Genomic DNA, 72089 nt, shown 5'->3' on the forward strand with positions numbered 1-72089 from the left:
AATGGACTTCACGGAAAAGTGTGGTGGAAAAGAATGAACCATCAGAAAAGTGGATGCAGCTCTCATGGCTTGGTAATGGTCTCAAAAAGCTTTGCATTTTTTTTTTTTTTTTTTTTTTTTTTAGAGCCAAGTAATCAGCACTTACAAAATGAATTCAGAAGAAGCAGTTGGAAAACCTTCACACTTGGAGATTTCAGCTGTAGATGCCAAAGCAATGCCTAAGCATTTGCTCTGTGGGGGCCTTAAAGATGAGATTAGACTTTTCGTGGAGTCTCACAGCAGTGTCATGAGTAAGGGCATCTTTTCTGGAGGGCAAGTTTTCCATTTCATGGGATGACTTCTGTCAATCAGCTCCTGGATCTGATGGACTTTGGGGCAGATTTGGTGATTCCTCAGCCAAGGGCTTTTGGGAAGAGAACATTGAGAGAACAAAGTGTGAGGATGAATTCTACCTCCTACTGTGTAAAAATGCCATACTCATTTGGATCTGGATTTCTTGAGTAGATGTACATGTGTTACTGAAAAGGGTCCCAGTCCAGATCCCAGGAGAGGGTTCTTGGAGCTCGTTCAAAAAAGAATTCTGAGTGAGTCCATAAAGTAAAGTGAAAGCAAGTTTGTTAAGAAAGAAAAGAAACAAAAGAATGGCTACTCCATAGGCAGAGCAGCGGCATGGGTTTCTCAACTGAGTATACTTATAGTTATTTCTTGATCATATGTTAAACAAGGGGTGGATTATTCATAAATTTTTCTGGGAAAGGGATGGGCAACTTCCAGAACTGAGGGTTCTTCCTCTTTTTAGACCACATACAGTAACTTCCTGATGTCGCCATGGCATTTGTAAACTGTCATGGCACTGGTGGGAGTGTCTTTTAGTATGCTAATACATTGTAACTGGCATAAAATGAGCCGTGACGATGACCAGAAGTCACTTTTGTCACCATCTTGGTTTTGGTGGATTTTGGCTGGCTTCTTTACTGCATGCTGTTTTATCAGTAAGGTCTTTGTGACCTGTATCTTGTGCTGACCTCCTATCTCATTCTGCGACTAAGAATGTGTAATCTCTTGAGAATGCAGCCTGTAGGTCTCAGCCATATTTTACCCAGCCCCTATTCAAGATGAAGTTCCTCTGGCTTGAATGCCTCTGACACATGTCTAGCTGGCTTTTGGGACTATCATTGGAAGTTTGTTCTTTCTACACACTTAATATTTCTCTAAGTGATTTCTCTTTCCTCTTATCCCTCCTGCCCCATATTGTGTTTCTTCTTACTCAAGCCCATCTGCTCTTGACCTTCCTGAACAGACCTGCTGTTTCTTAGGGCTGGATAATGGGCTCTGGTGGAATTCAGACACAGCGGGAGGTCGAGTCTGGGTTAGTCAAAGTCAAGCTTGGATAGGGTAGTGGTCCAGAAATGGCTAAGTAGCAGGAAGGCAGTAGTGAAGGTGAGTGGGGTTGCAAGGCCAAGTGGGCCAGTCAGGGGCTGGTGTGGGGTCACAGCATATTTTCATTAGCCTACAAAGCAAGGAGTAGAAGTCAGGTGGGTAGGCAGGAGTCAGGTGCAAAAAATACACTTATAGCGAATACAAATACGATAGTACAGGTCAGGCACCAGCTGGGAAAGGCAGACAGTGTTGTAATCTCTCCTTATTAAATCTTTATTTATTTATTTATTTAATGAGATGGAGTCTTGCTCTGTTGCCCAGGCTGGAGTACAGTGGGTGCAGTCCTGGCTCACTGAAACTTCTACCTCTTGGTTCAAGTGATTCTCCTGCCTCAGGCTCCTGACTCGCTGGGACTACAGGTATGTACCACCGTGTCTCTGGCCCTACATATTTTTAATATGAATATGTGTCAGATGCTGTATTAGTCAGCTTTTGCTATGTAAGAACCAACCACAACATTTCAGTGCCATACAATGAAAATTTATTTCTTGCTTATAAGTTTCAGTCTGTAGGTCCAGGTCAGGATTGCTCCATGTTTCTCATCCTAGAGCTAAGGCTGGAGAACCAATGGCTCCTGGGAGTTTTTTCTTCTAATATAGGAGTTTGGAAGTACAAGAGGGCCAGGCCAATCTGTGCAAACACATTTTTTTTTTTTTGGGACAGAGTCTTGCTCTGTCGCCAGGCTGGAGTGCAGTGGCATGATCTCAGCTCACTGCAACCTCCACCTCCTGGGTTCAAGTGATTCTTCTGCCTCGGCCTCCTGAGTAGCTGGGACTACAGGTGCACGCCACCACACCCAGCTCATTTTTGTATTTTTTTTAGTAGAGATGGGGTTTCATCATGTTGGCCAGGATGATCTTGATCTCTTGACCTTGTGATCCATCTGCCTTGGCCTCCCAAAGTGCTGGGATTACAGGCGTGAGCCACTGCACCCATCCTGTGCAAGCACATGTTAAGCTTCTGCTTGTGTTATGTCTGTTAACCTCCCATTAGCCAAAGCAAGTCACATGGCCAGGACCACAGTCAGTAGATGTGGAAGTATATTCCCCGTGCCCCATCAAGACAAGTGTGTGGATGTATAATTTTACTAAAGGAGAGTAAATAATTGGAACTAACAGTTCAATTTACCAAAGGTTTTATTCTAGGTGCAAGAGAAACATATGAAAAAGATAATACTTCTTGTCTATAAGATGGTCACTGTCTATAGTGATGGTAGAAATGTTATTGGAAACAAATAATTATTTAGTATGATAGACTTTAAAGGTGATAAAAGCAATCAAAAAGGAAAAAGATAAGGCAACACAGAGGAAGGGCCGTACGGATTTTCACAGGTTACCACTTTCATTGAGGGGATAATCAATCCTCATTGGGAAGGTGAGTTTTGAGCAGCCTTAAAGCAGTTGAAGGGTTCAACCATGAGGATAACAGGGGTGAGCATGCTTCAGACAGACAGAACAGCTAGTGCAAAGGCCCTGGGGTAAGAGCACCAAGGGGTGTTTAAAGAACATTGAGGGAGCCTATGTAGTTAGGGTCACATGAGTAAGCAGAAGTGGAGAAAATGAAGTCAGAGATGATGAGGTCAAGTTGTATAAAGCCCAGAGGGCCATTGTGAGGACTTTGGCTCTTATTTTGACTCACATGGGAGCCACTGGAGGACTTTGAGGGAGGAGTGATGGGATCTGACCTATGCTTTTGTGTGGTTTACTCTGGCTGCTCTGTTGTGAATAGACTGTAGGATGGAAGCAAGCATCCCGGTTAGGAGAACAATGCCTTTCAGTAAGACGGTGCAGTTCAATAGGAATATGGTAGGAGCCACAAAATTGATCCACATAGGTAAGTTTAAATTTTCAGTAGCCATATTAGGAAAAGTAAAAAGAAACAGGTGAAATTAATTATAATAATATATTTTGGTTAGCTCAATATATCCACAACTTGTCATTTCTATATATAATCACTATAAAACAATTATTAATGAGATAGTTTACATTTTTTATACTAAATGTTGGAAATCCAGTGTGTATTTTATACTTAGAAGGCATCCCAATTCGCACCAGCAATATTTCAAGTGCTCAGTAGCCATACGTGGCTAGTACGTGGCTAGTGGCTACTGTATTAGAGAATGCAGATCTAAAGAAATCATCACTCATGTTGAAATCACTGAGTCTAGCCTTCTTTTCACCTACTTCCAAATGTTTTGCTAATATCAGTGGATTATGACACCATTGGAAAGAGTAGTCTAAACTCCCTGTAGATATAAAAAAAGGATTTGAACTGGGCTGTAAAAATTCAGAAAACCAGTACATTATTAAAAAGTTCTCCCTTTGACAGTAAAATACTATAAACACCTTTTCTTACATCAAACAAATCCAGTCTTTAGTGTGTACCAGTGAGAATTATTTTCTACTAAAAGAAACATGATTGTTAGTAAAAAAAATTTTTATTCTGCAGTAATTAGACAGATACATCCTTTTTCAGGAAATCTACATCCTGACATAATCCTCAGCAGGTGGCTGATTGTTGCAAACGTGCAATGACTAGATGTCCTATTCTTGTAAAATTTGACATTTGAACAGGGGAACATTTATTATCTCTAGGCACAAACATTTGCGATCCAATAATACTTTTTTTAAAAAATTAAGAAAATGTATGTACTGATGGTTTTGTGTGTGTGTATATTTCATGTAGTATGCAGCAGGATTAGAATTTAAAAATAGAAGTAGGCTAACTTTTGGTAGTCACATGTAATTTGTGTCATTGTGCCTTCAGGCTGTGGACTTCTTGGAGACAGTATGAGAAGTGGAAAATGCACAGGATTTGGGGTCAGAGACCAGCTAGATTTTGGCTCTGCCATCATTTGTTGCAAAATCATGTAAAATGTGTTAAATCTCTTTCAACCTCAGTTTTTTTTTGGTCTGTCGAATGGAGGTAAAAACATTTTCTTCATAGAGTTCTTATGAACATTGAATTAAATACTGAACATCAACAGCCTAATACAATTCCTGGCATATAGTGCCGTAATGCAAGATACCATTCTCAGAAATGAGATTCACATTCCTGAGGGAAAATGGTAAACACCCTTTACTACGGGGTAGATTTGCTTTAAATCAGGGCATTGTGTTTGCAGTGCAGCAGTTGCCCAAAAGGCTTTGTTCTAAAATATTTTAAACTGTAATGAAAGGGTATCTGAAGGTAGCTTTATGGCAAGGTGTGTGGAAAACACAGAAGAACTGCATCTTTCACCTTCCTTCTAAGGGAGATAGATAAAAGCTAGAATGGAAAATACAGGCTGGAGGCAGAAATCTATTAAGTAAATTGAGACAAAGCTATGATTTTTACTTTTATTGTTGCTAGAGAGAAGTCAGCTGTCAGTCTCATGATGCTTTCTTTACAGAGAATCTACGTTTGTTTTAAATATCATTTGCTTGTTTTTCTGCAGTTTCACAGTGACATACCCGGGTTTGGTTTTCTTTTTATTTGTTTAACTTGGGATTCCTTAGACTTCTGAAATCTGTGGTTTGCTGTCTTAGGTCAGTTCTGAAAATTCATCAGCCTTTATCTCTTTGAATATTTCCTCTATTCCAGTCTCCCCATAAAGCACTGAAGCAGTCACATTTGCCTGCATTGGCAAACACTTTTTAGAGCAAAAGTGGCTTTCATGTTAGTATAGCTCTCTGAGTTTCTAACTTTCATTTGCCTTTAGCTCAGTAATTCCTTTCTATCTGCTTCTCTTGTTTGCAGCTAAGAAGATATTTTAAAATATTTTACCTAGCATTTTTAGTTGTTTCCTGTGGAAAAATTTGAATAACCTAACTCATCATTCACAGAAAATAAAAATTCAAAAACATTGAAATCTTACTCCATCTGGATTTAATTTTGGGGTACAGAGTAAAGAGGTAGGAATCTAACTTTTTCCCAAAATGCTTGATCAATTTTCTCATCATTATATTTTGAAGAGTATATAATTTCCCCATCTATTCAGTAAGGTAGCTACATGACACCTTTTAAATATAACAAAATCCCAATTATTTGGAAGTTTCTGATCTGTTAAATCTGTTTGACTGATTTAATTTAATTAAGCAGATAACATCATTCTTTAATTGCTTAGTTTTATACTATATTTACATATCTCCTAGGGCGAAGTTACTCTCATTCTTCTTCTTTATGGGGACATATAGTTCCTATCTTAGTACATCTTACTCATTGACATTCATTATACTCATGTATGTATGTAAGATGCATGACTATTTTGCTAGATTCTGGGGATATGAAGAAGTTTAACACAAAATGCCAAGACTTTGACTCCTAGGTAGAAAAGACATATTGTCAGGAGAAATAAAGAACTGCATGAGTTAAGTGACAAAGCAGAATAATAAAAGGAAAGATGTGGCATGAGTCAATTACTGCTTTTCAAAGCACTAATAAGTGCTGCAAGTTCAAAACAAAAGTCCCTGTGAACTAGAGTGTCCTGGGTCGGCTCTTTGGATAATTTGATCTAGATTATGAAAAATTGGTTGACGAGTTCTGGAATTTGAAGGGCTAGTACAAGACTGTTTATGGATTAGTAAGTAGACTAAGCTAGCAGGAGCAGAGGCTTGAATAGTGGGAAGTAATATTTGAAAGGTAGATTGGTCCTGGTTGACCTCAAATCTTGATTGCCCAGTGGATTGGTTTCTTACTTTGTCGTAACAAATTACCAAAAAAGTATTGCTTTAAAACGACACAAATTTGTTTTCTTGTAGGTCTGGATTTCAGAAGTCCAAAATGGCTCTTACTGGACTGGGATAAAGTTGGTGGCAGGGTGGCACCAATTTCTGGAGGCTTTAGAGAATCTGTTGTCTTGCCTTTTCCAGCCCCTAGAGGCTGCCTGTGTTCCCTGGCTAATAATGGCTCCTTCCATCTTCAAAGCCAGCAATGTCTTCTGGAATCTTTCTCACACTACTCACTTTGACACTGACTCTTCTGCCCCCTTCTTCCACATTTAATGGCCTCATCTGGATAATACAGAATAGTTTCCTAATTTCTAGATCAGTTAATTAGCAGCCTTAATTCCATCTGAAACATTAATTGTCCCTTGGTCTGTGTCATGGTTAGTTTTATATATCAAATTGCCAAGGCTACCGTACCCAGTTATTCACTCAAACACGAATCTCGGTGTTGCTGTGAAGGTGGTTTGTAAGTGTGGTTAACATCTATAATGAGATGACTTTAAAAGGAGATTATTCTCAATAATGTGGCAGACCTCATCTAGTCAGTTGAAAGTCCCGAAGCAAACTCGGAGGTTTCCTTGAAGAAGAAGAACTTCTGCTTCAAGACTTCATCATCAACTCCTACCTAAGAGTTTCTAGGCAGCTGGCCTGCCTTACAGATTTTGGACTTGCCAACCTCCATAATCATGTGAACTGATTTATTTGTATATATATTGCATATGTGTATATATGTAATACACATTATTACATGATATATATTATACATACATACCTATGTTCATATTCATATAATGTATACATGTAATATGTATTATGACATTATCTATATTACATATGTGTATATATACCTATGTTCACATTCATATAGATACACATATATAATATGTATATCTCAATGGATATATATACTTTTCAAGCCTCTGCTTCTGCTAGCTTAGTCTACTTACTAATCTATGAATATAAACCATATATACAAGTAACATCTTTGGGGACCACTATTCTGCCTAACCTACCCAGCTAACTAATTTGATTTTTTTTTTTTTAATTCAAAGAGTTTGATTCAAGACGTCATTGAAGAGATTTAAATGGGATGTGATATTGTTGGGAAAGGGAGTCTCTTGCATGCATGTGTGAAAGGAAAATAAATCGTGGGGCACCCAAATCACTAAGATAAAGGGAAAAGTCAGGCTGGGAACTGCTTATGGGAAATCTGCATTCCATTTTATTCGAAGTCACACCTCTGCTCACCGACATAAATGCATAGCTGATTGTCTCATTTGGAGAGGCTAGTCAGAAACTCAAAAGAATGCAACCAGTTGTTGCTTATCCACATTTGACCTGGCAGCCTCTTCCCTGCTTCGAGTTGTTCTGCTTTTGCCTTGAGTTGTCCCACCTTTCTGGACTGAACCAATGTACATCTTACACATATTGATTGGTGTCTTGTGTCTCCCTAAAACATATAAAACCAAGCTGTGCCTCCACCACTTTGGGCACATGTCATCAGGACCTCCTGAGGCTGTGTCACGGTTCACACATGCAATCTTTTGACATCCACTGTGTTGGTCCATTCTCAAGCTGCTAATAAAGACATACCTGAGACTGGTGGTAATTTATAAATGAAAGAGGTTTAATGAACTTATAGTTTCACATGGCTGGGGAAGCCTCATAATTATGGCAGAAGGCAAAGAAGAAGCAAAGGCACATCTTACATGGTGGCAGGCAAGAGAGAGCATGTGCAGAGGAATTCCCCTTTATAAAACCATCAGATCTCATGAGACTTACTACCATGAGAACAGTGTGGGGAAAACCCACCCCTATGATTCAGTTACCTCCTATCAGGTCCCTCCCATGACAGGTGGGGATTATTACAATTCAGGGTAAGATTTGGGTGGGGACAGAGCCAAACCGTATCATTCACTCAGCCACTAAGAATGGGTCTTGTCCCTCTTAAGATATAAAGAGTTTTCGCAGCCTGTGCTGGGCTGTCACCTTGTCAGGGAATATCTTTCCTTGTTTCAGACTCAGCATACACCACTTGGTTCTGCTGGTGTGTACATCCTGTGGCACTTGGTTAACCCCACTGTTGGTACCTGTGCCTCGTGGGGAGGGGTTGGAGTCCTTCTGCTGAAGCACAAGATGGGTGTGTGCAGGCCACGGGCCCTGTGCCAGCTGCCAAGAGGGACCCGCTGGTTTGGGGGCACCAAGGCCCTCAATAGAAGCTGATCTTGCTCTGTCTCTTTCCTGCGTGAGGAACGCCTTGTTCCATCTAGTTAGTGCCAGACCGCGGTGTGTTTTCCTTGGTGGCTGTGATCTGAAGAGGCAGTGGGTGGAAGTGCTTGGGCTTCTACTCTTGGTGACAGACAACAGATGCCACTTGCTCAACAGATACGTTGAAAGCTGACTTTTATGGCTGTATTGAAAGGGACACAGACCGGAAAAAGGTGAGAACACAACTAGATAGGAGGTTAGGAGTGAGAGTGGGTGGCCTTGGACGTGAAAGGAGATTTAAAGTTTTTCAAATACCTTTTTTTTTTTGAGATGAAGTCTTTCTCTGTCACCCAGGTTGGAGCACAGTGGCCCAATCTCGGCTCACTGCAACCTCTGCCTCCCATGTTCAAGTGATTCTCCTGCCTTAGCCTCCCAAGTAGCTGGGACTACAGGTGCCTGCCACCATGCCGGGCTAATTTTTGTATTTTTAGTAGAGATGGGGTTTCACCATATTGACCAGGCTGGTCTCGAACTCCTGACCTCAGATGATCTGCCCACCTCCGACTCCTAAAGTGCTGGGATTACAGGCATGAGCCACCACACCTGGCCTAGTTTTTCAAAGACTTTGGAAATAAGAATGAATAGAATTTGTAATTAATTTACATGGAAGTAGAGGGTAGAACAGAAAGAGGATTTAGAGCCTGTGTAACTTTGAAAAATACTTAGCTAAGGTTCAGGAGACATCAACCATGCCAGTAATTTAAATAGGTAAAATTTATTGTAAAGAACTGTCTCCTAGTAAAAAGGCAGTTAACCATACATAGGGATAAAACAGGACTCTAGAGCATACACAAATAGCAATTGTGGAAAGCAGCTACTATGTAGATAAAAAAGGGAATGTGAACAAGAGAATAACTTTGGAAACTTAGAAGAGATCCCTGTTCTCCACAAAGTGTAGATTCAGTCCTTTGTGGAGAGGACATGAGAGCTACAGAGTGTGCATCCTGCTGGTGGCAGAGATGCGTGCTGCTGGGCGCAGGCTGAAGCCGGTACCCAGGAATGGCCTATTTTTGTCTGTCTGAGAAATCTGCTGGAACCAGCAGCCTTACTCCTGGCAGGTCATCTTACTGGAGGGCCTGCGCTGCAGCTGGTCTGCGAGGACCTCTGCCCCGTGTTGAGAGCTGCAGGACCCTGTGCAAGATGCATGGAGAAGAGCATCACAAGGGAGGAAGGGAGGAAGGGAGGAAGGAAGGAAGGAAGGAAGGATGGAAGGAAGGACAGAAGGAAGGAAGGGAGAGTCCTTTCCTCTGGCTTTGGCGTCGCAGGGTCCCTCCAGCACCCCTAGTGACAAAGACAAACATCAAACTAACTGGCAAAGGAGAAAGATCTACAGGATCCAGTTCAAGTATGGCAAAGCTGGGCAGAGAACAGTGGATTTGGAGCCCAGGAGCCGTAACGTAACAACTGGCGCAACCTCTATTATACAAAATCTTGCTGGGAAAACAGTAGCCAGTGGAGCTCCGAGGCAATAGTTCTTTGTTCACGTGCCCTTCTGTTCACAGCATTGACAGTATTGCACCAAGAGAAAATCCTTCATTTAACATACCTGCAGAGACAGCAAGTAGAGAATAAAAGCATGCTAACTTTACAAAGGGAGAATTGGAACCTGAAGGAGGCTACATGACTAGAAGCAAAGCGCTTTAGGAGTCGTTGGGAAAGTTGGAAACAGCTCTCTGTATAAAACGTCTTTCATTAGTTTCCGGGTAACATGCTGTTCGTGTATTTGTAGGAGGGAACAAATGTGATTTAATAGGTGACCGAAGAAGAAAGAAACTGAAATACTGGCTCCTATGTTCTGAGGCTACTTGGAAAAAATGTTCTTACTCTTGACTACCTTTCAACTCATGGAAGAGCTGACTGTCTCTCCAAGTCAAATATCCCAAGTTTTGTTAATACTAATGGCACATGGAGAAGACATGGGCCCTAACTCTGCTATTTATTGATTGTGTGGCTTCGGTCAAAACTGTTTACTTTCTCAAAGCACAGATTTGACATTTGTAAGATGAAAAGTTTGAACTGGAGATTTCTAAGATTTCCGTGTCTTTGTAAAACTTGTTAAGACATTTCACTTGTAATAGTCCCTTCTCCCTCATGCATGAGCTGTATTATGCATACATCTGTCTCACTGTGCGATATCTGGAACAGAATTCATTGATATGGGGTCAGCGTTAGGCATGCCAGAAACTCCCCAGGTAAGGTCTGTTTCCATAAACTTCTTAGAAAACACACCACAGTTTTTGAGCATGCTGGGTTCAGTTCTGTTTAGCTTATTTGCCTATAATATACACAGGAAGGTAGAATGAATGGTAGAATACAGAACCAGAGGTGGCATCAACCAGTCCCATCGTTAGGAGTATGCATTTTTGATGGCAAAGCCTGGATAATTTTCATCTTCACATTTGGAGAGCTGCCCAGCTCAGTGCTTTTGAGAATGTGCTCAAAAGATCATTGGAGTGAGTAGGTTAAGTATGTTCCCATTTTTGGTAGTTACATTTTATTTATTTATTTATTTATTTATTTATTTATTTATTTATTTAGAGACAGAGTCTCTCTCCAGTCCGGGCTCTAGTGCAGTAGTGCGATCTCAGCTCACTGCAACCTCTGTCTCCCAAATTCAAGCGATTCTCCTACCTCAGCCTCCCGAGTAGCTGGGACTACAGGCATGTGCCACCACACCCAGCTATTTTTTTGTATTTTTAGTAGAGATGGGGTTTCACCATGTTAGCCAGGATGGTTTCAATCTCCTGACCTCATGATTTGCCCGCCTCAGCCTCCCAAAGTGCTGGGATTACAGGTGTGAGCCACCATGCCTGGCCTATTTTATTTTTAAAATGTTAGTCTAGAAAAGTTAGGTGGCGTCTTGGCAGGAGACTTATAACTTTTGTAACTTGATGGATGTCACCATGAACTCTGGATCATATCTGTTAATTTCCAGCTTCAACCTTTTATTTATGTAATGCAGAGTGCCATTCTAAAACTTCATGAGAGGAGGAGTGTCAGGCAGGCAAGCCTCGGAATGTCCACCACGTGCACTTCCCTCCGTGAAGGGAATCGCCCTGCTCACGTTCCTTGATGAAGGATGAGGGCATGGTCATGACATGTCCCATCCCCACTTAACCCTGTTAATGTTAAGTGTGCTCCCTGTTAGTGTACCATGAATGGGACTTTGACCTAAGGACTGCCATTCTACAGGCTGATCTAACCTCTCTGAAATGCTCCCCAGCCCCTACATCCCCACTTGGCAAATGCATGCATTGTGAGTATGGAGAAAAGCAGAGAGGTTTCTTCATTACCCCCTCTCTGTCCCTTTTATCACAGTTGGACAAAGAATTTCTCCTGACTTCTAAAAATGTACTATAGTTATTATTAGTAATACTTTTTGCTAAAGTAGCTCTCTTTCCCTCCCATTCCCAGCAAGCATTCCAGTGTGTGCATCAGCTGCCATCTTTTCCGTGTCAGTAGACAGCTTCATTGGCTTTGCTGAGAACGTAAAGGCCAGCATTATATTCCTGAAACTTGTCACGTCTCTGCCCATGTTGGCTTCCTTCCTTTCATCTCTGAGCTGCTCTGTGTCTTTCTGTTTAGGCCCCTCCCATCCATTTATGCTTTCAGTCCTGTGCATCCCTGTGTGCTGTTTTGCTCTGTGTGTTTTTGACTTTCTTGTAAGTTGAACCTCACTCTCCCTGTTGCATTCTTCCCCTCAATCTGTAAGCATATCAATAGGAAGCCCTAAATCCCCCCACCTAGCTATCAGCTGGGTTATTTTTGTTTGATTGTTTGAGTCGGAATCTCGCGCTGTTGCCCAGGCTGGAGTGCAATGGCGCAATCTCGGCTCACTGGAACCTCTGCTTCCTGGGTTCAAGCGATTCTCCTGCCTCAGCCTCCCGAGTAGCTGGGACCACAGGCACCCGCCACCATGCCTGGCTAATTTTTGTATTTTTAATGGAGATGGGGTTTCGTCATGTTGCCCAGGCTGGTCTCGAACTCCTGACCGCAGGTGATCTACCCACCTTGGCCTCCCAAAGTGTTGGGATTACAGGCGTGAGCCACCATGCCCGGAGCTAGGTTATAAAGATGGTGTGTATGCACCTCTAGTCTACTCTGCAAACTTACTGCAATTTGATATCTGTCCTCCTCATTAACCACTGAAATTATATTCACCAAGGCTGCAAAATAGCAATTTTGCCTTTAAATCAAGTGGATATATATATATTTAAATCAGATTGCCCTGTCTTCTTGGGAACTTTTGACAAACCAGTCCTAAATTCTCCACATGCCTGGCTTCGAGTATCATCCTTCCTCTCTTCCCTTTCCCTTTCCTTCAACATCTCTATTTCTTGTTGGCCTTCATGAAATTCACATCCTTTTTCATAGCTTAAACGTATTTATTGAAATCATCTCTATATGGATCTTTTTCACTAGATTGTGAGTGATTTCAAAATAGACATTTTTTTAATATCTTTATATTCTCAGTAAGTGTTTTAAAGTTGTTCTTTCATTTTCTTTTCTTTTTTCAGAATGCGATATTGAATTACCTTTTGTTACATAGATAGACTGTTACATAGATAGATATTCTTTAATTCTATTCTCAGTTAAGATTATCTTTAGATATTAGTAAAGTCAGTGTCTTAAGCAAGGAAGAGGCTTATTTTTTCTCATCACAAAAAGCCAGAACGAAGTTCAAAGTCCTCAATAAGGAACCAGAGTCCTCCTTCTTCTCCAGCACTCTTGGCATTTGGCTTTTATCCTCACGGGTGAAAAATGGCTGCTGTGTGTACCTTCAGGCATCATGTCTTCCCTCTAGGAAGGAAGGAAGGGGAAGGGGAAGGCTTATGACAAGGAGGCAGAACCCTTAAAGAGAGTTTTTACCTATTCATTCTGGAAGCCCTCCTCAGGGATTTCAACCTGCTTCTCATCGGCTGAGCTGGTTTACTTAGCCACCTGTAGCTGCAAGGAAGGTGAGAGTCAAAATATTTTAGCAAGGCAGATTTCTATGCTGAACAACTCTGGGGCTCAGCCAGGAAGGAATAAGTGGGAAACGGATGTTGGGAAGGCAATTAGCAACTTCCTTTTTTCATTATTTTTTATTAGTGACCCCGAACTTCTATTACTCTACTTTCCTTCATGATGAGCAAGTCACAGTGATCACTTCCGTTTGTCCTATTTGCTTCCATTTTTAGAACATGCCCTGGCTTCATCAGGAACACATTTAGAACAGAAATTAAAAGTAAGCTACTTTTGGAGAAGATATCTACACATGGCCAATCTCATCCCTACTAGGTTGATTCTTACACATTTCATCTTCTGGAGTTAATTTTTCTTTCTTTCTTTCTTTCTTTTTTTTTTTTTTTGAGATGGAGTTTCGCTCGTTACCCAGGCTGGAGTGCAATGGCGCGATCTCGGCTCACCGCAACCTCCGCCTCCTGGGTTCAGGCAATTCTCCTGCCTCAGCCTCCTGAGTAGCTGGGATTACAGGCACGCGCCACCATGCCCAGCTAATTTTTTGTATTAGTAGAGACAGGGTTTCACCATGTTGACCAGGATGGTCTCGATCTCTTGACCTCGTGATCCACCCGCCTCGGCCTCCCAAAGTGCTGGGATTACAGGCTTGAGCCACCGCGCCCGGCCGTTCTTTCTTTCTTTTTTTTTAAAAAAAACATTTAAAATATCAGATTTTCATTATTCAAGTTATGTGATAATAAAAATCTTTAAGTGGAAACAAATTAAATTTATAAAAAATTATTACTTATAGTTTTTTTTTTTTTTTTTTTTTTTTTTTTGAGACAAGAGTTTCGCTCTTGTTACCCAGGCTGGAGCGCAATGGTGCGATCTCGGCTCACCGCAACCTCCGCCTCCTGGGTTCAGGCAATTCTCCTGCCTCAGCCTCCTGAGTAGCTGGGATTACAGGCATGCGCCACCATGCCCAGCTAATTTTTTTTTTTTTTGTATTAGTAGAGACGGGGTTTCACCATGTGGACCAGGATGGTCTCGATCTCTTGACCTCGTGATCCACCCGCCTCAGCCTCCCAAATACTTTTAGTTTTTATTTTCGATCCAGGGGTACATGTGCAGGTTTGTCATGTGGGTACACTGTGCGATGCTGAAGTTCGGGGTACTAATGGTTCTATCACCCAGGCAGTGACCATAGTACCCAACAGGTGGCTTTTCTACCCTGGTCCTCCTCCCTTCTCCCCACTTTAGTAGTCTCCAGTGTCTATTGTTGCTATCTTTATGTCTATGAGTACCCCCATGTTTAGTTTCCACTTATAAGTAAGAACATGCTGTATTTGGTTCTCTGTTCTTGCATTAATTGGCTTAGGATAATGGCCTACAGCTGCAAAAAGTCATGTTGGTGCAAAGAACATGACTTTGTTCTTTTTTATGGCTACATAGTATTCCACGGTGTATATATACCACATTTTCTTTTGCCCTTTCCTTCCCTCTCCCTCTGCTTCTCCCTTTCCTTTCCTGTCCTTTCCTTTTTTTTTTTTTGACAAAGTCTTGCTCTGTCACCCAGGCTGGAGTGCAGTGATGTGATCTTGGCTTACTGTAACCTATGCCTCCTGAGTTCAAGCAATTCTCCTGCCTCAGCCTCCTGAGTAGCTGAGACTACAGTCGTGCACCACCACACGGCTAACTTTTTAACTTTTTAAGGTAGGCATTTAGTGCTATAAACTTTCCTTTTAACATTGCTTTTGCTGTATCCAAGAGATATTGGTATTTTCTATCTCTGTTTTCATTTTTTTCATATATGTTTTTGATTCCTGCGTTATTTACCCAAAAGTCATCCAGAAGCCGGTTGTTTAATTTCCATGTAATCTTATGGCTTTGAGAGATCTTTGTATTGATTTCTATTTTTTACTCCATTGTGATCCAAGAAAATGGCTGATATAATTTCAGTATTTTTGAATTTATTGAGACTTGCTTTATGGCTGAGCATGGGATTGATCTTTGAGTAGGTTCTATGTGCAAATGAGAAAAATGGATATTCTGTGGTTGATGGGTGTGGTATTCTGTGATATCTATTAGATCCAGCTGGTCTAGTGCCAAATCTAAGTACAGAATTAATTTTGTTAGTTTTCTGCCTTGATGGCCTGACACTGTCAGCAGAGTGTTGAGGCCCCCACTATTATTGTGTGATTGTCTAGGTTTTTCCGTAGGTCTAGAAGTACTCATTTTATGAACCTTGGTGTTCCAATGTTGGGTGCATATATATTTAGGGTAGTTAAGTCTTCCTGTTGAATTGAACCCTTTATCATTATGTAATACCCTCCTTTGTCCTTTTTTATGGAGTTAATTTTTCTGACTCTGTCCCCAGATTATTGAAAGCATGTCTCATTTGAGACTCGCTTTCACTTTTCCCAGAGTAGCTATTTCTCTCTCCCGTTCTCCAGACTATTTCAGTCTCTTGACCAACCACCACTCCTCATATCTCAGTAGACAGCCTCATCTTGGTTGAGAAAATAAAGGCTGCTATTACTCTATTCCTAAAACTTGTCTGTGTTTGAGAGTGTATCTTACAAGTTACATACAAAGTTTAATGTATATAGCCATGTGCTACATAATCATGTTTTGGTTAACAGTGAATTATATATATGGTGGTGAGGCTGTAAGATTATAATCGAGCTGAAAAATTCTTATGGCTCGGTGGTATTGTAGCTATTGTAACTTGTTAGCACAATGCATTACTCACGTGTTTATGGTGATATTGATGTAACTTACTGTACTCTCAGTTGTATAAAAGTCTAGAACATACAATTATGTATGGTGTATAATACTAATAATGATAACAAATGACTGTTACTGATTTATGTATTTACTGTGCACTTGCATCAGTATCTTAGAGCATACTCTTCTACTTATTTTACAAATTAGTTACTGTAAAACAGCCTCAGGCAGGTCCTTGAAGAAGTATTCCAAAAGAAGGCATTGCTAGCTTAATGCCAGCTCCATGCATGTTATAGCTCCTGAAGACCTTCCAGTGGGACAGGATATGGAGGAGGCAGATGCATTTCTCTGGTTGTATCATCCTCATTAAGCAATGCATGACTGTATTTTAATATTATACAATTCAATAACTTGCGATATATGTATATCACATATACTATAATATACGACTTATACTGTGATATAATTGTGATTAGGTTATCTGTCGACGACTTTGTTAAAATAGAATCTTTTGATTTTCTTTCTTTGTTTTTTTCTTTTTAGAGATGGGGTTTCACCATGTTAGTCAGGATGGTCTCAATCTCCTGACCTCTTGATCCACCCGCCTCGGCCTCCCAAAGTGCTGGGATTACAGGCGTGAGCCACCACGCTCGGCCTGTAATTTTCTATATATTAAGCATAACTGTGTTAATCCAGGTCTAGATGAAGTCTGTTTTTAGAGAAAGAGGGAGGTGGATAAATGCTGGAGGATGAAGTCCAGCTATTCAAGCAGAAGTAAATAGACACCAAAATGTAAAATGAAGAAACAGAGATTAACTGCTACATTCTGAAAGCAATTATAGCATGGTACTCAGTAATGGCTGAGTGAAAAATTTTATTTTGTACACTGAATAAGCATCAAATCCACCAGGTGGGGCTCTAACATTCTTTTGGTTCAGTGGCTGAAAATCTGAGCGTTTACTGTTATCTTTAGAGAAAGGAAATATATCTCCCATATTAACCTCCAAGAGAATTCTCCTGAGATAGGATTATGCCTCTTATAAGCAGTATCGTTGTTTAATATCTTTTAATACCATTAGGTGATTTACATAGAAAATAGCCAATTTACTGAAAATTGAGGCATTCAAATAGTTGAATTAAATCAGTTCAAGTAGTTCTGAGTTAAATCCTTTGTGAGCCTTCTTTTAAGGAAACAAAGACGTATTTATACACAAACAGATGCATTTTTTACTACAGTGCTGTCGCATCTTTAGATTTACTGACATAGTTTAGAATGTGAACTATTAAAATTGTATTAAATCGTGAAATTTATCACAGCTGCAATATTCTCAGCCTAATATTGTTGTCTTAATAGGTTATGTTTTTAGTGTTGAAAATAAAAAGTTTTCAGGATTGGGATGTGGGTTCTTTAAGAAAAACATTTTGCTTCTATTTTTCTGAGATTTAGATTTGGAAACCTGAGCTGCTTCTTGGACTCCTTTCCCCATGACTCATAACTTTTGTTCAATGTGGAAAGAATGCCAGCTTGGGAAGATAGGTTTGAATTTTGATTTTAAGGGTAGGTGGATCTAAATCCCAGAGTTGAGATTAGATAGACATGTTATAGAGTGGAAGAGTCCCGAGTTAGGATCAGAAGCCATAGTTCGAGGTCCCAGGTCAGCCAGTCACCAAACATCACTAGTAGCAGTGAAGATAATTGCTGACTTTCACAAAACGTTTCTGGTCATCAACTCATCTTGTCCTCCTGTTAGCCTCTGGGTCTGGCTGAGACTCCGTTTGGCTGAGGACAATTCTTTTTTTTTTTAATTTTATAATTTTTAAGTTGATAAATAAAAATTATATGTGTTTATTGTGTACAACATGAAGTTTTGAAATATGTATGCATAGTGGACTGGCCAAATTGAGTCAGTTAACGTATGCATTAACTCACATCCTTATTTTTTGTGGCAAGGACACAAAATTTACTCTTAGCAATGTTCACGAATACACTGCACTGCTATTGACTAAAGTCACCATGTTGCACAATCTCTTCAATTTTTCCTGATTAACTGAAATTTTGTACCTTTTCACCAACATCTCCCCAGCTCCCATCCACACCTCCACTGTCCCCCCTACTCCCCCCAAACCATTTCAGACCCTGGTTACCACCATTCTACTCTCTACTTTTGTGAATTCAACTTGTTTATATTCCACATGTAAGTGAGATCATGTGGTATTTATTTGTCTTTCTGTGCCTGGCTTATTTCATTTAACATAATGTCCTCTAGGTTCATCCATGTTGTTGAAAATTATAGGATTTCCTTCCTTTCTTAAGGTTGAGTAGTATTCCATTGTGTACACATACCACGTTTTCTTTTCTTTTTTTCTTTGAGATGGAGCTTTGCTCTGTCACCCAGACTAGAGTGCAGTGGTGCCATCTCAGTTCACTGTAACCTCTGCCTCCCAGATTCCAGCGATTCTCATGTCTCAGCCTCCTGAGTAGCTGGGATTTTAGGCATGCAGCACCATGCCCAGCTAATTTTTTTTTTTTTTTTTTTTTTTGGTATTTTTAGTAGAGATGGGGTTTCACCATATTGGCCAGGCTGGTCTCAAACTCCTAACCTCAAGTGATCCACCCGCCTCGGCCTCCCAAAGTTTTGGGATTACAGGTTTGAGCCACTGCAAACCACATTTTCTTTATCAATTCATGGTTGAATGATGGCCGCTTAGGCTGATTCCATATCTTGACTATTGTGAATAATAGCACAATGATCATGAGAGTGTAAATATCTCTTGGACATACTGATTTCATTTTCTTTGTACTATACCCAGATGTGGAATTTCTGGATCATATGGTAGTTCTATTTTTAATATTGTGAGGAATCTTCATACATTTGCCCATAACGGCTTTGCTAATTTACATTCCCACCAACAATGTGCAAGTCTTCCCTTTTCTCCACACCCAGCTGGGAATGATTCTCCGGAGGGGGCAGCTGAGTGCTTAGCAGCCAACACTCATGGCAGCCGGGGACAGGTGCCCAGTCTGTCTTTGTTCCTAGGGTCAATCATCGCACAGTTCCATAGGTACTAACATGTGCATGATACCTCCTGGAGCTGTGTAACACCACAATCCTGTTTATATCAATCTTTCTAAATAGAGAAAAGTGTTTTAAAATTTACAAATTAGCTAATGTTTCTTTCTAGTAATGGATTCTAGCAAAACCTTAAGTCCAAGTTGACCTCAGCAGAGCTATTTGCCCTTTATTCACATTTGTAGCTAAAACATTAAAAGTTTTAGACATGCTTGTTTAAAAATTAGATGTGTTTATGACATCTGTTAACATGGCCAGTGATGGAAGAAATTTCTGAGGAGACTACAAGGGGTTAGAATCTGTAATCTCATCCACCTTTGAAGTGAGGCTGGCTCAACTCTTGGTGAAAAAAACAGCCAGGAAGGCAAAGAAAGCAAGTTCCAGAAGACATGATAGTAGCAATGACTAGTCATTGAGTTGGGAAAGCTCTGGGTAAGATGCTTTACAGAGCCTCTCTCCTATATGTCCACCATCGGAGCAAGCAGGCATTACTAATGAGTTGACATGACTTACCCAAATGAGTTGATGTGACTTACCCAAGGTCACATAGTTAATGGCAATGGCCAGGCAATTAGTGCTGTTGAATGAGAGCTTCTGTTTTGGGAAGGCATCCTCCTGGGAAATGGGGAATGTAGGAGCAGACATCCCTCGGAGATCTGGCCAAGGAAGCAGAAAACTTCAGAGAACTCGGTCAAGGTAGTAGAGAGAAATATTACACTTCCTGAACATTCAGTATGTTCTACCGGCATTATCTCCCATTGCTTGATTCTGCTTCATCACAGAAATTTTTTTGAACGTACATACTTGCTAAACTTAACGCTTTTATAAAACCACTCTTTTAACCATGGTAATTATCCACAAGCATGTTGACTTAGAAACTCTGTTATGAAATTTGTACTGAATAAATGTGAAGATGGAGAGGGAGTCTCGGTCAGTTGGCTGCATTTGCTCTCTGAAAGCAGGCGACGACCATCCCTAGCCCACTTGAATCATTGAAATACGTGTGAGAGTGCATTTATTCATCCATCATTGACAGACCTCTGCAGGTGGTGATTAACGTCTCAGGTGGTGACCTTGATGTGATCAAGGTCACAGTTCCCATCTTTGTATCTGTGTGTACTCAATGTTTAGCTTCCACTTGTAAGTGAGAACATACAGTATTGGTTCCTGAGTTAATTCTCTTAGGATAATGGCCTCCAGCTGCATCCATGTTGCTGCAAAGGACATGACTTTATTCTTTTTCTTATATGGCTGCGTGGTATTCCATGGTGTGTATGTACCACATTTTCTTTATCTAATCCACCATCAGTGGGAACCTAGGTTGATTCCATGTCTTTGCTATTGTGAATAGTGCTATGAGGATCATATGAGTGCAAGTGTCTTTTTGGTAGAAAGATTTATTTTCCTTTGGGTATATATTCAATAATGGGATTGCTTGATTGAATGGTGGTTGTGTTTTAAGTTCTTTGAGAAGTCTCCAAACTACTTTCCACTGTGACTGAACTAATGTACATTCCCACCAACAGTATATAAGTGTTTCCTCTCCTCTGCAGTCTTGCCCACATCTGTTATTTTTTGACTTTTTAGTAATGGACATTCTGACTTGTGTGAGATGGTATCTCACTGTGGTTTTGATTTTGATGATGAACATTTTTTTCATATGTTTGCTGGTTGCTTGTATGTCTTCTTTTGAGAATTGTCTGTTCATGTCTTTTGCCTGCTTTTTGATGTTTTTTTTTCTTGTTTAATTGTTTAAGTTTCTTATGGATTCTGGATATTATTAGACCTTTGCTGTATACATAGTTTGCAAATATTTTCTCCCATTCTGTAGGTTGTCTGTTTATTCTGTTGGTAATTTCTTTTAATTAGGTCCCACTTGTCAAATTTTGTTTTTGTTGCAATTGCTTTTGAGTATTTAGTCATAAATTATTTGTCAAGGGCACTGTCTAGAGGGTAGCTCCTAGGTTTTATTCTAAGGTCTTTATAGTTTAAGGTTTTACATTTAAATATTTGATTCATTTTGAGTTAATTTTTGTATATGGTGATAAGTAGGGGTCCACTTTTATTCTTCTGCATATAGACAGCCAATTATCCCAGCACCATTTATTGAATAGGGAGTCCTTCTCCATTGCTTATATTTGTCAACTTTGTTGAAGATCAATTGATTGTAAGTGTGTGGCTTTACTTCTGGGTTCTTTATTCTGTTCCATTGGTCTATGTGTCTGTTTTTGTGTCAGTATCAGGCTGTTTTGGCTACTGTAGCCTTGTAGTACAGTTTGAAGTTTGATAGTGTTATGCCTCTGGTTTTGTTCTTTTTCCTTAAGATTGCTTTGGCTATTCAGGCAATTTTTTGGTTTCATATGAATTTTAGAATATTTTTTTTTTCTAATTCTGTGAAAAATGGCGCTGGTTGTTTGATAGAAATAGCATTGAATCTGTAGATTGCTTTGGGCAGTATGGCTATTTTAATGATATTGATTCTTCCAATCCATGAGCATGGAATGTTTCTCCATTTGTTTGTGTCATCCATTATTTCTTTCCACAGTGTTTTGTAGTTCTCATTTTAGAGATATTTCATCTCCTTGGTTAGATGTACCCTTGGGTATTTTATTTTTGTTGTGGCTATTGTAAATGGGATTGTGCTCTTGAGCTGGCTCTCGGCTTGAACATTATTGCTGTATAGAAATGCTACTAATTTTTGTGCATCGATTTTGTATTCTGAAACTTTACTGAAGTGGTTGTCAGTTCTAGGAGGCCTTTGCTGGAGTGTTGAGCATTTTCTAGGTATAGAATCATATTGTCAGCAAAGAGAGAGAATTTGATTTATTTCCCCTATTTTGATGCCTCTTATTTATTTCTTTTGCCTGCCTGCTTTGGCTAGGACTTGCAGTACCATGGGAAATAGAAGTGGCAAGAGTGGGCATCCTTGTCTTGTTCTAGTTCTTAAAGGAAGTGCTTCCAGCTTTTGCCCATTCAGTGTGATGTTGGCTGTGGGTTTATGATAGATGTGTCTTACAATTTTGAGGTATGTTCCTTTGATGCCTAGTTTCTGAGAGTTTTGATCATAAAGAGATGTTGGATTTTTATCAAAAGTTTTTTCTGCATCTATTGAGATGCAAATCATTACTTTAAAAATTAATAAAAATAAGTGCAGTGACAGAACATGCACAAGGATTAGGAGTGTCTTATGACTGATGGCTGACGAAGAGTGGGTGGGTGGCCCAGGCAGGCAAAATTGTTGGTGCTCTGAGGAGGTCAAGAAGTTGACTTTCTTTCACAGTAATATCCTTCAAATCTTTGTTCAACCATGATTCAGTGAAGGCCCAGAGATACAGATGTTGTCTTAATAAAGTTGTATATAGAAATAGATTAACAGACTAGTGCAATTCCTTTGGCTGAAGTGGAGACAGCCTGCTTCAAACCTTTTCTGTGGTCCTTGATCTTACTTCAATATCTTTTGCAATGTTCTAAACAATACAACTTTTTTCAAGGGATATAAGAGGCATTTAAACTTTAGATAACAAAATAAGTTACATATGCTCAGTAAATAGCACAATGAAGGGTATTACTTTGTTGTGTATTTTCAGTTGGCTGCAATTGCATAAGTATGTCAAATTATGAAACACAGATAGACTGGGGTTAGTAAGAAGTGTTTGCTTTGATTCTCATTTAGAAATGCTGTTTAATTTGATGGGAGTGCAACCAGTTTACAGTTCGTCAGTTAATATGTAACCGAACCCTGAGTTGACTGGCACCATTTTCTACTTTAGAGATGTTTTGGAAAGCTTGAGAGACTGGGCTCTGGGCAGTTGCCTGGCTGGTCCACCTTAGTTGAAATCTTCTCACGTCTTCTTTGAGTTTCAGGTTTTTTGTCTGTAAAATAAGTTTAATAATTACATCAAAGGATTGTTATGACAAAGTATAGTTTGTGCTAGTTGTTACATTTTGTATGTTTGTTTTTGAATGGCAGTAAAAGACACATAACATAAAATGTATCATTTTAATCATTTTAAGTGTATAGCACAGTAGTGTTAAGTATATTCACATTGTTGTGAAATGATCTCTAGAAAGTTTTAATCTTGCAAAGCTGAACTCTACATACATCCATTAAACAATCACTGTCCATTTCCCTCTCTCCCCCGACCCTGGCAGCTGCTATTCTACCTTCTGTTTCTGTAATTTGACTACTTTAAATATTATCGATTAGTACTAGAATCATACCATATTTGTTTTTTGTGACTGGCTTATTTCACTTAACATAATGTCTCCAAGGTTCATCCATGTTGTTGCATGTAATAGGATTTCCTTTTTTCCTAAAAGACTGAATAATACTCCATTGCTTGTGTATGCCCCATTTCCTTTGTACATTCATCTGTTGATGGACATTTGGGTTGCTTCCACCTCATGGTTATTGTGAATAGTGCTGCTATAAACATAGGTGTGTAAATCTCTCTCTGAGACTTTGCATTCAATTATTTTGGGTATATACTCAGAAGTAGGATTGCTTGATCATATAGTAGTTCTATTTTTGCTTTTTTGAGGAATTATTATACTGCTTTCCATAGCAGCTTCACCATTTTATATTTCTACCAGCAGTGCAAAAGAGTTCCAATTTGCCCACATCCTTATTAGCACTTATTTTCTTCCTTCCTTCCTTCTTTCCTTCCTTCCTTCTTTCTTTCTCTCTTTCTTTTCCTTCCTTCCTTCCTCCCTTTCTTCCCTTCCTTCCTTCTTTCTTTCTCTTTTTCTTCTCTTTCTTTCTTTCTCTTTCTTTCCTTCCTTTCCTCTTTATTTATTTCTCTTTTCTTCAGAGTCTTCCTCTGTCACCCAGTCTGGAGTGCAGTGGTTTGATCTTGGATCACTAAAACCTCTGCCTCCTGGGTTCAAGGGATTCTCCTGCCTTAGCCTCCCAAGTAGCTGGGATTACAGGCATGTGCTACCACACCTGGCTACTTTTTTGTATTTTAATAGAGACAGGGTTTCACCATGTTGACCAGGCTGGTCTCGAACTCCTGACCTCAAGTGATTCCCCCTTCCTTAGCCTCCCAAAGTGCTGGGATTACAGGAGTGAGCCACCACACCTGGCCAATACTTATTATTTTCTGACTTTTTATGGTAATTTTAAAGTTTGTGTCAATTTTAGAAATCATGCTGGTAAGAGTTATTACCATGAGATACAGGATTCTAAAATGAGAACAAATATTTATATAAATTTATATAGAAAGTATAAATGCAAGATATATCTTTATGTAAATATGTGGATAAATAATAGGATGGTAAGGAAAACATGGCAAGGGTGGCCATAGTAAGCATATTTTCAACATTATCAACTAGGATATTGAGTATATTGGGTACACATTATATAGGGCAATGTATTATGTTATATTGTAATCATAACAAATTTAGAAAATTTTAAAAATCTATGTTGTTATTAAAAAATCAATCCAATTCAGTCATACAAAGGAAAAAGCAAGACTCTAACATGCTCTCTACTGATTCCTGTCTTCTGCCCCCTTTCAAATCTCCACTCCCTAATAGTTTTCTCCACTGAGAAAACTTTGCTGTTTTTTTTTGTATCTCTTCTATGCACATATCTCTAGCCATAGCACTTTTTAAAGTTAGATTTTACTATGCATGTTTTTCATGAAGAATTTTAAAACCTGAAATAACATTTTCCCCAATGGAAGTGATTTTTTGATAAGAAGTGGGTATCTGTGTTATGTCCAACTAGAAATTATGATTGTGGATGTGATTGTTGATGTTGATGTTGATGTGATCCTTGAACAGGGATCACTCCTGCCTGTATCAGGACTGAGTCATGTCCACGTGTTCTTGCTAAGCAAGCACAGCCCAGCAGGATCGTGCTCACAGAGTCATTCCCAGGCATCTTTTGTGATCTGGAATGGTTAGGAGAGATTAATTCCTGGCCAAGGGCTCAGCTCTTGTGTTAGTAAATGCAATGGCAAAGAGCTTGGGTCTTAAGATCTAAAGAAGATTTGGCTTCCAGTCTTGCTCTTTTCTACCTCTCTGGATGTTACATGTCTGTGCACTTATCCATTCAGTCATGAGTGCCTGCTATGTGCCAGACACTGCTGCCCTGCTGCAAGAGACCTGAGTGCGGGTCCCCTACATTCATATGTTGAAATCATGGCCGCAGGTGATGGTGTTAGGAGGTGGAGGCTTTGGGGAGTGATTAGGTTGTGGGGCAGGAGCCCTTGTGAATGAGATTAGTGCCCTTATAAAGGAGGCCCCACAGAGACCCTAGCCCCATCCACAATGTGAAGACACAGTGAGAAGGCACCATCTATGAACCAGAAATCGGGTCCTCACCAGACACCAAATCTGCCAGTGCCTTGATCTTGGACTTCCCAGCTTCTGGTGCTGTGAGTAATAAATTTCTGTTGTTTATACGCCACCTAGTCTTATATTTTGCTATAGCACCTCAAAGTAGACTAAGACAACTGAAGATAAAGAAGCAAGCAAGGCAGAAGAGAAACCTCTGTTATAATTCAGGGAGACAGACAATAAAAATATAAATGAGTTTTTAAACCATAAAGCATGGGTTCCCAAAGCCTGGGCCAGTCCTTGGGCTGTTAGGAACCGGGTTGCCCAGCAGGAGGTGAGTGGCAGGTGAGTGAGCCAAGCTTCATCTGTATTTACAACTACTCCCCATTGTTCACATTACTGCTGGAGCTCCACCTCCTGTCAGATCAGCAACAGCATTAGATTCTTTTAGGAGCGCAAATCCTACTGTGAACTGTGTATGCAAGGGATCTAGGTTGCGTATTCTTTAAGAGAATCTAATGCCTGATGATCTGTCACTGTCTCCCATCACCCCTAGATGGGACTGCCCACCTGAAGGAAAACAAGCTCGGGGCTCCCACATGATTCTATATTGTGGTGAATTGTATGATTATTTCATTATATGTTACAATGTGATAATAACAGAAATAAAGTCCTCAATAGATGTAATGTCCTTGAATCATCCTGAAACCACTCCTCTCCCCCATCCATGGAAAATTGATCTTGCATGAAATTGGTCCCTGGTGCCAAAAAGATTGGGTACCACTGCCATAAAGCACTATTGGGAGGGAAACTTTGATGTTTAATATATGGCTTTGATGGGGGCTGCTATCTTCCTGATAGAGCATAAAAACAACATCCCCACACATTCTTGATCCACCTCTTGAGTTAGCAAAACTTCATCACAGATGCTGTAGCTAAACCAGCATCTGCTTTAGTTGACAGTGGCAAAGTAATCATATTATGATTTGATTTTCTGATATGACTAGAAAATTGATCATGAAATATCAGATTCATGATATAGCATGTATCTTTGTAATTCTATGACAAATAACTGGATTTCTGAAAAATGTGTGGCAAGATAATGTCAAATAAAAATGCATTTTTGTAGGAAAACTTGATAAAATCTCTTTGATTAGTCATTTAAGTTGATACTACTTAAACCAAACCTACCACAAAAGAACATGAAAATTCTTTGAAACATGTAAAATGTAATACGTAAATACCAAGTATTATTAGTTAAGAGTTATAATCAAGAGTCCAACTCTACGTTTTGATGTTTCCCTGATTACAGCTTTTATGCCTCATCCCTCCCTGTTTCCCCAGTGCTCCACATCTGGGCAAGCTGATGAGAAATTCCAGTGCTCCCTCCTTTGGCTTGGGCAGGAGGCTCAAACCAGCACAGCACTCACCCCAGCTCCATCCCCTAACCACAACAAAAACCTAGTCTTCTTTCCCTGCTTGCTCAGGACACTCTTAGACCAGCTTGGGAGGCCTCCCTGGCTCTCCCCAGAAAGCCTCATAATGAGAGTAATAAAACTGTTAATTCCCTGTTGGTGAGTGTATGATATCATCAGTCTTGACATCTGTATTAGTCTGCTTTTACACTGCTGATAAAGACATACCTAAGACTGAGTAATTTATAAGGAAAAAGAGGTTTAATGGGCTCACAGTTCCACGTGGGTAGGGAGACCTTACAATCATGATGAAAGGTGAAAGGCACATCTCACATGGCGGCAGGCAAGACAAGAATGAGAGCCAAGTGAAAGGGATTTCCCCTTATAAAATCATCATATCTCATGACACTTATTCACTACGATGAGAACAGTATGGGGGAAACCGCCCCCATGATTCAGTGGTCTCCCACCGAGTCCCTTCCACAACATGAAGGAATTATGGGAGCTAAAATTCAAGATGAGATTTGGGTGGGGTCACAGCCAAACCTTATCAACATCCAAACTAAATTTTGAGTGGGTTTCTATTCTGTCTCTATAGGGGAGATACAACAAGAATAGCTTTCCAGAGATTTCCAGGTGAAATTCATCCCTGTTGTTTACAACTTGTAATTGTTCATAAATATTTAGTAGATCGGTTTATTTACGGCCACCCTGGTGGAACAATTGTCATTGACAACATCCAAGCTGTCTGCCAGCTCTTGCCTTCCCAACTTCAGCCAGTTCTGAAATCAGTGCTGAACTTCCAGGGGTCAGGAATTAAATGTGTCTTGGTACCCAATGTGTTTAGCTAAGCCACATGCATGTATCTATCTACTGAGTCCCAGCCTTTTTAGTCCCTTTGAGATGGTCCAGTCCATATACTACTTCAATTTCTTTTCTGAGCCAGGAGTTTTGATCTAAAGCATGTTTCTGTTGGAGAAGCATGTTCCCAGGCTGTGTTCTGCTCTCTGTTGATCCAAGCACTAACCACATGGTCTGCTGATGGACCGATTGCCTAAGATTGTGCTTACTGCCTGGCCAGCTGTGTGATATCTCACCATTCAGATAAAACTCAACTGGATATTGATGTCTGTCCCAAACACGCAGGGTTTACCATGCGCATTTGAACATAGCACACTGGACGTTTTGGATATCCAGTGCAGGGATTAAGCCTACAGTTTTTGCAGCTTCCTCAACCCCACCTTTCTCAGTCTTGGGTTTTGTATTCTTCCTTCCTTTGTCTCCCAACATACACATGTACTCCTCTACTCTCTGAATGCACCCACAAACACAAACACATTCACTCTGGCTGATACTTTATTGTTCAAAGCTGTGTTACTTTTATCCTATTGTGCCTTATGGTTGGGCCTGCTGACTTATTTTGCATATGGGCTGAAATTTTGTCCTTTTTTTGGCTACTTTCTTTTGTCATGATTCTTGGGTAGATTATGTTTATCTACCTAATAGTCCAGAGCATTACCAAAATATACTTCTTAGCCATATTTGCCTCCAGACATAGCAATCTGGTAACTACCCATGAGAACCTCCAGAGCTCCTTTCTTAGTGCATGCAGGTGGGACTTACATCATGAGGGGTATACATTCCAGGGGTCCTTGATGGCCCCAGATCTTCCTAACCTTCACAAAAATGCCTTTAGAGTGCTATGTCTTGTATTTGATATATATTGCTGTATAACAAATTACCCTATAACTTAGTGACATCAAACAGTAAACATTATCTCACACAGTTCCCGGTGATCAGGAATTCAGGCAGTTTAGCTGGGTGTTTCTGGCTCAGGGTCTCTGATGAAGGTGTGTAGTCAAGACAGCAACCAGAATTGTAATTATTGTAGGGTTTGACTGGGGATAGAGGATCTTTTTCCAACATGGCTCACTCATCTGGCTGTTGACAAGAGGCTCTCCATAGGCTGCCGAGTGTCCTAACAATATGGCAGCTGGCTTCCTTCCCCCAGAGGAAGTGATCCAAGAGCAAGCAAGGCGGAGGCAGCTCGCTTTTATAACTCAGCCTCGGAAGTCACACGTTGTCATTTCTACAATATGCTATTGGTGCCACAGGTCGGTCCCATTCACTCGTGGGAGGGGACAACACAGGACATGAAGGTTAGGAGGTGGAGATCTCTAGGGACATCTTGGGGGTGGACTCTCACACCCCTTTAGCTTAAGAGTCCATCAGTTCAGTTGCAAGACTACACCATGCCGCTCTCGCTTTAACACCAGGTCATGCCATAGGATACCGAACAGTTGGATTAGCTGCGCTTGACTTGCCAGTTAGCTGTGGTGAGGCGGGACTGGGATGTCATGGTATAAACCCAGTTGCTGTAGGGTGACTGCGTATAGGCAGGGCTGTTGTCTAAGAAAAGAGTAGAGATGAGGATGCCTGTGAAGGACATCTTCAGCATTCCCTTGCTCCAAGAGCAGAATCCAAGAAGAGAGAAAATAACAGAAAGAGGATGAAAAAGAAAGGAAGCAAAGTAGGCTGCCTAACTTTTTCTTTTCTTTTTTTTTTTTTAATTTTACTTTAAGTTCTGGAGTACATGTGTAGATCGTGCAGGACTGTTACATAGGTATACACATACCATGGTGGTTTGCTGCCTCCATCCCCCCATCATCTACATTAGGTATTTCTCCTAATGTTATCCCTCCCCCTGCTACCCTCCCCTAACTTTTTCTTAGAAGCCCAGTCTAGGTCTCTTCATGTCCACATTTGTCAGATGTCAGGATTGCAGAATGGGCTTCGGCCAGCAGAGGGCAGGCTTCTACGACCCAGAGACTGCCTTTTAACTTTAGAATAAAGGAGAAATAGAACCATAAAATTTCAGAGTTGAAAGGGACCTGAAAACAGTCTATACTAAGACCTCCATGTTTCACAGATGATTAAACTGAAGCCCAGAGAAGTGAAAGTAGCTTATCTAAGTTCTGTCACCCTGCAAGTGGCATCGTTGAGATTTGAACGCCTAGCTCCTTGACCATTTTTGCTTTCATTATACTAAAACTCTGCTCGTCTAATCCAACTGGCTTGAAAATCAGTCAGGCTCTTGCCTTGTTGACCTAGACCATCACATTTAGACAAATGGGGAGGATTAGGCTTACTTCACTATTTCTCAAATTTGAGCAAAAGGGTAATAACGTTTTTGATATTTTAATTTTTGACTGAAATTGTTTTTACATTTTTATTCTTTCTATTATTTTACCTAATGCATACAGACATAAAACTAGAGAGAACATTCTATGTTTACAGATTTTATAAAATGATTTATTAAAATCAAATTTATAAAGTTGATACAGATAAAAATTTTAAAGCTGATAAATTGACAACATTAACAGATGTAGAGGAAGGTGCTATTCTGCTGAAACTACTCACTATTCACCACCTGAATTTGGTAATAAGTATGCTGTGCCTATACTCCCATGTGCTATGTGGTTAATCAATTTTCCCATTATATTATTTTACTTATGCCATGACAAACCTTCATTTGTATAGAGAATTATTTTAGTATCATTTTGTTTCCATTAAGTGAGAATGCTTCATTTATAGATTAATCTCACGTCTTTTCCCATTATCTGGATGGTTCTCCAACATAACTACAAGTATAAATGCAAACATGGACGATGAAATCTGGAAAGGTCATTGGTTATAAGGTGATTACCCAGAGGACATATTTACATTAATACAGGCATTGAAATAAAAACACCGCCCCCGCCCCCGCAAAAAATCAGAGATCTTGTCGCTTGCCTCAGAATGTTCACAAATCCTTCAGCATCCACATGCTGCAATAGAGGGGACATTGCATAATGCATTTGGCTTTAGTTTTGGTGGTATATTCTAGATATGATGTTATACGTTGTCTGAACAAGAGTTATCTTGATTTCAAAGAAAAAAAGAAGGGCCATTAACATTTGTTTGATTGTCAGTGACAATGCCTTAACTGAAGAGCTAATGAATGAATGCACAGAAAACACAGGCATCCCTTTGCTTTTTCTCAAGTCACTGAGGTTAAAGGTATACCCTGTAGAAGGTGACAGAATTAGGGCAGAAGGCTGGGTGTCTCGGACAGTTCAATAGCAGGCTGTATTGTCTGTTACAGGGCACATACTTTGAACTTGTGTTGACTCAGCCCAGTTGGAAAAATGAATACAAACTAAGACTTGTCCAAAACCAGATACTCTGTGTGACCTGTGCTTCAGGCACAATGTACCACAGTTAACAAATGATGCCTTTTTGATTAATCTAAATATAAAAGCTTCCTGCCAGGACAGTCTCCCAAAACTTATTCGGCTTAGCATGTTTTTGGTATAAAAACATCAGACCACCAGAGTATTTTCTGAGGCTGCAGAGGAGCATTTCATTACTAGGACTACAAGTCAGAGTAGAGTCTGCACAGTTGAAGCTATGTTCCCTTTGACTGATGGTCATTTCACCATGCATATATATATCAAACCTTCAAACAGTAAACCTTAAATAAATACAGTTGTTATTTGTCAGTGATACCTCAATAGAGAAGTTAAAAAAGAAGAATGGAGCCTGTGATTCAGCCTCCAGTATTACCCCTTCTGCTCGCAGGCATTATGCTTCTACCAGCCAGTGGGCGGAGGCAGAACGCGTTGTTCCCATCACGCTGCAACTTCGGTGGAGAAAAATAGGCAAATGAGGGGTTGAAATTGAATTAATTAATCCCAACACATTTCAGTGAAGAATTTAAAGGTGCCAATGTTTGAGAAGTTTGGAGGAACATTGTAGATTCACACCCCATCTCCACCTGTTGAAATATTTCTCCTGTTTAAGGCTGATCTCCAAGGCTGCTTTTCCCTGACGCCTTTCTGATTCCCACCAGATAAGGTTTCGGCCACTCTGGGACTTAAGTCACTGCTTTCTTTTGTGTTGTAATTACCAGTTTACACGTCACAACCCTTGAAGGTGAGCTATTTCTTACAAGACAACACTATCCTCAGAGTGCTTTTTGGATGATATGAACTTGATAAGCACTGATCAGATCACAGAAAACTCTGAATGACAACCAGATATTTGCAATGCAATAAATTCATCCAGGGCTAGTTTCGTTTTCTTAGTGAGGTTCAAAAGTGAAATATCATCTCAGATGGTGTTGGGCTCATAAAAGAGGCAAAAGGAGGGAATAGGGAGCTTCAGCCTTGGCCTCACCATCATGATCCAAGAAGACATCCGCTTTCAAGAACAGCCGAGCAATACTTTGAGTGTTTTGGGGGAAGCGTGCGCTCTGGTAATGGAATGTCAGGCCTTTGGTGGTGGGCTCTAACACTGCTGGTCTCCCCGTCTGACAATTCTCCCTGTCTGACCAGGTACACTCTTGGCTTGACTTGCTTTTTGTATTGGATCGTCTCTTGGCAATAGCTTTCCCTTTGGCAGTCACAGCAGAATCGTCTTGGAGATGGAAGCACATGACAGGAGGGTGAGAATCCTGGCGTTTTATCACTTAGGGACTAACAAATGAAATAGTCACCCTGGATGAGTTGTGGAGCTCAGAATGATCATTACCCTCTGATTTCCTTACCCCTTCTGCCTCCTCACTTCTGCCCTTGCAGGACTGTAAATGGAGTTAATCAAAGCTCTTGACTGCAGAAGAAGGCTATGATTTTGAGTTAATAACCAATCATGGCTACAGAACTTCTTGGCAGCAGAGACTGGGCAGGTCAAGGTTAGTGCTGGATATACAGCACTTACCTCAACAATGTTGCCGACTGGTATTAGTTATCTCTGATGTGCAATAAAGGACATCCTTTTCCTTCTAAGAATTATGGGAAGTGGAAATTAGGTAAGTGATTTTGGGTAGGGGTAGGGAAATGTAAGAGGAAAAGGAAGTCCCCAGACACAGACTCACCAATCTTAGCATTGTCATGGAACTTAGAGGTCACAGAGTTCAACTTCCCATCTGGTTGATTCATTTCTTCAACAAATATTGAGTGTCTACCATGTGTTAGTACTGGGAGTACTGTAGTGAATAACCAGATTACAAAACCCAGCCCTCATGGATCTTACATTCTAGCAGAGCAGAGACCAACGAACACATGTACAACCTAACTGTGTGATATAGTAGAAAATTTGCAAAAGTAAGATATTTTTATATTTTTTGTCTTAAAGAGGGCTCTCCAGATTGTTTAAACATCAGATCCCACAGAATCAGGATCTATCTCTATGGTTAGGTAATTATTTTAATACTATTGATTTAAATTCAGAAAAGAATAAGGAAGAAAACAGAAGTGGCTGACAATCCATTTCCCCCAGAAATACACCGTTAACATTAACAAAACACAACAAACAGAAATAAAAATTAAATCAATACATACACCTGGTAAGGCAATGCAACACTCAATGAAAATGAAGAGTAAAAATTCCTAAGCCAACTCGGAGTCCCTGAAGGTCCAATCCTTAAAAGTAACTATTAATTTTTTTAAATTCAAACAGAAAAAAAATGCATACACCAGTATAATATGTATTATACACATTAGAGCCTTTAAAATTTTTATTTCACACTGCTGTAAACCCTGTCTTTTTGTAATGTATATTTAGAAGACAGCTCCATATTTGCAAACGTGGAGTAACCTCATTCTTATTATCATCTGCTTAGTTTTTCATATATATCATATCCATGTGATATATATCAAAATATCACATTTGTATTTTATATTTCTAACTTACTGAATTCATTATTGATTGATATGTCATTTCTATTTTTCTATTAAAATAATGATATAGCAAATATATTTTGATAAAGATTTGATTAAATTGTAAATTCATAAGACAAAGAAGCAAGAAAATATGACTCCGAATTAGGAGCAAAAAGCAATTAATTGATACCAATCCAGAACTGACATAGATGTTAAATGCAGTAGACAAGGACATTAAAATAGTTGTAACTGTATCCCGTATGTTCAAATAGCTAATGGAAAGACTGAATATGTTAAGTAGAGACCTGTAAAATATGAAAAGACCTAATTGAATATCTAGAGATAAAAATTACAGTCTTTGAGATGAATCATACACTAGATAGCATTAACATCAGATAATCCATTGCAAAAACATGTAGTAGTAATTTTGAAGATTCAGCAAAAGAATCCAGTCTAAACATGTAGAGACAAAAAAAGACCTGAAAAAAAATAGAGCATCAGTGAGCTGTGAGGCAACTTCAGGTGAATGAATGTACATGTAATTGGAGTTCCTGTAGGACGAATAGGGCTGTGTGTGTGTGTGTGTGTGTGTGTGTGTGTGTGTTGGGGGGATACCAAAAATTTGGAGAAATAATGGCTGAAAAATGTCCGAATTAGGTGAACACTATAAATTTATAGGTCCAAGATACTCAACAAACCCCAAGCACAGGAAACATGAAAAAATCTATATCAAAATATCATAAGATGTACAAAATAAGTGATAAAGAAAAAAATCTTAAAAGTAGCCAGAGAAGAAAAGAAGACATTTTATGCTACAGAAGAACAAAAATAAGAATAGCAGCATATTTTCTTTGGAAACAAAGCAACAAGGAGATAGTTGAGCAACATCATTAAAGTACTAAAAGATAAAAACCCTTCCAACCTAGAAACCTATACTCAGTAAAGATTTTTTTTTCATAAACCAAGGAGAAATAAAGACTTTTTGAGACAAGCACAAGCTGAAAGAGTTGGTCAGCTATGCTGAAAGAATTTATCAGCTAGACTCTACACTATGAGAAATGTTAATAGAAGTCCTTCAAACAGAATAAAAACAATACTAGGTGGAATAGTGGAAACCTGGATCTACCTAAAGAAATAAATAGCACTGAAAAATGATAACTAAACGGATAAATATATACAAATTTTCTTATTTAATTGTCTTCAAAAGATAATCGCTTGTTTAAACAAAAATATTAACAATGTAGTGTGGTGGTTTTAACCCCTGTAGAAGCAAAATGTTTGACAAAAATAGCACAAAATCCAGGAGGGGAAAAATAGAAGTACACATGATCCCTGACTTATGGTGATTTGTCATATGTGTTGGTTCTGTGTCCCTACCAAATCTCATGTTGAACTGTAGTCCCCAGTGTTGGAGGTGGGGCCTGGTGGGAGGTGGTTGGATTTTGGGAGTAGGTTTCTTATGAATGGTTTAGCACCATCCTGTTGGTGCTGTTCTTCTGATAGTGAGTTCTTGTGAGATATGGTTGTTTAAAACTGTGCAGCACCTCCCACTTCCCCGACTCTTGTTCCTGCTCTGGCCACTTGGTGTGTGTGCTCCCCTTTCACCTTCTGCTGTAATTGTAAGTTTCCTGAGACTTCCCCAGAAGCTGAGTAGATGACAGCATAATGTTTTTTCTTTATAAATCACCCAGTCTCAGGTATTTCTTTATAGTAATGTAAGAATGGACTAATACAAAAAATTGGTACCAAGGAGTAGGGCATTGCTATAAAGATAACTGAAAATGTGGAAGCAATTTTGGAAATGGGTAATGAGCAGAGATCAGAAGAGTGTGGAGGGCTCAGAAGAAAACAAGAAGATAAGGGAAAGTTTGAAACTTTCTAGAGACTGATTGAATGGTTATGACCAAAATGCCAGTAGTGGTATGGACAGTGAAGTCCAGGCTCTTAAGTCTCAGATAGAAATGAAGAACTTATTGGGAACTGGAGTAAAGGTCCCTCTTGCTATACCTTAGCAAAGAGCTTGGCTGCATTGTGCCCCTGCCCTGGGCATCTGTGGAACTTTGAACTTGACAGTGGTGACTTAGGGCATTTGGGGGAAGAAATTTCTAAGCAGTAAAATGTTCAAGACTTTAGCCTGCCTGCTTCTAACAGCCTAGGCTCAAATGTGTGAGAGAGAAAAAAAAAAGACCTAAAGTTAGAACTTATATTTAAAGGGGAAGCAGAGTGTAAGAGTTTGGAAAATTTGCAGCTTGGCTATGTGGTAGAGAAGAAAAGTCCATTTTTAGGAGAGAAACTAAAGCAGGCTGCAGAAATTTGCATAAGTAAAAAGGAGCCAAATGCTAATAGCCAAGACAATGGGGAGAAGGCCTCAAAGACATTTTAGAGACCTTTGTGGCAGCCTCTCTTATCACAGGCCCTGAGGCCTAGAAGGACAGAATGTTTTGTGGGCCAGACACAGGACTCCATTGCCCTGTGCAGCCTCAGGACCCTGCTCCTCATATCCCAGTCACTCCATTTTCAGCTATGCTAAAAGGAGCCCAAGTGCAGCTCAGGACACTGCTTCAGAGGGTGCAAGCTGTAAGCCATGGTGGCTTCCATGTGGTGTTAAGCCTGTGGGTGTACAGAGTACAAGGCTTGGGAGCCTCCACCTAGATTTCAGAGGATGTATGGAAAAATTTAGATGTCCAGGCAGAAGACTGATGCAAGGGAGGAGCTCTCAAGGAAAACCTCTACTAGGGCAGTGCAAAGAGGAAATTGGGGGTTAGAACCCCTATACAGAGTCCTCACTGGGGCACTGCCTAGTGGAGCTGTGAGAAAGGGGCCACTATCTCCCAGACCCCAGAATGGTAGATTAACTGACAGTTTGCACCATGTGCCTAGAAAAGCCAAAGGCATTCAACACCAGCCACAGGGGCTGTACCCTCCAGAGCCACAGGGGTGGAGCTTCCTAAGGCCTTGGGAGCCCACTCCTTGCATCAGTGTGTCCTGGATTTGGGACATGGAATCAAAGGAGATTATTTTGGAGCTTTAAGGTTTAATGATGACCCTGCTGGGTCTTGGACTTGCATAGGGCCTACAACCCCTTTCTTTTGGCCAATTTCTCCCTTTTGAAAAGGGAGTATTTGCCCAATGCCTGTACCCCCATTGTGTCTTGGAAGCCACTAACATTTTTTATTTTACAGGCTTATAGGCAGAAGGGAGTAGTCTTGTCTCAGATGAGACTTTGGACTGTGGACTTTTGAGTTAATGCTGAAATGACTTAAGACTTTGGAGGACTGTTGAGAAGGATGATTGTCTTTTGCATTGTGAGAAGGACATGAGATTTGGGGGGCCAGGGGCAGAATGATATGGTTTGGATCTCTCTTTATCAAATCTCATGTTGAATTGTAGCCCCCAGCATTGGAAGTAGTTCCCGGTGAGAGGTGGTTGGATCATGGGGACAAATTCCTCATGAATGTCTTGGCACCATCCACTTGCTGCTGTTCTTGTGCTAATGAGTTCTCATGAGATACAGTTGTTTAAAAGTGTGTACCACCAACCCTCTCGCCCTCTCTTGCTCCTGCTCTGGGCATGTGGTATGTGTGCTCCCCTTTCACTTTTTGCCATGATTGTAAGTTTCCTGAAGCCTTCCTAGAAGCTGAATAGATGCCAGCATCATGTTTCCTGTACAGCCTATAGAACCATGAATCAATTAAACCTCTTTTCTTTATAAATGACCCAGTCTCAGGTATTTCTTTATAGCAGTGTGAAAATAAACTAATACAATTTGACTTGCAATATTTTTGATTTTACCATAGTAGAAGAGTGGTACACATGAAGTAAAAACTATACTTTGAGTACTCGTACAATCCTTAGGTTTTTCACTTTCAGCATAATATTCAATAAATAAAATGAGATATTCAACACTTTATTATAATATAGGTTTGTTGTTAGATAATTTTGCCCAATTGTAAGTTAATTTAAGTGTTCTGAGCACGGTTAAGGCAAGGTAGGCTAAGCCATAGTGTTTGGTGTGTTGGGTGTAATTAAATTCATTTGTGGCTTCTGTATTTTCAATTTATGATGGATTTCTTGGGAGGTAACCCCATTGAAGTTGAGGGGCATCTGGTTCTTACACTATTGCTGAATTGGTATAATATTATCTTAAGGTGGATTGTGACAAGTTAAAAATATGTTCCATAAGCCCTTAAAGCAATGACTAACAAAACAAAGAGTTATGGTCATGACACATATGAAAGAGATAAAAATGAATTGGAAAAAAGGTAATTAAAGAGGAAAAAGGAAACAGAGAACAAATAGGTCAAAAAGAAAATAAATAGCAAAATGGGTGATTTAAATCTAACCATTTCAATAATCATAATATTAAATGTAAATGGTCTGAATACCCAACTAAAAGGCAGATTTTTCAGATTAGATAAAAAAATCCAACTACATACTGCTTACAAAAAAACAAATTTTAAATATAAAGACAAAGCTATATTTAAAGTAATAGGATAGATCTGGGCACAGTGGCTCATGGCTGTAATCCTAGCACTTTGGGAGGCTGAAGTGGGCAAATTACTTGAACTCAGGAGTTTGAGACCAACCTGGGCAACATGGTGAAACCTCATCTCTACTAAAAATACATATATTAGGTAGGCATGTTGGTGTACACCCATCATCCCAGCTACTTGGAAGGCTGAGGCATGAGAATTTCTTGAACCTGGGAGGCAGAGGTTGCAGTGAGCTGAGATTGTGCCACTGCATTCCAGCCTGGGTAACAGAGTGAGACCCTGTCTCAAAAATAAAATAAAGTAATAGGATGGAAAAAGATACTGTGCTAGTATTAATCAAAAGAAAGCAGAAGTGGCTGTAATAGTAGATTTGCCAAAGTAGAGTTCAGAACAAAGAAGACAACCAGAAATAGAGCAGGTCATTTCATAACGATAAAAGGGTCAATTCATCAAAAGGACACAAGAAATCATAAGTGTTTATGCACTGAATAACAGAAATTTTGAAAAATAAAGTAAAAGGTGCATGATCTGCAAGGAGAAATAAACAAATCCACAACTAGAGGTTTTAATACGCTTCTTTAAATAATTGGTTTGAAAAGGAGACAGAAAATCTTCAAGAATGTAGAAGACTTGAACAACACTGTCCATCAACTTGACCTAACTGACATTAATAGAACATTCTACCCAATAATAGTAGAATATACTATGTAAAATATGTAATAATAGAATATATAAAAGAAACTACATTTCTTTTTTCATGTCCGTATTGTACATTTACCAAGGTTAACCAATTCTGGAATATAAAACAAGTCTCAATATATTTATAAGATTAAAGTCATATAAAGCATGCTCTCTCACCAAAACAGAAAAATATCTGGAAAGTTTTCAAGTATTTGAAAAGTGAATACTGCACTTTTAAATAATCAATCAGTCAAAGTAGACATTAAAAGGAAATTAGAAAATATTTTTACTTGAATGAAAATGAAAACCTAACAAAACAATATTTGTGGCATGCTGTGAAAACAGTACTTAGAGGGAAATTTTTAGTAGTCTGTAAAAGAGAAGGAACTCAAATCAATAGCCTCAACTTCCATCTTAAAAAGCTAGAAAAAGATATGTATATTTAATTCAAAAGAAGCAGAAGAAAGGAAATGATAGGAATCAGAATAGAAATAAATGAAACAAGTGAAAAAAAAAACACTATGAAGGCTAAGGTAGCTCCACCTTGGATGCTAATCTTCCATGTTGACTTTTGATTAACTGAAGTTTTGAGAATGCCTCTGAGATTTCTACTTTATCTACAGTTTCTTATGCAAACAACCTGGATGTTATAGCATAAATTACAGGCTATGATGCACATATTTTTTTTTTTTTTTTTGCATATTTCCTCTGGAGCATGTATATCCTTTCCCTATTATATCTAAGCCTCAGGCCTGGGGAGTAGCAGCAAGAAGTTCTACCTGTCTTGTGGCTGCCCAAGACCACATTTGTTTGTAAGTTCCCCCAGTAAATAACATTCTACCAACCAACTGGATTTGTCTGCCTTGTTCTGTGGCTTCTTGGCTCCTTCTGCTTTTGGGAGTCACTTTGCATATATGGCCCTTTCACGAAACAATCACTGAAACCAAAAGTTAGTTCTCTGGGAATATCAATAATGTTGATAATCCTCTAGCAAGACTGATCAGGAAAGAGGGAAATGAAAGAGTTGACATGACCACAGGCTCTACAGGGATTAAAAGGATAATAAGAGAACACTGTGAACAACTTTATGGTAATAAATTGGACAACTGAGATGAAATGGTCAAATTTCTTTAAGGATACACTTACCTATTCCACCTGATTTTGGTAAGCTACTGGAAAATAAAAAGGATATACTTACCAAATCTTACTTAAGATAAAATGCATAATCTGAATTGCTTTATGGCTATTACATGAATTAAATTTGTAGTTAAAAATCTTAAAGCAAAGAAAACTCTCATACCAGACACTTCCCTGGTGAATTCTGCAATTTAAGGAAAAATTAAAATTCTAAAAATATTCTTCCAGAAAATTTAAGAGGATTATGATACTTGTCAACTGATTCTTTGTGACCAGTATTACTCTCATATAAAAACCCAGGCAAAGACATTGTAAGAAAAAATATATAGGTCAATATTCCTGATGAACATAGATACAAAAAATCCTGACAATTTTTAGCAAATAAAATTCATCAATACACACAAGAGGGTTTATCCAAGTGGAGTTTATCCCAGGAATGCAAGGTTGGTTTAACATTTGAAATCACCCAATGTAACTCACCATATTAACAAAAAATTAGTCTGTTGAGCAAGTGGTATCTTTTGCCTATTATCAGAAATAGAAGTCTGAGCAATTCTGCCCACTGCCTCTTGGTATTGGAGTCACCAAGGAAAATTCAATTCAGTCAAGCACTGGATGGAACAATGCTTTATTCATACAAGAAGAGACAAAGCAAGATCAGTTTCAGTAGTTGGTGTCAGTCTCCATGGCCAGCAGTTCTCTCCTAGCAGTTGGCCTTCATACATGCCTTTTGTACTGCAGCAGAAGGACCCTGATCCCTCCGTGCAGAGAACAGATGTAATAGCGGGATTGGCCAAGTGCCATGTGATGCACATACTTAAGCAGAACAAAAAGCAGATACTGGGTCTGAAACAGGGAAATATATTCCCACAATATTCCCACACAAGGCAACAAGCTCAGCACAGGCTGTGAAGGCTCTTCATACCTTGGTAAGGAAGTGTTCCAGGCCCAGAGCCCATTCTTACACAGTCAAATAGGGGTCAAAAGTCTACACGTAGGAGACTGCCTTTCCCAACAAAGACAAAACTTTGATCATCTCAGTAGGCGTACAAAAACATTTAACAAAATCTAATATCCATTCCTGATGTGAACTTCCAGCAAACTAGTAATAGAAAAGAAGTTTCTCAACATGATAAAGGAAATCTAAGAAAAACCAACAGCTAACATTTGTGATAGTGAAAGACTTAGTGTTTGTCCTTAAGGTCAGGAGAAGGTGAATGTCTGCTTTCATTACTTCCATCCAGCATTAGAAGACATGAAACGAGGCAAGAATAAGGAAAAGCACTCACATTGTGAAACTTTATTTGCCAAGTAAGTTTAGAAAGCTGTATGGTGCAAGATCAATACTTAAAAATTAATTCTATTTCTGTAAACTAGGAACAAACAATCCAAAACTGAAATATAAAACAAATTAGCACCTAAATGTTAACTACTTGGGATAAATCTGACAAAAAATAATGCCTGTACGCTGAAAACTGTAACATGTTCTGAGAAAAATCAAGACCCAAATAAATATGTTTATAGGTCGGAAAACTCAATGTTGTTATGATGTCAATTCTTAAATTTATCTCTAGATTCAACACAATCCCAAACAAATCACAGCATCAGTTTTTGTAGACATATACAACCAGATTCTAAAATTCTTACAAGTGCAAGGGACCCCAAATAGGCAGAACGACTTTAACACAAAACAAATATGGGGGGATAACATTGCCTGATTTAAGAGTTATTATAAAATTATAATAATAAAGACAGTGTAGTATTAGTGCAATGATAGATGTATTAAAGGAATAGAATAGAAAGCCCAAAAATAGATCCATGTATATGTGGACAGTTATCTGCAACAACAGTGCAAAGGTGATTCAGAGGCAAAAAGGTACCTTTTCAAAACATGGTGCTGGAACTGTCAGATATCTATATGTAAAAGTGGAATTTCTGAGGTGGGTGTAGTGGCTCACATCTATAGTCTCAGCACTTTAGGTTGTTGAGGAAGGAGGATTGATTGAGGCCATGAGTTTGAGACCAGCCTGGGCAATATGGTGAGACCCTGTTTCTACAAAAAATAAAAAAATTAGCCAGACATGGTGGTTCATGTCTGTAGTCCCAGATACTTGGGAGACTGAGGTGGGAGGATTGCTTGAGCATGGGAAGTAGAGGCTGCAGTGAGCCATGATCATGTCACTGCACTCCAGTCTGGGTGACAAAGTGAGACCTCACCTCTAAATAAATAAATAAATGAATGAATGAATGAATGAATGAATGAATGCAATTTCTTTCTATACGCTTCCAGTCCAGTGTTCACTCCTGCAAAATCTAATTGCCTGGGTCTCCCAGGGTTCTCAGCATTATCTCCTCAATTCAGGAAGTCCATGGGCTTCTCCACCTGGGTCACCCCTTGCTGGAGCCTGGAAACTCTGGAGGAAGTAAGCTAGGCAACACAGGGCTTAATTTATTGACTGTCCGGCTCCCAGGGATCACCTTCCTTCATTGCCTGATGTCCAGGGTCTTCGAAGCTGTTGTTTTATGTATTTTTTTTGCTTTCTTTTTCTTGTTTTTGTTTAGGTGAGAGGGTGACTTTGTTTTCTACTTATTACTCCACTATGGGAGAAGTGGAAGTCTTATTTTTGCTTTTTAAAAGATGAGTCAGCAATATTCCTGCTTCCTGTAATCTCTGAAAAAGTACACATAGTATTGGAATTCAAACCTGGAAGATTTGTAGGAATTCACCTTGGAAAAATTCAGGACTGACTCCTTTTTGTCAGGAAGAGATTATTTGACAAAAAATTTTTAATTTCTTCTAAGGATACACATCTGTGAGGACAAGATTTCTGTTATGATATCAAGTTTGGTAATTTTAATTTTCTCAGAAGAGCACTCATTTTATCCATATTCTCAAATTTATTTACAGAGCAATTGATAGAGTTAAGACTCTTAAGTCTTTAATTTATTCTGTATCTGTGGTACTCTTCTCTTTGCCATTACTATTTTTTCTTTCTTTCTTCTTTCTCCTGGAAAAAAAAGGCCACATATAGTTTTATTTTTTCTGAAGAAAATAATAGCTTGTGTGTACTTATCAGTTATATGAGATCTTTTTTCTAATGTAGTAATTCATGTTTTTCTTTCTTCTACTTTCCCTTGGCTTACTTTATTACTTTTTAAAAAACTTCTTGAGACAACTCCTTAATTAATCTATTTATATTTTTTCTCATTTGGTAGCGATGTATTTTAGATATCCATATGTGTATATCTGTAACATGTATAAGCAAGTGCTGAAGCAAATAATTTGCTCAGGAAATTCTGATTTATCAAATGAGGCATTCAAATTTGGCATCACTAAATGCCATTAAGATTTGTTCCTCCAAGCTTTCCAGGATTAAAGAATCTGTAGTTAAACAAAGCAAAATTGTAATGTATATACCTAAATTGACAGTATATGTAAAGTGACATCTATTTGTTGTTGTAAAATTTAAGAAAATTTATGACATTATTTCCTTGTGTATAGGAGACCTTTAGTAGAATTACTTGAAAAAATTAAACAAAATTACCTATGTGCACATGGCTAGTGCACAGGCACTGACCTGGAGAAAGTGTTTGACAGGGCCTTTTATTTTACATAGCTTAGCAGACCAGGGAGCTTGGAAAGAGACTAGTAATTTGTATAAATAATTCAAGGATCTACTGGGTGGTAAGAAACTGAGACCCCCTAATACCTTCTTTCTGTATATTAGTTTGCTAGGGCTGCTGTAACAAAGTACTACAAACTGGGCGACTTAAACAAAAGAAACTTAGTGTCTAATAGTTCTGGAGGCTAGAAGTCCAATATCAAGTTGTTGGCAGGGCCATCCTACCTCTAAAGGTGCTATGAAAGAACCTGTTCCATGCCTCTCAACTAGTTTCTATTGGTTTGCTGACAATCTTTGTCATTCCTTGGCGTATAAGAGCATCATCCTGATCTCTTTATACTCACATGGTGTTCTTCCTGTGTGCATGTATCCACATTTCCCCTTTTTATAAGGATGCCGGTCATATTGGATTAAGGCTCCACCTACTCTAGTATGACCTCATCTTAACTAATTACATCTACAATGATCCTATTTCCAAAGAAGGCTACATTCTGAGGTATCAGAGGTTGGGATGTCAACATAGAAATATTTGGGGAACACAAATCAACTCATAAAATCCTAAGACTCAGAATTAAGAGAAAGCTACTGGGGTTGACCAGATGGGTTCTGTTCAAGGCCCATTTTTAGGAAATCCCTGGAAATTGATAGGGCCAATGAGATGAAGGCAGGCCAGAGTGAGGAGGGAGGAAGGGAGGACAGTGGTTCTGAGTCTGAAGGTGTCAGCACTGATGTGTGCTCTGACCTGGCTTTCTGGAAGGAAAACCTGTGCTCAAAGGCATGTTGTGACTTGACAAAGCTGTTAACTAAGAAGAGAGCCCTGGCTAATTTGGAGCTTGAGCTTTTGCATTGCTCCTGTGGTAGCTGTTAATATGGGAGGGACTTAGCATGAATTATGTGATGCTATTGGAGTAGAAGGGTACCTGCATCACTCTCTTGCTAAAACTGCATCAGTTATTGCTGCATAACAGACCATGCCAAAACTTAGCTCGTGATTCCATGGATTGTCAGTGTGGCCTGGGTTCAGCAGGATGGTTTTTCCACTGGTCTTGTATGACCTCTCTCATGTGGCTGCACAGCTGGGCCACCTGGGTATGTGTCTTAATCTGTTCGGGTGACTGTAACAATGCCATGGATTAGGTGACTTATAAACAACATAACTTTATTTCCTGCAGTGCTAGTGGCTGGAAAGTCCACGATGAAGGCACCGGCAGATATGGCATCTGGTGAAGTGTCACTCTCTAGATCATAGACAGAGACTTTTTGCTGCATCCTTTCATGGTGGAAGGGACAAGGGAGTTCTCTGAGGCTTCTTTTATAAGGGCATGAATCTGATTCGTGACCCATTAGGACCCCCAATACCTAATTACTTCCTAAAGGCCCTACCTTTTAACACTATTGCATTGGGGATTAGATTTCAGCATATTAATTTGGGGGACACAAACATTCAGACCATAGCATTCCACCCCTAGACCACTTAAAACAATGTCTTTTTTGCATGCAAAATACATTTATTCTATTCCAATAGCCCCAAAGTCTTAACTTGTTCTGGCATCAACTTTAAAGGTTAAGTCCAAAGTCTTATCTAAATGTCACCTATATCAGATATGAGTGAAGCTGAACGTACTATTCATTCTGAGACAAATTGTTCTCCAGCCGTGAACCTGTGAAATCAAACATGTTATTTGCTTCCAAAATACTTAGTGGGAGAGGCATAGGATAGACATTCCCATTTCAAAAGGGAAAAACAGGAAAGAAGGAAGGGATGACAGGTCCCAAGCAAGTCCAAAACCCAACAAGGCAAATAGCATGAAAGCTTAGGGCTCCAGAGTCATCTTTGATTCAGTTGGCCTCCCAGCCCCAGTGGGACGGAGGTCCAGCCTCTGCAGCATTGCCAGGCAGGTGTTGAGCAACCAAGGCTGTGGGTGGCCCTCATGGTTCCACTAGGCATTGCCCTTTTGGGGGCTCTCTGCTGTGGTTTCCTGCTGGGGCCCAAAGGCTCTCCAGGGCATCCTTTGAAATCTAGGTGGAAGCAGCCATGTCCCCACAGCTTGTGCACTCTGCACATCTATAGAGATGGCACTGTGTGGTTATTGCCAAATTTTACTGCCCATGCCCTTTAGAGGGGCAGCCACTGTGTCTTGCATCACACCTTGGCCATCTGGAGCCACACCTGAGGCTGCCAAAGAGCATCACGCCAGAATATGGGTAGCAGAGACTTGAGGTGGTAAAAGCATTGAGCAAGCAAACTTGAGCAAGCACTGAGTGAGACTTTGTAGAAGCTCAGGGCCCCTCTTTTGACATTGTTCTGTCCCCTACATTTTGTCACTCTTGGCTGGTCATGGAGGATGGCACTGATAATCTCCAAAATGCCTAGAGGTCACACTTCCATCATTTTTACTAACCTGGGGAATTCATACTCATCTCCTTATCAAAAGGTTGCCCAACCACAACCTTAGTGTTCTCTCCAGAACATATTTTCTCCTTTTACGCCATAGGGATAGGCTGAGCATTTTCCAAATCATGTAAGTTCTGCTTTCTTTCTGATTGTGAAATTGACTTTACTGTTTTTCTCTTCTTGCATTTCACTATAAGCACTCAAGAGAAGCCATGCTACTCCTTCAACACTTGGCTTAGATATTTCCTCAGCCAAATGTCCAATTTCATTGTTCACAAATTCTACCTTCCGTGAAACACAAGGACACAAACACAATTTAGCCAAGTTCTTTGCCACTATATAACAAAGCTGACCTTCCCTCCAGTTTCCTGTATTATGTTCCCTATTTACATCTGGGACCTCATCAGAATGGTCTTTACTGTCAGTATTTCTATGAATTTTTTTGCTCATGAACATTTAGATATTCTCTAAGAAGACTGAGGCTTTCTTTACATCTTCCTCTTCTTTTGAGCTCTCATCAGAACCTCCCTTTAAGGTATCTTCATGGCAATGTAGGTTTTTTCTAGCATACATTTCAAAATTCTTTCAATCTCTACCCATTAACCAGCTCCAAAGCTGGTTCCACATTTTTGGATATTTGTTGTAGCAATACCCTCACTCCTCAGTACCAGTCTCTGTCTTAGTTCATTTGGGCTGCCATAACAAAAATACCACAAACTGATTGGCTTATAAAGAACAGAAATATATTTATCACAATTTTGGAGTCTGAGAAGTCCGAGATCAGAGTTCTGGCATATGTGGTGTCTGGTGAGGGGCCCCCTACTCATAAACAGTAATTTCTGTCTGTGTCTTTACATGGTGGAAGGGGCTTGTTAGCTCTGTGGGGCCTCATTTATAAGGGCACTGATTCCATTCATGAAGGTTCTGCTCCCATGAATTAGTCCCCTCTAAAGGCCCCACCTCTTGATATGATCACACTGGGGATTAGGTTTCAATATATGAATTTCGGAGGAACACAAACATTCAGCCCATAGCAGGATGGGTGACCCGGGGGTTTGTCTGTCCCAGACCTCACTCACATGTTTGGTGTTGGCCCTGGTGGTGTGGGCAATAGGGCTATGTCTGTCCAGTATCTACTCAGCTATTCCAGACTACTGGGGGACTGTGTTCCAGAAGGAGCAAGAAATGATGAGACCAAAATAAGCAAGCACTGTTCAAGTTTCTACTGGCATCCCATGGGCCAAAGCAAGGCCTATGCCAAGGCCAGATTCAAAAGAAGGAAGAAAATTAAGACCACCTCTTTATGGGAAGAGATGCAAAGAATTTGTGGCCAATATTATAATTGAACCCAAGATTGTTTAGCAAAACATACTGCTGGGGAGTGAAACCTGAGCCAAGAAAGGTTTAGAGTTCTCATGGCTGAGGGTAACACTGGGGGTGGGAGTGAGATTGCAACACTGGTAACTCCATATTGGTTACTCACGACCAAGGCAGTCATTACAAAGCTGCTTAGGGAAACCTGAAGACCACTTTTTTCAGATCTTCCTGGTCCCTCTATATCTCTTGGAATTCTGTGAGAATTTGGTGGATGGATCCCTGCCACTTACAGATTCACCCCAACCCCATCCCTTAAGATATCTTGGGGAACTTCTTCCATCCGCCCGTGACCCAGTCCTGCCCTAGGACAGGCCCTGGTTATCTTACTCTCTGTAGCTGTAGCTCTCTCTTTGAGGGTTGCTTGGCAGCTTTGCTTTCAGGCCTTAAAAATGAGACACTGTAAATAATAGATGCAAAGGAATTTGGACTCATAACGTGCCCACATTCCCGTGTGGGCAAATGACAATACTTTTCTATTTTTTCAAACTCTTACAGGAGCATGACAAAAAGAAATCGCAAATTAATATCTCAATAAATTATTCTGCCATATTTGTTTACCCATTAAATGTTGGAACTGTTTATCTTCTTTTTAAATTATACCCGAGCTCTGTATAAGAGAGTATTTTGTCTTATAAAATTTATTATCATGAAATTACTTGCCACAGCTCCTCCAGAAATGTCAGGTTTCTGAGTTAGTAAATACAGCACCACAATAGAATGACTTTTCTTTATGAGGTATGTAGAACTCTGCCATTTGGATTAAGTAGAAATATCCATTAGCAAACACAGTTGCCTAGACAGGCACTTAAAATATTAACAAAAAATTCTTTTAACATTGAGAACCTTCAATAGGGTGTTTTGAAAAAAAAATACAAAGGAATGTCCAGTTTCTGTCCCTCCCTCCTTTCTTTCATTCCTGTAAAATAACAGACAAGGTATCCAAGGATATTACCATGCATACTCTTCAGCATCTGGAATAAACCCTAAATTTTCTTCTTTTGAATTCTAAAGGTGAAGAATGTCTATAATGAACAGGGCCACCATAAACCAGTTGTGTAGACCCCCGAGGCTGTGGGGCTCGTCCATCCAGAGGGATGGAGACCCCTTTTCTAATTCTGCAGTGCTAGCTGTGAGTAGAGTTGAGGGCAGAAAAGTGAGAACATTTGAGTGTGTATAAATTTATATTTGTGTGTTCAATAGAACTGTGTGTGTTTTTTGGGCTGGTATCAATGTTCATTTCTCTTCCCTTTGGAGGAGAAACTCTGAGAGAGCTGGAACAGTGTCTCATTGAGTGCTGTGCCTGGAGGGTGGTCAAATAATAAGCCACCATTCAGAACACTACACTGGGCCTTGTGTGGGCTGAGGAGTGGGGGTGCAGTGTAAATAGAGCAGCTGTCACCAACGGACCAACGATAATCTATTGATTGATGTCAAAACCATAGCCGGCCATGCATCATCCTGATCTCCACTGTGGTCAATCAACCTTCTTGTCAAGACCTCCCTCCCACCCTCCCTTCTTCCCTTCTCCCTCCCCTCTACCCTCCAAACATCCCTCCATTCCTTTTCCTTTACTCCTGCAAAGATCACATCAAAGCAGATTCTGATGAAAAATGTATTTGAGAATCCTCTACAGGAACTTACAATCCAGTGGATAGAACCGAGCCTGTCGGGTTCCTTGTGAGCCCAGTCAAATTGTTCCCATCAAAGACTCTTTGGAGCTTGCACAGTCAGAGACGCAAATAAATCAAGCTTATCTAGTTTCTGGTAGTGTTTAGTAGTGTTTAAGACACGTTAGAAAGGCAGACTATGGCAATGCACTTCTGAAGGAGTACAAAAGATATTGTGTCTTGGGGCTTGTGTTATTGAAAACGGCAAAATGGAAACATTAATATACACAGATACATGGTCTAACCTAGATCACGGGCTCAGTGTTTTTGAGTTTTGGCAGAAGGCCCTGTTTATAGGCTATTCTAAAATAGAAGTTTGTGTATTTTGGGCCCAGGTGAATAAATGTATACTTGGGAGAAGGAATAAAGAACAGTGAAAAATTTGTCTACTGCTTATTTAAATATTTCTTCCCTCCCATTGTGAGTAGGGACAATTTTCCATGGCTATTAGTTCTGCCAGCTGGGCACTAGCACCAGGGGGAAGGGAATTGCTTTCAAGCACTGTTTGATCACTGACTACTGCATATTCTGCTTTTCAAACTCCGTTTTCCACAAAGGAACTTCCATCACTGTAAAGGTTAAGGCCAGGGTTGGCTAGAGGTCCTCTCGAGCAGCATAGTTCTGAGCTATAATTTGCTGATAGTCATGCTCTGTGTCTGCTCCTATTTTAGGGAGGAAAGTAGTTGGGTTGAGGGCTGCACATGTACGCAGCTGAAGTACAGGCCCTTCGAGTATTAAGGCCTGATATTTGAGGGGACGATTGTTAGACAGCCATAAGCCTCCTTTAGAGGTCAGAATTCCAGCCACATCATGTGAAGTCCATACAGTTAGGTCTTTTCCTTGCACTATTTTAACTGCCTCTGAGACCAGTATAGCCACCGCGGATACGACTTGTAAGCAGTGTGGCCAGCCTTTTGCTACTGCATTAATTTCCTTACTTGGCTATGCCACCGGTTGTGGTGTGGCTCCCCGAGTTTGGGTGAGAACTTCCAGTGCCACTTCTGACCTTTTTGTAACCTATAGGGAGAAATTGTTTCCTATAGGAAGGCTTAGAGCTGGAGCCTGCAGTAGTGCCTGCTTTAGGGTTTGAAAGGCTGCCTTAGCTATTGGGTTCCAGAGTACAAAATGCGTATTAGCTTTCTGGGTTTTCTTAATTAGAGTGTACAGAGGTTTTGCTATTTTACCGTATTTGGGAATTTACAATTGGCAAAAAACCAGTTATTTCCAAGAATCCCCATAACTCTTTTAAGGTTTTGGGATGGGGGAAGCCCAGTATGGGTTGAAGACGTTCCTTATTTAGGGCCCGAGTGCCCTTAGACAAGACCAGCCCTAGGTATTTTACCTTCTGCCTACAAAGTTGGGCCTTTGGTTTGGAAACTTTATGTTTACAGTTGGCGAGGAAGTTTAGGAGGTTTTGAGTGGCCTGCTGACACTGGGTTTTGAGCTTGCAGCTAAAGTAAGTTACCCAGATATTGAAGAACCTGGGTACCTGGATGTGAGAAACTACTAAGGTTCTGAGCTAGAGCCTGGCTGAACAGGTGGGGGCTGTTTTTAACGCCCTGAGGTAATACTGTTTAAGTGAGCTGAGAACTTTGGTTTAATGGGTTTTTAAAGGCAAACAGAAACTGAGAGTTAGAATGTAGTGGTATACAGAAAAAGGCATTTTTAAGGTTTAGAACTGTAAACCATTGTCTTTCCTGGTATTTGAGAGAGCAAGGTGTAAGGATTAGGTAGAGTTGAGTATAAAGGAATTCCAGCTTTATTAATACGTTTAAGATTCTGCACCAGCCTTTATTAGGTTTCTGCACTGCTAAAATTGGAGTATTACAAGGGCTGTTACAGGACTTTACTGGACCCTGAGCTTTTAAGTTTTTTACAATATTTTGTAGTTGTTTTTGGCTTTTGCTTTTAGGGGGTACTGTTTCTGGTAAGGAAAAGAGGTAGAATTCTTTAGCCTTATTTGAATTGGACATGCATTTTTTTGCCCGTTTAAATTGTTTATCCTTTGCCCAGACTTTGGGATTAATTCCTTTTTGAAATAATGGGCAGCAGAGAGGGATTTTTTTCCTAATGAGGTTTATATAGACAATGGCTCCTGCTTTGGCCAGCAGGTTCTGCTCTGTTAAGGGAGTGGGACTTTTTGGCATAATGAGGAAGGCGTGGGAGAAAAGCATATCTCCCTAGTGACAGCTTAGGGGTTGGGAGAAATATTGGGAGACTGCTTGTCCTAGGACTCCTTGGACAGTTACAGACTTAGAGGACAACTGTCCAGGGCAGGAGAGCAGAACAGAGAAGGCTGAGCCAGGGTTCAGGAGATTAACTTCCTGGCCCTCTGTGGTCAGCGTTACCCGGGGCTTGTTGAGGGTGATGATTTGAGCTGGCGCTTGCCCCAGGCACCTTTAGTCCCACTATTGGGTTATTTGGTTAGACACCTCAGGGCCTGAGAACCTTTGCCCCCTGGGACAGTGTGCTTTCCAGTGATTCCCTTGGCACAGCGGGCATGGACAAGGTGGTAGTCCATTCCTCTGGGGACAGTTATTTATAACATGTCCCTTTAGACTGCAATGGTAACAAGCTTTGCCAGCCTGGTGGATAACCCGGGTCTTTTCCTCATTTAAGCCCCTGGGGTCCGCTTGCCTGAAGGCCATAACTAAGGCAGCAGCCTTTCTCTGATTTTTTCTGATTCTTTTAGCCTGTTCCTTTTGTTTTTTTATTATAAAACACCAAGGTTGCCTGGTTTAGCAATGATTTTAGACTTCGTTCTGGTTCCAAGGCCAGCTTCTGAAGCTTTCTCCTGATATTTGCTGCTGACTGAGTAATAAACTTGTCCTTTAGTATTAACTGACCCTTAATAGAGTTTGGTGGCAGGGGAGTGGACTTTTTTAAAGCCTCTTGAAATTGCTTAAGGAAAGCTGTTGTGTTTTTTTTCCCCCTTTTTAGAGTTATGGTGGATAACATTGCATAGTTTATGGGCTTTTTCCTAATTTGGCTTAATTCCTTAAGTATACAGGTTAGGAAATGCTTAAGGCTCCAGTCCCCCTGTTTGAATTTGGATCCCAGCGAGGGTCCATGCCAGGACTGCCTGTGTACCTGTGGGAGATTTATCCTTTTCCTCTGGCGTTATTAGGTTATGTACCTGACTAAGGTACCAAGTGTTCCTAAACTTTTGAGCCGCTGCTAGAGCAGCCTCTTTTTCATCGCTGGTTAGGGTTTAAGCAAAAGCATGACATTTTTCCAGTCTAATTTGAAGGACTGAACCAGGCCCTGAAGAACGTTTATGTACTTGTCTGGGTTATTTGAAAACTTTCCTAAGTTTACCTTAATTTGCTTTAAGTCAGAAAGTGAGAAGGGGGTTTGCACCTTAGTTGGGCCAAATTCTCGTACCACTGCCTGTAGGGGGCAGAGTTTGGACATCCGGGTAGCCTGAGATGCCCTGGCTGTCTCGTCCTCCCTGGCTCCTGTTGGGGTACAGGAGCTGAGGAGCCCTGGTTGGCACTGGTGGAGGTAGTTGTCACAGGGCGTCCCACATGTGGAGGTAGTCCTGAGGAGGGCTGAATAGGGTACGGGGCACAGGCCTGACAGAGCTGAGGCTTATTCCTTAGGGAAAAGAAGAGTTGCACACAGGGGACCTTAAATCATTTACTCTCACTTTTACAATACAGGTTTAATTGTAGAATAGTGTTATAATTTATACTTTCCTTTGGAGGCCAGGTATTTTCACTTAGCAGGGGATATTTCGGCCACTCTGTTCGACAGAGAAAGATGAGCTGCTTTTTTAAAAAAGTTGTGTGTTAAATTGGTCCCAATTTTCCAGTATACATTTTAATGGGGACTTGAGCTTGGGAATAGAAGCACCCATCTGAAATTGAACCCAAAGGATGCCCACATCCCTGGTTAAAAGAATTACAGCTGCTTTGACCTGAGGCATTCCCCAGGTAAAATGGGTACTGAAATGAAACGTTTTTCAGTCAGTACCCCGAAATTTTGTGTACCCAAGATGTGTGATTCATCTTATTAGAGGGCTCTCCATGTACTGGATTCCAGTTATGACCTACCAGCGTTATGGACTTACGTCCACGGCCTGCATGGCCTCCCGTGACCACCATGGAGGCATGGAACAAAAGGAGCTATTGGGTTGGGTGGTAATTGTACCAATGAGCTTTGACGAGGCCAGGGAGACTCCGGATATGGGTACCGATATATCCAGCAAAGGTCCAATTTTTGCAGGCCAATTTATAAAACTGCCCTAGAAGGGTAAGCTTCCAGGGAGGGGCCATTAGAGCACACAATTTAAAGAAGCAGGCTGGGCCACTGCAGCCACTCCCCCCACCCCCGTTTGAGTGCCTTCTTACACCGCCTGGTGCCAGAGGAGAAAGTTGGCCACACTCCTCTTGGTGTCCCGTCTGCCATGTTGCCGGGACCACGTGTGCACCCTGGACCACTCCACCAGCCGCAGCCCACACAGGCACTCCTGGCCAGCACGAGAGTATCCCGGGGAAAGGCCTTGTTTTGTCCATGACTGCGGTTTTTTTAACAGCCACGTTTTGCGGTTTTATGCTGTCCCCAACTAGAGATTCCAACGTGCTGGCCAGTGAGCAAGCGAACCCGCAAAAACATTTTCCCCCGTGCTTCCTTAAGTGCTGTGCTGCTTTGCTCAGAGCCTCCTTGCCCTGCCCTGCAGCCCTTTTCTCCCTGCCTGGCTTAGGCTTACTGCAAGGCTGGGCTGTGGGTGGCCCTAGTTCCCATTTTGGCCAGCAAGGAGCAAAAGGCCTGGGGGCAGGGGAGTGCGCCCTCTCCACCCCACCGGCTTGTGAGCCCAACATCTGGCCATGCCCGTGCATGCCCAGTTCTACCCCCTGGTACAAACAGAGAGCGTTTGCTTGTCCCACCTCCCACAGGTTTTCTTTTGCCTGGAGAAGCAGGAGAGAGAGAGAGAGAGGGAGAGAGAGAGAGAGAGGGAGGGAGGGAGGGAGGGAGGAGGGGGGAGAGAGAGACAGAGAGACAGAGAGAGAGACAGAGAGAGACAGGGAGACAGAGAGACTGAGAGATGAGCGGGGGGGGGGGGGGGGAGAGAGAGAGAGAGAGAGAGAGAGAGAGAGAGAGAGATTGATTGGAAGAAAAGGTGCACTTTTAGTTCTGGCTGGCCGAGGCTTGGTGCCGCTCCAGTTCCCCGCAGCCCCGCCTGGCTGTGACTGCTTCAGGTGTTCTTAAAGAGACAGGACAGTAAGCAAGTGCAAATTAAAATCGCAGTGAGGTACCACCTTACTCCAGCAAGAATGGCCATAATTAAGAAATCAAAAAATAATAGATGTTGGTGTGGATGGGCAAAGGTTTGTCCTCACTGGAATAGAGGTTTGCCCATCCTGCACACAATGCTTCTGCCAAGGCTACCATCTGTGGACTCACAGAATGCCCATCCACCATCATGGCATTCCACATAGCATTGCCTCTGACCAAGGCAATCACTTTCCAGCTAAAGAAGTGCTGCAGTGGGCTCATGCTCATGGAAATCACTGGTCTTACCATGTTCCCCATCATTCTGAAGCGGCTGTGAATGCTTCAGATAGAACGGTGGAATGGCCTTTTGAAGTCACAATTACAATGCCAACTAGGTGACAATACTTGACAGGGCTGGGGCAAAGTTCTCCAGAAGGCAGTGTATGCTCTGAATCAGCATCCAATATATGGTACCATTTCACGGGTCCTGAAATAAAGATGTGAAAGTGGAAGTGGCACCACTCACCATTACCCCTAGTGATCCACAAGCAAAATTTTTGCTTCCATTAGGGCATGTCTTGGTATTACCATGCCCTGTGATTAAGGTTAATGGGAAACTACAAGAGCCCAATCCAGACAGGATTACAAATGACCCAGACCCTTCAGAAATGAAGGTTTGGATCACTCCACCAGGAAAAAAAAAAAACACAACTTACTGAGGTGCTTGCTGAAGGCAAACGGAATACAGAATGGGCAGTAGAAAAGGTAGTCATCAATACTAGCTACGACCACTATCATTGTCATGAGTATTTCCTCCTCCTTTTGTAAAAAACATATTTGTGCATGTATACATTTGTACTAAGAAAAATCTTCATTTTATTTTATCATGTGACAGAAGATTTATTGACTACACATCAGCATTTAAGTATTGTTAACTCTACATAAATAACATTTGGGTTGGGGATTGGTGGGTTTCTGATTGTACGAAGTATAGTTGTATTATGTTAGGTGTAATTATGACCTTATTATTATCTTTATTTGAAGTTTATGTATGATCTCAGGAAATGTGTATGGGTTCAAGTTGACAAGGGGTGGATGTGTGATGGTTAATACTGAGTTTCAACTTGATTGGATTAAAGAATACAAAGTATTGATCCAGAGTGTGTCTGTTGGGGTACTGCCAAAGGAGATTCACATTTGAGTCAGTGGGCTGGGAAAGGCAGACCCACGCTTAATCTGGGTGAGCACAATCTACTCAGCTGCCAGCGCAGATAGCATATAAGCAGGCAGAAAAATGTGAGAAGAGAGACTGGCCTAGCCTCCCAGCCCACACCTTTCTCCTGTGCTGGATGCTTCCTGCCCTCGGACATCAGACTCCAAGTTCTTCAGTTTTGGAACTGGAACTGGCTCTCCTTGCTCTCAGTCTGCAGGTGGCCTATTGTGGGACCTTGTGATAGTGTGAGTTTAATAAACATAATAAACTTCCTTTTATATATGTATACCTATTCCATTAGTTCTGTCCCTTGAGAGAACCCTAATACTTACTGTATTCTCCTATCAATTTCTTCAGTTCTTTCTTTCACCCTGGGCCTTCTTTCTTTTGCAAAGGTGCCACTTCCATAGTGTGTGATTATCTTAGCATACTACATCTGCTAAATAAGGATCACATTCACCTTTGATGCCAGGACTGCCTGTTCCCTGGATGGTGCCTGGTGGGTGGCTTTTTGATGAAACCTGCCCGAAAAATGTAACCAGAACAAATGGCTTTTGTGCATCAACTCTGATGGCAGTGCTTCTCTTATTAAGTATCTTGTCTCCCAGATCCTCGATCTTACCTTCCAGACAGTGTGTTCTAGATTAGTTCTGTTTACACGGGCTTATTTCCCTGGTCCTTTTAGCCAGCTCTGTCCCATGACGAACCACATCATGCTGGAATTTCTCCCCGACTTTCTTTTCCAGCTATGAGCAATTTCTTGCTCCCCCATCATAGCCAAAACTTCTTGAAAGAGATTTTTTTAATTTATTTCCCAATGCCTTCCCCATTCACTCCATCTAGCTTTTCACTCACTTTATTTTACAAACACCATCTCCATTTTGACACTCTCTCCAGTTTGTTGCATCCTACGGGGAATTTTCAGTCATCATCACATAGTCAGCAACATTTGTTGCTGTTGATTGCATCTTCCTTTAGAGACATCTTTTCTCCTCAATTTCCATGTTAAAACCTCTCCATGTTTCTTTCTCCTCCTGAAGCTAGTCCTTCTTAGTGTCTTTCCCTTATTTTATTGTAGCTGCACTGCAAATATTGCTGTGTTTAAGACCATTTCTTTCAGTTTACAATATCTGTCAAGGTGACATCATCCATAGCCAAGCATCAAATAACCTTTAATGTACCTATGAAATCTAAGTTTCTATCTCCAAATCCAGATTCATATATCCAACTGCTTGCAGACATCTACTATTAATAGCTTACCAACAACTCAATTGAAAATGCCCGAAACCAAACTCATAATCTTCCCCTAAAATGTACCTCTCCTCCAGTGTTCCCTTTTGAGAGAATCCTCCATTGTATATTCAGGGCTGTTGCTGAGAACCTGTAAGATATCCATGCTGCTTGATCTTGAATCTGTTGCCAGTCCATCGCCAAGTCAGTTTTTCTCCTAATTGTCTTTCAAATACACCTATACCTCTCCATCTGCACATTTCAAGCTATTGTCATACCTTGCTGAAACAGCTGCCTAATTGATCTCACTATTCTATCACTACTTCACACTGCAGTAGAGGTAATCTTTCAAAAAGGCAATTGCTTTAATGGAATATCCTGGCCTAAATAAAGTCACATGTCCATGGTTTTCCATCAGAATCCTTTATGTAATAGCTAGGTTCAAAGGTCCCAATATTTTGTACATGTTAGCACACATAGAAAATGAGAATATGTCTATGGTTTCACAAGAAAATGAATGAGGTTGTTTATGTTCAGAGGCAACCAGCCTGGGGCTTATGCTGCCGCCAAAGATGATGGAATCTATGGTGACAGGTCACCTATAATGCAGCCACAGCCCATAAGCATGCCTCACTGCACTGCTGGGAAGCTTCAAACTAGCAGGTCCTGAATGACAGGGACCCAGTCTCCCAGCCTCATCATCTCATGCTTAGTTCTCCAGTCTCTCTAGTATTTCTTGGATGTTCACACCACTTTCCTGGGGTGTGCTGTATATGCAGGTGCTCCTTGAAGTGCTTTCCTCCGCTTCACCTGGATAACTCATACTCGGCCCTCAAATTTATCTTCAAATATCATTATTTGGGAGGAAACTGGAACCTACCACCCACTTCCCACATGATTAGTACCCCTTTCGTTTTCTTTTTCTTTTGAGATGGAGTCCCACTCTGTCACCCAGCCTGGAGTGCAATGGCACAATCTCAGCTCACTGCAACCTCTGACTCCCGGCTTTAAGCAATTCTCTTGCCTCAGCATCCCAAGTATCTGGGATTACAGGCAACCACCACAATGCCCAGCTAAGTTTTTGGATTTTTAGTAGAGATGGGGTTTCTCCATGTTGACCAGGCTGGTCTCAAACTTCTGACTTCAGGTGATCCACCTGCCTTGGTCTCCCAAAGTGCTGGGATTACAGGCATGAGCCACCACACCCGGCCATCAGTACCCCTTTCTTACACTTTTAATTATCACTCTACTTTTAAAACCTTAGGTAATATAAAACTTTATGTACATAAAATTCACCACATTAAAGTGTACAATTCAGTGGATTTTTATATGCAAAAAGTTGTGCAAACATCACTACTATTTAACTCTGCAATATTTTAATCTCACCTAATGGAAATCCTGTATCTATTAGCAGTCACTCCCAATTCCCCCATCTACCCACTCCCTGGCAACCATGAATCTACTTTCCATCTCTATGGATTTGCCTGTTCTGGACATAAATGGAATAAAAAATATGAGGGCTTTTTTGTTTGGCTTCTTTCACTCAGTATGATGTTTTCCAGGTTTACCCATGTTGTCACATGAGTTAGGACTTCAGTCTTTCTTGTGGTCAAATAACATTCCATTGCATGGATGTACCATATTTTGTTGATCTAGTCAGTGGTTGATAGACATTTGGGTTGTTTTCACTTTTTGGCTATTGAGAATAGTGCTTTTCGTACATACATTTTATTTAAATAATTTTGTCTTAATCCTTTTGGGGATATGCCTAGCAGTGCAACTGCTGGATCACATGGCAACTCTACGTTTAACCTTTTGAGTTAATTCCAAACAATTTCCCACAGTATCTGTATTATTTTACATTTCCACTAGCAATGTGTAAACATTCCAACTTGTCCACAGATTTTCTCTTCTCTATGATGGTTGATTTTATGTGTCAACTTGACTCAGCTAAGGGATGTCTAGATAGCTGGTAAAATATTTTTAGATTTTTCTGTGATGATGTTTCTGGAAGAGATTAACATTTGAATCAGTAGACAGAGTGAGTAAAGAAGATCACCCCCACTAATGTGGTTAAGCATTATCCAGTCTGTTGAGGTTCTGAATGGAATAAAAAGGCAGAGGAAAGGTAAATTTGCTCTTTTTTTTGTGACCCAGAACATCCATCTTCTTCTGCCCTTGGACATTAGAACTTCTAGTTCTCTAGCTTTGGGACTCTGAGACTTTCACCACTGCCCCCCCACCATCTTGTTCTGAGGCCTTTGGCCTCAGATTGAATTACACCACCAGTTTTCCTGGTTCTCCAGCTTATAGATGGCAGATCATAGAACTTCTTGGCTTTCAAAAAGACAACCTATAGAATGGGAGAAAACATTTGCAAACCACATATCTGAATAGGGGTCAGTATCCAAAATATATAAGGAACACATACAACTCAATAGCAAAAAACCCAAATAACCCAGTTAAAAACAGAAAAAAGACCTAAATAGATGTATTTCTAAAGAAGAAATTCAAATGGCCAATAGATATATGAAAAAGTGCCCACCATCACTAATTATAAGGGAAATGCAAGTTAAAAACATAATGAGATACCATCTCACACCTATTAGGTTGGTTATTATTAAAAAGACAATAGATAAAAAGTGTTGGTGAGGATGTAGAGAAAAGGAAACCCTTGTATATTGTTGGTAGAAATGTAAATTAGTGTAATCATGGAAAATAGTATGGAGATTCCTCTAAATATCAAAAATAAAGCTAACATATGATCCATCAACCCCATTTCTGGGTCTATATTCAAAGGAAACAAAATTGCTATCTCAAAGAGATATCTGCACCCTCAGGTTCATTGCAACACTATTCACAATAGCTAAGAATTGGAAACAGCCTGTGTCTATCAATGGATGAATGGATGAAGTCATTATGGCATATATTTACAATAAAATATTGTTCAGCTTTAAAAAAGGAGATGCGGCCATTTGTGACAATGTGGATGACATTAAGTGAAATAAGTCAGACACAGAAAGACAAATGTTGCATGATATCACTTATATGTGGACTCTAAAATAGTCAAACTCAGAGAAACAGAGAGTAAGTAGAATGATGTTTGTCAGAAATTGGAGTTGAGGGAAAATTGGGAGATGTTGGTCAAAAGGTACCAACTTTCAGCTATAAGATAAATAAGCTCTAGAGAGATAATATACAGCATTGTGACTATAGTTCATAGGCTACAGTTAATATTAATGTATTGTGCACTTGAACTATGACAGTAGATCCTAGTGTCCTCACCACACACCTACACAAAAGGCAACTATATCAGTGATGAATATGTTAATTAGCTTGATTGTGAGAATCATTACAAAAGGTATACTTATATCAAAACACTATGTTATACAACTTAAATATGCCCAATTTTTTATACGTCAATTATACCTCAATAAGAAAAATTGATTCTGACAGCTTTTTGCCAGTTTTTTTCATTTCTTTTATGGAGGGATGAAATGTTGAGGTCCTTACTCCATGGTTTTTGCTGACATCACTGACTCTTATCCTACTTTTCTTTGATAATATTTACTATAGCTTGTAGCAAAAAAAAAAAATTAGGGATTGGGGGGCACCAAGATGGCCGGGAGAAGACAACACCAGAATGCAGCTCCCAGGAAATGAGATGCAGAGGGCTAGAGGACTTCATGATTCCAAATGAGGTGCTGGGTTCTTTTCTGTGGGACTGATAGGGCACTGGAATTGGGCCCAGGGAAGGAGCCGCAGGGCGAGAGCCGCCTGGGGTGCAAATCAAGACGGGGGTGGGCACATCCCCACCTGAAACGTGTGGCCGGCTCGAAGGGTTGGGGGACTTAATCCCCTCGGTGCTCCAATCTGGATCATGTGCTTACCTTATCCCTCCTGCAACCCACGGTCCACGAGAGCCCTGCCAGATTGTGGGGCACCGTGGATAATCGATGCAAATCTGAGCAGTGGCTGCCGCCAGGTGCAGCAAGTTGTCGCAGGGACCTGGGTGGGAGTTTGGACTAACACCAGCAGGACAGACCGTCCCACAGAGGGAGGCAGAGTTGAAAGCGGGGAAACAGACCATAAGGCCTGGCAGGCCCCACCTCCACACAGCTCAAACTGAAGCCCTTGCTAGAGAGCTTGGCAGCAAATACACCAGCTTGACTCCAACCAGGAAGGAGAGACGCCATTGGGAAGGCGGGGCCAATCTCACCTGCAAACAAACTCCAGGGAGGGACCACCTACCCAGCAACATGACTGAACCTGAGAGAGCCCAGCAACGCCCTCTACAGGCCAAAAAAGATACAGCTCCAACCTCAACAGAAAAAAAGTCCACTCAGAGGCTCCCCATGAAATCGCCAACCTCAAAGATCAAAGGGAGATAAATCCACGAAGATGGGAAAAGAACAGCACAAAAAGGATGAAAACATCAAAGAACAGAACACCTCTTCTCCTCCCAGGGATCACAACTCCTCACCATCAAGGGGACACAAAAAGACAGAGAATTAATCTGATGAATTGTCAGAAGCAGACTTCAGAAGGTGGGTAATAACAAACTTCTCCAAGTTAAAAGACCATGTTCAAACCCAATGCAAATAAACGAAGAACTCTGAAAAAAGGTTAGATGAAATGCTAACTAGAATAACCAGCTTAGAGAAGAATATAAACGACTTGATGGAGCTGAAAAACACAGCATGAGAACTTCGTGAGGCATACACAAGTTTCAATAGCCAATCGATCAAGCAGAAGAAAGGATATCAGAGATAGAAGATCAAATCAATGAAATAAAATGAGAAGGCAAGATTAGAGAAAAAAAGAGTGAAAAAAAAATGAACAAAGCCTCCAAGAACTATGGGATTATGTGAAAAGGCCTAATCTACACTTGATCAGTGTACCTGAATGTGGTGGGGAGAATGAATCCAAGTTGGAAAACACTCTTCAAGTTATTAACCAAGAGAGCTTTCCCAACCTAACAAGGCAGGCCAACATTTAAATCCAGGAAATATAGAGAACACCACAAAGATATTCCTCAAGAAGAGCAACCCCGAAGCACATAGTTGTCAGATTCACTGTGGTTGAAATGAAGGAAAAAATACTAAGGGCAGCTAGAGAGAAAGGTCGAGCCACCCATAAAGGAAGACCCTCAGACTCATAGTGGATCTCTCAGCAGAAACCCTGCAAGCTAGAAGGGAGTGGGGGCCAATATTCAACATCCTTAAAGAAAAGAACTTTCAACCCAGAATTTCATATCTGGCCAAACTAAGCTTCATAAGTGAAGGATAAATAAAATCCTTTACAAATAAGCAATTGCTGAGAGATTTTGTCACTACAAGACCTGCCTTACAAGAGCTACTGAAGAAAGTACTAAACAGGGAAAGGAACAACCAGTACCAGCCACTGCAAAAACATACGAAATGGTAAAGAACAATGACACGATGAAGAAACCACGTCAACTAATGGGCAAAACAACCAGCCAGTAACAAAATGGCAGTATCAAATTCAAACATAACAATATTAATGTTGAATGTAAATGGCCTAAATGCCCCAATCAAAAGACACAGACTGGCAAAGTGGATAAAAAGTCAAGACCCATCGGTGTGCTGTATTCAGGAGACCCATCTCACATGCAGACTTACGTAGACTCAAAACAAAGGGATGAAAGATTTACCAAGCAAATGGAGAGCAAAAAAAAAAAAAAAAAAAAAAGGGTAGCAATCCTAGTCTCTGATAACAAAGATCAAAAGAGACAAAAAAGGGCATTACATAATGGTAAAAGGGTCAATGCAACAAGAAGAGCTAATGATCCTAAGTATATATGCACCCAATGCAGGAGCACCCAGATACATAAAGCAAGTTCTTAAAGACCTACAAGGAGACTTAGACTTCTGCACAATAATAGTGGGAGACCTTAACACTCTACTGACAATATTGGACAGATCAATGAGACAGAAAGTCAACAAGGATATCCAGGACTTGAACTCAGATCTAGACCAAGAGGACCTAATAGACATTTACAGGATGCTCCACCCCAAATCCACAGAATACACATTCTTCTCAGCACCACATTGAACTTACTCCAAAATTGACCACATAATTGGAAGTAAATCACTCTTCAGCAAATGCAAAAGAATGGAAATCATAACAAACAGTCTCTCAGACCACGGCACAATCAAATTAGAACTCAGAATTAAGAAAAGGACTCAAAACTGCACAATCACATGGAAACTGAACAACTTGTTCCTGAATGATGAATGGATAAACAATGAATTGAAGGCAGAAATAAAAATGTTCTTTGAAACCAATGAGAATGAAGTCACAACGTACCAGATCCTGTGGGACACATTTAAAGCAGTGTCTAGAGGGAAATTTATAGCAATAAATGCCCACATGAGAAACAAGGAAAAATCTAAAATTGACACCCTATCATCAAAATGGAAAGAGCTAGAGGACCAAGATAAAAAAAACTCAAAAGCAAGCAGAAGACAAGAAATAACTAAGAGCAGAAGTAAAGGAGATAGAGACACAACAAACCTTCAAAAAGTCAATAAATCCAGGAGCTGTTTTTTTGAAAAGATCAACAAAATAGACCACTAGCTAGACTAATAAAAAAGAAAAGAGAGAAGAATTGAATAGATGCAATAAAAAATGATAAAGGGGAGATCACCACCGATTACTTGGAAATACAAACTACCATCAGAGATTACTACAAACAACTCTATGTGCATAAACCAGTAAATCTGGAAGAAATGGATAAATTCCTGGACACTTGCACTCCCAAGACTAAGCCAAGAAGAAGTTGAAACCCTGAATAGATCAATAACAAGGCTGAAGTTGAGGCAGCGATTAATAGCCTACCAACCAAAAAAAGTCCAGGTCCAGACAGATTCACAGCTGAATTCTACCAGACACATAGAGGAGTTGATACATTTCCTTCTGAAACGATTCCAAACAATACAAAAAGAGGGAATCCTCCTCAACTCTTTCTATGAGCCCAACATCATCCTAATACCAAAATCTGGCAGGGACACAACTAAAAAAGAAAACTACAGGCCAATATCTATGATGAACATTGATGCAAAAATCTTTAATAAAATACTGGCAAACTGAATCCAACAGCATATCAAAAAGCTTATCCATCACGATCAAGTAGCCTTCATCCCAGGAATGCAAGGCTGGTTCAACATACACAAATCTATAAATGTAATTCACCACATAAACAGAACCAAAGACAAAACCCACATGATTATCTCAGTAGATGCAGAGAAGGCCTTTGACAAAATTCAACAGCCCTTTATGCTAAAAACTCTCAGTAAACTAGGTATTGATGGAACGTATCTCAAAACAGTAAAAGGTATGACAAACCCACAGCCAATATCATACTGAATGGGCAAAAATTAGAAGCATTCCCTTTAAAAACTGGCACTAGACAAGGATGCCCTCTCTCACCACTTCTATTCAATATAGTATTGGAAGTTCTAGCCAGAGCAATTAGGCAAGAAAAAGAAATAAAAGGCATTCAATTAGAAAGGAGGAAGTGAAATTGTCCCTATTTGCAGGCAACATGATTGCATATTTAGAAGACCCCATTGTCTCAGCCCAAAAGCTCCTTAAACTGATAAGCAACTTCAGCAAAGTCTCAGGATACAAAATCAATGTGCAGAAATCACAAGCATTACTATACACCAAAAAGAGACAAACAGAGCCAAATCATGAGCGAACTCCCATTTACAATTGCTACAAAGAGAATAAAATACCTAGGAATACAACTAACAAAGGAGGTAAAAGATCTCTTCAAGAAGAACTGCAAACCACTGATCAAGGAAATAAGAGAGGACACAAACAGATGGAAAAACATTCCATGCTCATGATTAGGAAGAATCAATATTGGGGAAATGGTCATACTGCTCAAAGTAATTTATAGATTCAATGCTATCCCTGTCAAGCTACCACTGACCTTCTTCACAGAACTAGAAAAAACCACTTTAAACTTCATATGGAACCAAAAGAGAGCCCGCATAGCCAAGACAATTGTAAGCAAAAAGAACAAAGCCGGAGGCATCATGCTACCTGAATTCAAACTATACTACAAGGCAACAGTAATCAAAACAACATGTTACTGGTACCAAAACAGAGATATAGACCAATGGAACAGAACAGAGGCCTCGGAAGCAATGCCACACATCTACAATCATCTGATCTTTGACAAAACCGACAAAAACAAGAAATGGGGAAAGGATTCCCTGTTTAATAAATGGTGTTGGGAAAACTGGCTAGCCATATGCAGGAAGCTGAAACTGGATCCCTTCCTTACACCCTCTACAAAAATTAACTCCAGATGGATTAAAGATGTAAACATTAGAACTAACACCATAAAAACCCTAGAAGAAAACCTAGGCAAAACCATCAGTACATAGACACAGGCAAGGACTTCATGACTAAAACACCAAAAGCAATGGCAACAAAAGCCAAAATAGACAAATGGGACCTAATTAAACTTAAGAGCTTCAGCACAGCAAAAGAAACAATCATTAGAGTAAACTGGTGACCAACAGAACAGGAAAAAATTTTTGCAATCTACCCATCTGACAAAGGGCTAATATCCAGAATCTACAAAGAACTAAAGCAGATTTACAAGAAAAAAATGAACAAACCCATTCAAAAGTGGGTGAAGGATATGAACAGACACTTTTCAAAAGAAGACAGATATGCAGCCAACAAACATATGAAAAAATGCTCATTATCATTGGTCATTAGAGAAATGCAAATCAAAATCACATTGAGATACCATCTCACGCCAGTTAGAATGGTGATCATTAAAAAGTCTGGAGACAATAGATGCTGGAGAGGATGTGAAGAAAAAGGAACATTTTTACATTGTTGGTGGGAGTGTAAATTAGTTCAACCATTATGGAAGACAGTGTGGTGATTCCTCAAGGACTTAGAAATAGAAATACCATTTGACCCAGCAATCCCATTACTGGGTATATACCCAAAGGATTATAAATCATTCTATCATAAAGACACATGCATATGTATGTTCATTGTAGTGCTGTTAACAATAGCAAAGACCTGGAACCAACCCAGATGCCCATCAATGATAGACTGGACAAAAAAAATGTGGCACATATACACCATGGAATACTATGCAGCCATAGAAAATGATGAGTTTGTGTCCTTTGTAAAGACATGGATGATCCTAGAAACAATCATTCTCAGCAAACTGACACAAGAACAGAAAACCAAATACCACATGTTTTCACTCATAGACAGGTGATGAACAATGAGAACACTTGGGCACAGGGAAGATAACAATATTCACAGGGCTAGGTGGGGGGATGGAGGGGAGGGGAGGAGAGGGATAGTGAGTGGGGTCGGGGAGGATGGGGAGGGATAACACCAGGAGAAATGCCTGATGTAGGCGATGGGAGTGGAGGGGATGGAGACAGCAAACCACCATGGCACGTATGTACCTATGCAACAATCCTGCAGGATGCAGGGCATGCACATGTACCCTAGGGCCCAAATACAATAAAAAAAATTAAATAAAATAAAAAATTTAGGTAATAAATTGTTCATGTGACCAACCGGTTTTTGATAAATACTGATTTTTTATCCTTAGGGGAGGATTTTGTCTGTTTAAATTACTGTTGTATTCCTAGTTTAGCACAATGTCCAACACATAGCATTCAATCAATATGTATATGTTGAATGAGTGAATAAGGAAATTAGATAGTTGATTACTGTGAGAACATGGTTATTACTCTGTGGGATCTAGAGTCACAGAGCAGTGTTTAAACCCCAGTTCCATCACTTTGTGGGTGTGTTATAGTGTGATAACCTCTCAGTTTTCTTATCTGTAAAATGGGAAGAACAGTACAAATCATAGCTTTGGCTAACATGTATTAAGAGATCATTATTTTTCAGGTTCCATGCTTAGTCCTTGAAATGTATTATTGTACTCCTCACAAAACATTTAAAAGTAGGTACTATTATTATCTGCAATTTATTTTTATTATCATTTTTTTTAGAGACAGGGTCTTACTCTGTTGCCCAGGCTGGAGTACAGTGGTGTAATCTTACTGCAGCTTCAAACTCCTGGGCTTAAGTGATCCTCCTGCCTCAGCCTTCTGAGTAGCTGGGACTATAAGCATGCTCCTATTCAACTGCTGAAGGACTATTCACTAGCCCTTTCATGGAGGCCAAGAGTGGGTTTCCAAATGGACTGCCCATTCCATTAGTGTCTTTACTCCTAGAGGACTCAGAGCAACATTGGCACTCATCCCACACTTCCTGTTCTTAAATTTTAATGTGAGTGTGTGCATTTATTAAACATACTTGTAAGAATCAGTCCAGTATTTAATTTTAAAAATCAAACACACCACATGTGTGTTAGTCTCCTTCCTTACCCTGCTGTGTGGGGATGTCTGTGTGCTGGCCCTTCCAATGGACAGGTGAGGAAACTAGAGATGCAAAGACCATAGGTAAGGACTTCACAAATAACTAAACATGGACCAGAGCAAACTCTAACTTGGAGACTTGCCTAGAGCGTTTGAAAATATTGGAAGCATTTGTAACTCAAATGTCATGGGAATGAAAGAATTTAGAGTATTATCTGCATCTGAGATAAGATGCCAAACCACTGTTCCCCAGAGTGGCTGGGTCTGAGATCTCTATTTGCTGTGTGAATATTTGCAGTAAGAATTGGAAAATAATTATGGAACAAACAATTTCTAAGTAATATGAGGTTGAGGGATGTCTTCCGGGCAGCATTCTGCCTGAGAGCCTTCCCCTCCTGCCCAAACCTCCACTGGGGACCTAGCAAAGCAGGAAAGGCCTGAGGGAGGCACCAGAGGAAGGAGAAGTTCAGTACATGGAGTTGTACAAAAGTACAAAAACAGTGATTGAAAATGAGATTAGGCACTAGAGCCATTCGAGGTTCTCTGTATTTTCCGAATGGCTCTGACTCAGGGAAACCGCTTGTTGGAGTGGGAGACAGAAAGGGATCAGAAAAGATAAAACCAAAAAAAAAAAAAAAAAAAGGAAAGGATCTGGTTCAGAGCTGGCAAAACTCTTACAAATATACAACTGAGGAGGGACTGACAGTTGAACCATTCTTACTATATCAGCATATCATGTGTGTAATGTTTTGAGTATGCATAGTCTTGTACGTACAAACATGTTTACATATAGTTTTATGCTTTACGCATGTTTACAAAAATAAATGTTTAAGTCGACTGTAGAGTAAATTTGTACATAGTTCATTTATGACATTTTATGTCTTCACAGTGGCCCCATTCATTCATTCATTCATTCATTCCTTAGGTGTTCCAGACACGCTGCTGGGCATTGGATGTACAAAGATCACACAATACAGTGCCTTCACAGTCCATTGGAGAAAACAGTCATTTGAATAGTCAACTATAAAGCAATGATAGGGATATATGAAGGGCTTTATGGAAACACAGACAATGGGCTCTGTTGTGGGTTGAATTATGTCCTCCTTCCAAAGTCATATGTTGAAATCCTAGCCCCCAGTACCTCAGAATGTCACGTTATTTGGAAATGGGTTTCTTCAAGAGGTAATCAAGTTAAAAGAACGTCATTATGATGGGCCCTTATCCAATATGGCTGATCTCCTTATAAAAAGGGGAATTTAGGGGAGAGACACACACTGAGGAGGAGGCCATGAGAAGATGAAAGGAGAGATGGGAGTCATGCGTCTACAAACTGGGGACTCTAGGGATCACCAGCAAATCACAAAAGCTAGGTGAGAACTTAGAACAGATTCTTCCTCACAGCCCTCAGAAGGAACCACCCCTGCCAACAGCTTTGACCTTGACCGTCCACTCTTCAGGACTGTGGGATATACACTTCTGTGGTTTAAGGCATCTAGTTTGAGGTACCTTTTAATGGCAGCTCTAGGAAACCAATACTGGATCTTAACTCAGCTTTGGGGAAAGGAGTCAAAGAAGGCTTCCTGGAAGAGATGGCAGAGTGAACTTTAATAGACAGAGTTGATTGAATAGCAAGTTGCCAAGCGAAAGGGTTGGGGGAGGGTGTCAAGATGGCATTCTAGGTGGCTAGGGAGGCAATACAGGCAGTAAAGTATTGAGGTAAGAAGCAGTGAGTGGGGCAGTTGGTGAGGTTTGAGAGTGATCTCAAGTAGGAAGTAGGAAGAGATAGGATATACCAAGCACAGGGACTGGGGATGTGCACCAATGCACAAGACCAACCAAGACAAGTTTCCTGACCCCGTGGAGAGGACAGACTCTTACATCCCAAAGTGGAAAGCCTCAGTGGAGCAACCTCATGTCACTCTCCTGTTCCCAGTCACTGTTGAGCTCTGGTGGTTGGACCAGTGACTTAGTTTCGCAAAATTGGTACCTTGATGGGGACACGTCCTTGTCCAGCCATGAAAGAAGCACGGCATTTCTGGACGGCTCAAGTTCCATTCTTGGGTACTCAAAGGTCTCACTGCTCTACCTGAGGTTTTCTTTCTTTCAGAGAAAGTAATTTCTTCCCCTTTATCATTAAGCACAAACTCCAAGATGATGCTAATTATAAGAACATTTAAGCATCACTTAAGGTGATCACATCCTGATTCTGGGACATTTTATGTCTGAATTTCTTCACGACAGGAATACTGCCAGTGAGGAGGCTTTTCCTTAGCCACTTCATTTTATAAAATCTGGCTCAAGGGTAAGAAGCAGTTCCTGTAAAGGCTGCCTGATGTTTCGTGCTCTGTCCTCCTTACAAGATTCAGGGCACTTTTGTAGAAAGGTTTCCACCTTGGGTAGACACTTCAAAAGACTCTTGTGAAAAGAATATCTGGAAGCATATAGCCATAAATGCATGGTGATTTAATCGGATTAATTAAGGAGATTTTTTATTTTGATGTCAACCCAACTTTTATATAATGTTTAAAAATTCTAGTGCTTCTGGATCAAGGGTGAGGTTCTTCACCCCAGGAGGATCTTTAAATTGATGAGTATTTGTAGCCTCTTTCTTTTAGGTTTATTTAAAATTAAGCCTAAAGTAAAATGTTAAACACTAAAATATAATGGTTTTTGCCTTCACAGAATTTATTTCAAAGCACATTTGAATCATACATTAAATATCCTGGTTATGAGTACCACACGTTTCTTCCAAAAATGGAAGAATTGGCTTATAATCCTAGGGCCGTCATAATTTTTTTTGTTTTGAAAATTACATGATTATATATTTAGAAGAGTGCATCTATATTTAAAGTCTAATTCTCTGTGTTCAGAAGAATTAAATGATCCATACAAACACATAGTTTAAGATAATTAAGGTTTACCTGTATACTAGAGAAAAATTAATGATAATTAACTGACCTTCCTGCAACACACTGCACTGAATTTATATTTACCAGCTACTTGTTAGGGGAAACAGAGGTACTTGGTCCTACGGATGTGTCCCCTCTAAAAATTCATGTTGAAACTTAATTCTCATTGTGTTAAGAGGAGAGACCTTCTGGGAAGGTATTACCTTATGAGGACTCTGCCCTCAAGAATAAAATTAGCAACTTTATAAAAGGGCTGGAGAGACTGAGTGCAGTGGCTCGTGCTTGTCATCCCAGAGCTTTGGGAGGCCAGTCCAGAGGACCACTTGGGACCAAGAGTTTGAGATCAGCCTGGGCAACACAGCAAGACCCCATCTGTGCACAAAAAAAGTACAAAATTAGCCAGGTGTGATGGCGTGTGCTTATAGCCCCAGGTACTTGGGAGGCTGAGGTGGAAGGATCCCTTGAGTCCAGGAGTTTGAGGTTGCAGTGAGCTATGATCACACCACTGCACTTCAGCCTGGGTGAGAGCACAAGACCCTATCTCTAAAAAATAAATAAAAAGATACAAAGGGCTGGAAAGAACTAGTGATTATTCCTTTCTGCCCCTCCACCTTCTGCCAGGTGGGGATGCTATTGGTAGAAGATGCTGTAAAGGAGTAGGCCCTCACCAGACACTGAACCTGCTGATGTCTTATCTTGGACTTCTCAGCCTCTAGAACCATAAGGAATCAATTTTGTTCTTTATAAATTACCTAGTCTCAGGTGTTTTGTTATAGCAGCACAAACAAACTCACTACTTATGAGGAACCACAAGTCGAATGGGACAGACAGATGCATGAACACAGCAGAGGCTTTAACAGGGGTATGGATCAGGTCCTGGAGCAGCTAAGTGGGATGAGAGGAGGAATGAAAAATCTTCTTCATGATCATATTTACCCCAGGATCTGAAGAATGGCTAAGAATACACCAAGTGAAGAAGGATGGGAGGCACATTTCAGTAGAAGAGCCTGGATAAAGGAAGACAGGTGGTGCGAGGGTGGCAGCACACACTGGGACATCTGAAAATACAGTGTGACTGGAGCATGATGCATGGGGACAATGGCTGGAAGTGAGACCAGAGCAGTAGGTGAGGGTTGGACAGGGGAAAAACTGTACTATGTGGAGTTTATTCCATTGCATGGACATCCTGACCAGATCTACAATTTTGGATGCTGACCTGGGAGCACACAGTGGAAAGACAGCGGGAGGAAGAGCAGCAGGAAAGCCAAAGGCAGTGGTCTAAGCAAGGAACAAGGGGGCGCTGCACTGGAAGTTCAATGGGAGGGATGGAGAGAGAGGAATGGGCCACAGAGAAATAGGGCAGCAGCTTAAGCACTGAGGTTTCCAGCTGGATGTCGGGGAGAGGAGTCAAGAATGAGACCTAGCTTGGAACATGGTGCCAGCTATGAAATAAATTGTATCCCCACCCCCATGTTTGTATATTGAAGTCCTAACCTCCAGTGTGACTGCATTTGGAGATAGGGCCTTTAGGATGTATATAAAATAAGGTCGTAAGGGTGGGATCCTGATTTGATAGGACTAGTGTTTGCGTAAGAGACATCGGAGAACTTTCTCTCTCTTGTGAGCACCTAGCAAGAAGGTGGCCATCTGCAAGCCAGGAAGACAGCTCTCACCAGGAACTGAACTGGTTGGCACCTTGATCTTGGATTTCTCAGGCTTTGGAACTGTGAGAAGATAAATTCTTTTGTTTAAGTCACCCAGTCCATGGTGTTTTATTAAGGCAGACTGAGCTAAGACTGAGCCATTAACTCAGATAAAGACATAATACCAGGGGAACAGGATTTTTTTGTTGTAGTTGTAGTTGTTTATCTATCTATCTATCTATCTATCTATCTATCTATCTATCTATCTATCTATTTTCTGTTTTGTTTTGGGCATGTCAAGCATGAGATGCTAATAAGGCAGATTGGAGGAGCTGGATCTATAACAGCAGGCACCTGGATCTATTAAGCAGGAAAAATGAAGGGGCAGTCAGGTCAGGGAGAGAGTTTAGGGAGGTCTTAGCACAGATGAAACAGAAGGCAAAGGAGTGGGGTAGTTGCTAAGGCAAGAATGTAGAACACATAAAAGAAGGTGGCCCAGGGCAGGGCAGGGGGATCCAGACACCTACAGGCAGGAGAAACAGGAGAA

This window comes from Aotus nancymaae, unplaced genomic scaffold (assembly GCF_030222135.1).
Source record: "Aotus nancymaae isolate 86718 unplaced genomic scaffold, 86718_ANA_hifiasm-v0.15.2.pri h1tg000048l, whole genome shotgun sequence".
Lineage (NCBI taxonomy): Eukaryota > Metazoa > Chordata > Mammalia > Primates > Aotidae > Aotus > Aotus nancymaae.